At 45.4% G+C, this 57288-nt stretch overlaps 1 gene segment (V, D, J or C); it reads left to right on the top strand.

The window, feature by feature from the left end:
• The first annotated feature begins 3357 nt into the window (after positions 1 to 3357).
• LOC147096230 (Ig gamma-2A chain C region-like) lies at positions 3358 to 52896 on the top strand. The segment is given in 6 exon segments: positions 3358 to 3512; positions 4295 to 4672; positions 7901 to 8218; positions 9659 to 9979; positions 50768 to 51086; positions 51731 to 52896. Coding segments are annotated over 6 exon segments (1377 nt in total).
• Positions 52897 to 57288: the final 4392 nt, after the last annotated feature.

Below are 57288 nucleotides of genomic sequence, written 5' to 3'. Positions count from 1 at the left end.
TACTAAGTTAATAGGTGGAGAACTATTTTGCTGCATCAGCTCATTTGGTTATTGGAGTGAACATTGGAACAGGAGGAGGCCATTCAGCCCTTCGAGCCTGTCCCGCCATTCTATTAGACCATGGCTGGTCTGTAACTCATTTAACCGCTTTTGCTCCATATTCATTGATACCCTCAGCCAACAACAATCTATCGGTCTCAGTCTTGAAAGTTTCATTTGTCCCCCAACATCCATAGCCTTTTGGGGGAGAGCGTTCCAGGTTTCCACTACCCTTTGTGTGAAAAGGTGCCTCCTGATTTCGCTCCTGGATGGGCTGGTCATAATGTAAAATTATGGCCCCTTGTTCTGGACTCCCCCATCAAGAGGAAATAGTTTATCTTTTCTATCCTATCGAATAATTTTATCTAAAGAAATCCACATAACCTCACACCCACAACAAACATAGAAACATAGAAGATAGGAGCAGGAGTAGGCCATTCGGCCCCTCGAGCCTGCTCCGCCATTCAATGAGATCATGGCTGATCATCCAAATTCAGTACCCTGTCCCTGCTTTCTCCCCATATCCCTTGATCCCTTTAGCCTTAAGAAATATATCTAACTCCTTCTTGAATATATTTCATGAATTGGCCTCTACTGCCTTCTGTGGTAGAGAATTCCACAGGTTCACCACTCTCTGGGTGAAGAAATTCCTCCTCATCTCTGTCCTAAATGGCTTACCCCTTATCCTTAGACTGTGACCCCTGGTTCTGGACTCCCCGACCATCGGGAACATCCTTCCTGCATCCAGTCTATCTAGTCCTGTTAGTATTTTATCAGTTTCAATGAGATCCCCTCTCATTCTTCTAAACTCCAGCGAGTATAAGCCCAATCGACTCAATCTCTCCTCATATGTCATTCCTGCCATCCCAGGTATCAGCCTAGTGAATCTTCGCTGCACTCTCTCCATAGCAAGAACATCCTTCCTCAGATAAGGTGACCAAAACCGCACACAATATTCAAGATGTGGTCTCACCAAGGCCCTGTACAACTGCAGCAAGACATCCTTGTTCCTGTACTCAAACCCCCTCGCTATGAAGGCCAACATATCATTTGCCTTCTTAACCGCCTTCTGCACCTGCATGCTTACCTTCAATGACTGGTGCACAAGGACACCCAGGTCTCATTGCACTTCCCCTTCTCCCAATCTATTGCCATTCAGATAATAATCTGCCTTCCTGTTTTTGACACCAAAGTGGATAACCTCGCATTTATCCACTTTGCATTTATACAGCGCCTTTAACATAGTAAAATGTCCCAAGGTGCTTCACAGGAGCGATTATCAAGAAAAATTTGACACAGAGCCAAATAAAGAGACATTAGGACAGGTGACCAAAAGCTTGGTCAAAGAGGTAGGTTTTAAGGAGCGTTTTAAATGAGGAAAGAGATAAATTCCCTGGAATTTAGAAGTTTAAGGGATAATCTGATCGAAGTTTTCAAGCTATTAAGGGGAACAGATAGGGTAGATAGAGAGAAACTATGTCCGCTGGTTGGGGAGTCTAGGACTAGGGGGTGTAATCTAAAAGTTAGAGAGGAAGAGAGATTGAGGGAGGGAATTCCAGTGCTTAGGGCCTAGGCAACAGAAGGCACAGCTGCCAATGGTGGCGTGATTATAATCAGGGGTGCTCAAGGGGCCAGAATTGGAGGAGCACAGAGACCTCGGAGAGCTGTGGGGTTGGAGGAGATTACAGAAATAGGGAGTGGTGAGGCCATGGAGAGATTTGAAAACAAGGATGAGAATTTTGAAATCGAGGCATTACCAGACCAGGAGCCAATGTAGGTCAGCAAGGATGGGTGAATGGGACTTGGTGCGAGTTAGGATACAGGCAGCAGAGTGTTACAAGCTAGCGCAGGATAATCACATGCCAGCCTAGACTGCTGGAGTTACTGATGCTGATTATTAGGTATCACCTGAAATGCATTCACCACAGTTCACGTAGGCACGTCACCAACCTCTTACAAGCATGATAGGTGTGGGCACTCAAATGTCACTGCCAGTCATGAGTTGGGGTTACGATACATTGCAGGGGTAGAATGGAAAGATTTTCAATTTTACATTTGACCCATCCCACACCTTACTCCAAGGGTTAAATTACGAGGAGGGGTTACACAAACTAGGGTTGTATTCCCTGGAATTTAGAAGGTTAAGGGGAGATTTGATCGAAGTTTTCAAGCTATTAAGCAGAACAGATAGGGTAGATAGAGAGAAACTATTTTTGCTGGTTGGAGAGTCGAGGACTAGGGGACACAGTCTAAAAATTACAGCCAGACCTTTCAGGAGTGAAGTTAGGAAACACTTCTCCACACAAAGGGCTGGTCGAAGTTTGGAACTCTCTTCCACAAACGGCAATTGATGCTAGATTAATTGTTAATTTTAAATCTGAGATTGATAGATTTCTGTTAACCAAAGGTATTAGGGATATGGGCTAAAGGCGGGTATGTGGAGTTAGGTGGCAGATCAGCCATGATCTCATTGAGTGGCGGCACAGGCTCAAGGGGCTGAATGGCCTCCTCCTGTTCCTATGTTCCTAATACTTAATTGGAAGAGTGATCAATTCTCTCATTACTGGCATTCACTAAAATATAACACTTCTAAAAATACATAATGTAAGAATATTAGAAATAGGAGTAGGAGTTAAACCCCCGAGCCTGCTCCGCCATTCAATAAGATCATGGCTGATCTTCGACCTCAACTCCACTTTCACGCCCGATCCCCATATCCCTTGATTCCCCTAGAGTTCAAAAATCTATCTCTCTCAGCCTTTAATATACTCAATGAATCAGCATCCACAGCCCTCTGGTGTAGAGAATTTCAAAGATTCACAGCCCTCTGAGTGAAGAAATTCCCCCTCATCTCAGTCTTAAATGGCCTACCCTTTATCCTAAGATATGACTCCTAGTTCTAGACTCTCCAAAAGTGTATAAAAGATAAAGTTTGCAGCTGTGAAGTGTTAAATTAGCGAACAATCTAAATAACGTCCCAAGTTGGGTTGTGCGTTTTTCAGTACCTGGAATATTATGCACATAAATACATGTTTAAATTTCGGTACAAGCTTAAAATGCAACCGCAGCAAGAATCCACATGTGTTTAAAAAAAATACAAATATAGCTACATGAATGGGCCAGTTTTAGAAGATACTTTACATGCGCTACACAAGGTACACATGGGTTATTTATATCATACTTTATAAGTGAACAATTAATTCGCACATTGGACTGTTGCCATAAGCGGATCGCATTGGCGGAGGGTGTCCACTGCAGTAGGATTAATGTTCAATCTGACTTTTGGTCGCTGTTTTGAGCCAGTCAGAAGCGACCAATGTGTCTCCGCCAGCTCAAATGTGCCTGAGTTCCAAATCTAAGTTCGATCGGTTCAGCAAACGGCGCTTGCTGGCTCCCGAAATTCAAGTCTCCTCGATTCAGCTGGAAAGTTAAGAACATGTTGCAAGTTTGGATATTGCTCATTATTCACACAGGTATGCCGGTCATTGTATCGTTATTGTGCTAAGTTTACTGCCAATCTCCTGTTTTTTTCCTCCTCGTCTCCCGCCTCGAAGTCACGGAGTTCTGACAAGGTCATGGTTCAAGGGTTTGGTGGCTTCTCCATAACGCTTATCCGAGTGGCCATAGTGGGCGTGTGAGCCCGACAAACCGAGAGAGAGAGAGAGAGAGAGAGAGAGAAAGGTCTCCTAACCTGCCTGGCCCTCGCCTTAGCGCCACAGCCGCCACAGAACAGCGATCAGAAGTAGGGGAACCTGAGTCACTCTTCCCTCCCGTACCCCGGGACCTTGAGTTGACCCGTGGATCGCTGCTGTGGCATTGGCTGCAGAGCCGGGGGCGGGAGGTGGGAGAAACTGGGATTCTGAGCCTGACGCTCAACTAACACCCAGTGGGCTGCATTCACCCACTAAGCCACGCGTGTTTGTGTTATTTGTTGTATATTGTGCTGGTGTAGCTGTTATCTGGAATCTTACAGCACAGAAGGCCATTCCGGCTATCGTGCCTGCTCTTTGAAAGAGCTCTCCAATTCAATCCCACTGCACTCCCTTTCCCCATAGCCCTGCAGATTTCAAGTATTGATCCAATTCTCCCTTTTGAAAATTGCTATTGAATCTGCTTTCAGGCAGTACATTCCAGATCACTACACGCTGCGTAAAAAAAAAAAATTCCCATCTCCTCTCTGGCCCTTTTGGCAATTACCTTAAACTTGTTTCCTCTGGTTCTCTATAAGTATTTACGCATGTTGCTTTTTATGCAGGTCTTGCAGTAGCTGATGATACTCTCTATATGTCCCCAATAACTATGACTCGCCGGGAGAATGAAACGGTGACGCTGGATTGCTTCACCAGCAGAAACCTGGATGACTACTGGCTCATCTGGGGATCGGCAAAGCCTGCGGATCCAAGGATCTCCTGGATTCTGTATTGGACCCCGGGTTCAAGGGCTGCACTTTACTCGTCTGCAGTAACAGACCGATTTACCGGCTTAAAGGACTGGACCAGCAAGAAATTCTCTCTGACAATATCAGCCCTTGGCAAGGAGGATTCCGCCAGATACTATTGTGGCAGCTCGAACACCTATTTTCCTTACAGCACAGATTGGAGCGGATGTGGAGTCACTCTAACTGTAAAACCCGGTAGGTTGTCTATCTGTCTCTATCCATGGCAGTCTATCTGTCAGGGCCATCAGTACATGATCCAGGCTGACACTTTGGTGTAGTGCTGAGGGAGAGCTGCATTGTCGGAGGTGTCGTCCTTACGTGAGAGCATAAACCTGTCCCCCTTGTTCCAGTGGCATTAATGGGACAGTGGCAGCATAGATACGTTATTGGCTAAGTGACAGGAAACAAAGTGTAGCGGTGAATGATTATTTATTGAACTGGAGGAAGGTATACAGTGGTGATCCCCAGGGGTCGGTGCTAGGACCAGTGCTTTTCTTGATAAATTATGAATGACTTGGACTTGGGTGTACAGGGCACAATTTCAAAATTTGCAGAGGACACAAAACTTGGAAGTATAGTGAACAGTGAGGCTGATAGTGATGACATAGACAGGCATAGACAGGCAGGTGGAATGAACGGACACATGGCAGATGAAATTTAACGCAGAAAAGTGCGAAGAGATATATTTTGGTAGGAAGAATGCAGAGAGGCAATATAAACTGAAAGGTACAATTCTAAAGGGGGTGCATGAACAGAGAGACCTGGGGTTATATGTGCACAAATCATTGAAGGTGGCAGGGCAGGTTAAAAAGTGGTTAGAAAAGCATACAGGATCCTGGGCTTCATAAATAAAGGGGTAGAGTACAAAAGCAAGGAAGTTATGATGAACCTTATTAAAACATTGGTTCGGCCTCAACTGGAGTATTGTGTCCAATTCTGGGCACCGCACTTTAGGAAGGATATGAAGGTCTTAGAGAGGGTGCAGAAAAGATGTACAAGAATGGTTCCAGGGATGAGGGACTTCAGTTACATGGATAGACTGGAGAAGCTGAGCAGAGAAGGTTGAGAGGAGATTTGATAGAGGTGTTCAAAATCATGAGGGGTCTAAACAGGAGTAGATAGAGAGAAACTGTTCCCATTGGCGGAGGGGTGGAGAACCAGAGGACACAGCTTTAAGGTGATTGGCAGACGAACCAAAGGCGACATGAGGAAATTTTAATTTACACTGAGTGGTTAGGATCTGGAATGCACTGCCTGAAAGGGTGGTGGAGGCAGACTCAATTGTGGCTTTCAAAAGGGAATTGGATAAGTACCTGAAGGAAAAAATTTGCCGGGCTAAGGGGAAAGGGTGGGGGAGTGGGACTAGCTGAAGTGCTCTTGCAGAGAGCCGGCACGGGCTCGACGGGCCAAATGGCCTCCTTCTGTGCTGTAACCATTCTATAATGGAAGATGAGCAGGGATTCTCTTGGTGTCCTGGCCAACATTAAGCTTCACTCCACACTGCTGAACCACATGAAATGGCTATTTATTGAATTTGCTGTCTGTAGGACCATACAGTGCACAACATTAACTTCCAGTTTGGCCACTAAACAAACACACATCAAGAAGTACCTAATGGGTTGGGCATTGTTTTGTGAAGTCCTGTGGAGGTGGAAGGCGCTATATAAATACACGGAGGTAGAAATATGTCTCGGGCGGTGGCACATAATGGGTGGTATCGATTGGCCGCCCGTTATACGCAGCGTCTGATATTCAGTCCCATTGACTGTAATTGAACGGAATATCAGATGCTGCGTCTAACGGGCGGCCGATCGATAATGTCCGCTTGCGCCACCGCACGTGATGAATTTCTAGGCAAGTTCTTTCTGTCATGAATGTATGTATCTGTGCTTCTCTCTATCTATTTATGTATGTATCTATTTATCTTTGTACGTATGTGTGCTTGAATATGTATCCACCTAAATACAATAAAAGTGATAATTCACCATAAATCTCATTTAATAACTTCAGTAGAAATTAGATTGTTAACAACTATTGAGAGAATGTGCACTAACTATATAGCATACGTTACTATGGGAATCTTATATTACATAATTACCCCATTACACCTCTTAGTGACATGTACTGGAGATGCCAAATATTGACCAAGAATTTTTTTTTAGGAATGTAATTACAAACAACTTGTTCTCCTACCTTATAGCTCTATTCAAAAAATTTGTAGGCTGCTCATTGTGGAAACCACATGAGTTTCCTTTCCGCTGATGATAAATCAGCCAATTGAATGGTGGAACAGGCTCAAGGGGCTGAATGGCCGACTCCCTGTTCCTACTTAAACCGACCCACCTCCTCCCATACCAGAATCTGATCCTGCCCTTTTCACCAACAAAAAATTACCTTTTATATAGCGCATTTAACGTAGCAAAATATCCCAAGGCGCTTAACAAGAACATTACCAATAAAAACATTTTTGAAACCGAGCCACAGATGGAGATAGCGGGACAGATGACCAAAAGCTTGGTCAAAGAGGTAGGTTTTAAGGAGCATCTTAAAGGAGGAGAGAGAGGTAGAGAGGCACAGTAGAGCAATTTTAGGGGTCGGGTCACTTAACAATGACCAGGACTGAGTACTGTGGCTGATTTCGCCCCTTCTGATCAGTTGCGGTGCCTGCACAGGTTGAATTAAGGTAACTCTGCCAGGGTGCAAGGAGACCTCCTGGGGCCTCTTTGATCTGATTTAGTGCCACGTCACACAGTGCATTTACATCCAAAGCTGTCAGGGAGAGTCCAGGTTTAATAGAAATTATATGTTGATGTGCAGTCATCTTTTTGTCATTGAACATAAGGGATAAATCCAAAAGCAAAATACTGCGGATGCTGGAAATCGGAAATCAAAACAGAAAATGCTGGAAATGCTCAGCAGGTCAGGCAGCATCTGTGGAGAGAGAAACAGAGTTAATGTTTCCGGTCAATGACCTTTCGTCAGAACTGGAAAACGTTGGAGATGCAATAGGTTTAAAGCAAGTGCAGGGGCAGGGAAAGGGAGGGGAGGGAGGGAGGGAGGGAGGGAGGGAGGGAGGGAGGGGAGGAAAGACCAAAAGGGAAGGTCTGTGCTAGGGTGGAGGGCAGGAGAGATTAAATGACAAAAGGAATGATTGTACGAAGCAAAAGGAGGTGGTAATGATACAGGTAAAGAATCAAAAGATGGGTCTAGAAGAGGTGTAAATGGTAATATCAGAATGATCAGCAACAGTTGCCGTCCAAAAATATGGGGGCAGTGGTTATGATCTGAAATTGTTCAACCCAATGTTGAGTCCGGAAGGTTGATAAATCCAAGCTGGGCACAGTAAAAGTTGTCAATATTTGAGTCAGGTTTCATTTCCACGTGGTTGCTGGTGGATGGGTTAAAGTATTCTTTCTGTTTCAGCTTCCTCGCCGTCATCTCCACTGGTTTATTTCCCCAATCCGCACCCTGAGGACATCTTTCAGCAGCAGAACATTGTACTGCTCTGCGTGGCGGAAAACTTTTACCCAGATAATCTTTCGATTTCCTGGTACGTGGATGGTAATCGGGTTGATTCGGGGGTCTCGCATTCTGCTTCCCTATTAGGTGCCAACGACACCTACACTAAGATCAGTAAGCTGATAATTGCTCCAATTCAGTGGATCAAAGGCTCCATTCACAGTTGCCAAGTATCACATGGAACGCTCCCTACACCAGTCACCAAGCACATAAGTAATACTGGTAAGTTAAACACCGATTCTTTTAAGATCATTTGGGGTAGAAAACGGGCGGACTCCCCACCCGATATTCAGTTCTAATTGACTTCAATGACACCGAAAATCGGGCGGGGCGCATACCGAGCAGCCGATTCCATACCGCCCCATTTTGCACTACGGCCCAAGTTGAACTCCAATCCCAATGGGCCCCCTTGTCTGTTTTAAAGCAACGTTATTGGCCCAGAAATTCGGGTCGGGGGCTTCCCACGGGTGCAAGCCCCCGACCTGCACGAATCTAGCGCGCTGGCCGTTGTGCTGTGGGATTCTGATCTTGGGCCTCCTCCAACTACCGGCGTGCAATTCTTGCATATCCCAGGGGCGCAGTTAGTTTGATGTGTCCCCTGGGATCATGTGGGCCATGGAGAGCCAATGGTAGCAGGGAATGCTTCAGTCATAAGTTTGACAGGACCTGTCAAACCTATAAATACTATAAGCCCCAAAACATCACTAAGACTTCAAATAAATGTAAAAAAAACATCACTTTTTTAAAATAACTATAAATTACATGAAATAACTTTTAAACAATTTAAATTTTTGAAAAAATTAATTACATTTTCTAACAGGGCTAAAAATAAACTTACCTTTCTTTAAAGTATTTAAAAATAATAAACCTGTGGAAAAAATGTTTTAATTTTAATTAATTCATCACTTACCTTGTTAAAAGCAGGCCTTGCGCCTGCTTTTTAAAAGTGTAACTGCTGGAGACTTACCCTCCCGGAGAAACCTGCAGAAAAAACGTAAGTTCGATGCGCACGCGCTGCCTCTCCTGCGCACACGTTCCACCTGTCAACCCCTTCTTTCAGACTATCACTGGATGATAACTGGTTCTGGAATTGGGCGGTCGAACAATCTGAAACGTGACAAGGCCTGTGTAGGGCAAGTTTATTAGGAAGCATTTCTTTACATAGAGGGCTGGTTGCGAGGGAAAGTGGCTGGGTCCCGGACACGGGACTTATTTACGAAGTCACTCGATTCCATAATGGGACGTCAGCAGGGTCGATATTTTGGAAAGGTGAGCTCTAATGAAGTCCAGTCCACTGGCACGTAGTGGGAGTAATTTAACTTAGTGTGAAACAGGCGATATCGGATGCGCTATGAGTTAAACACGTCTCCCCATTTTGCGTGTGTGGACGAATCATTACGGGCGCAGTTTCAACTTAAACCTGCCAGGTGGCAGACCCACAGGATCGGGTGTAATGCCAGTTTTACACCACACCCAATGTTACTTTCTATGGATTTCAATGGAGAATAAAAGCAGACGGGGTGTTGAACCAGCGTCAGTTTCTGATGGGCGGGTTAGGTTAAAATTGCCCCCTGACATGCAAGTGTTTATTTTGTATTCGGTCATTCGCGATAGGATGCTATGTTAATTTGATAACACCTGTGTGATTGGTGATTGATATAGAGCAATATCCAGTGTCACCAATGGTATACGTTTTACCACCGACATTTGAAGAGATCGACATGACGGCGAAGGCGACACTCGTCTGCCTGGCGGCTGGCTTTTTCCCGGCGGAAATTTCCTTCCGGTGGTTCGTTGACGGCAGTCCAGTGGTTACCGACATCAAGAGCTATGAGCCGATTCTAAATATAAACGGCACCTATTGTTCTAGAAGCGAGCTGATCACGTCTGCCCAAGAGTGGAAACTGGGCTCTGTCTATTCTTGTGAGATTCAGCACATATCAGTGCCCGATGGGATCAAAAAAAGCATCAACAAAACACTGGGTAGGAAGACACCGTTTCAATGCGTCTCCTTTTTGCATTCACAGTTTGTTTTCAAAAAGAAAATATATGTATACTAAATGAGACAATTAAATAGATAATCCTTCCACTTGACACATACTTGTCTGCTATTGAACTTTAACCAGTATACATTTGCACTGTTTGGGGGTCCCTAAACCAAATATAAGCATTCTTCCAAATGGCCAGGTATTTGTTCCTATACCTGCAGGTTAACTATATAGACTTTGCTTTCCAAATTTCAAATTTCAAATAGTACAGCAGCTATTGACAATATGACTATGTTACCTAATAATGTAAGCCAGGAGCTGCTTTAGGAGTCGGCAATTGAGCTAAATACACTAAATTTGGGCTGTAATAATAATGGTGTATAAAAGGGACGATATCGCATCGACTGCCTGTTAAACACCCCGATATTCATGTATTGAGCAACTGTTATACACCCCGCCTGATATTCGTGCATTGATCACATGTTATACACCCCGGCTGATATTCGTACATTGCTCACCTGTTACACACCCTGCCTGATATTCGTGCATTGATCACCTGTTATACACCCCGCCTGATATTCGTACATTGATCACCTGTTTTACACCCTGCCTGATATTCGTACATTGCTCACCTGTTACACACCGCGCCTGATATTCGTGCATTGATCACATGTTATACACCCTGCCTGATATTCGTACATTGCTCACCTGTTACACACCCTGCCTGATATTCGTGCAATGATCACCTGTTATACACCCCGCCTGATATTCGTGCAATGATCACCTGTTATACACCCCGCCTGTTCGTGCATTGATCACCTGTTATACACCCCGCCTGATGTTCATGTATTGATCACCTGTTATGCTCCGCGCCTGATATTCATGTATTGATCACCTGTTATACACCCCGCCTGATACTTGTACATTGATCACCTGTTATACACCCCGCCTGATATTCGTGCATTGATCACCTGTTATACACCCGGCCTGATATTCATGTATTGATCACCTGTTATACACCCCGCCTGATATTCATATATTGATCACCTGTTAAACACCCGCCTGATATTCGTACACTGATCACCTGTTATACACGCCGCCTGATATTCGTACATTGATCTCCTGTTATACACCCCACCTGATATTCCTACATTGATCACCTGTTATACACCCCGCCTGGTATTCATGTGTTGATCACCTGTTATACACCCTGCCTGATATTCATGCATTAATCACCTGTTTTGCACCCCGCCTGATATTCATGTGTTGATCGCCTGTTATACACCCCGCGTGATATTCATGCATTGATCATCTGTTATACACCCCGCCTGGTATTCATACATTGATCACCTGTTATACACCCCGCCTGATATTCGTACATTGGTCACCTGTTATACACCCTGCCTGATATTCGTGCATTGATCACCTGTTATACACCCTGCCTGATATTCGTGCATTGATCACCTGTTAGACACCCCACCTGATATTCCTACATTGATCACCTGTTATACACCCCGCCTGGTATTCATGTGTTGATCACCTGTTATACACCCCGCCTGACATTCATACATTGATCACCTGTTATACACCCCACCTGATATTCGCCCATTGATCACCTGTTATACACCCCGCCTGATATTCGTGCACTGATCACCTGTTATACATCCCGTTTGATATTCATATATTGATCACCTGTTATACACCCCGCCTGATATTCGTACATTGATCTCCTTTTATACACCCTTCCTGATATTCATGCATTGATCATCTGTTATACACCCCGCCTGATATTCGTACATTGATCACCTTTTATACACCCCGCCTGATATTCCTACATTGATCACCTGTTATACAACCCGCCTGATATTCGTGCATTGATCACCTGTTATACACCCCGCCTGATATTCGTACATTGATCTCCTGTTATACACCCCGCCTAATATTCGTGCATTGATCTCCTGTTATACACCCTGCCTGATATTCGTGCATTGATCACCTGTTAGACACCCCACCTGATATTCCTACATTGATCACCTGTTATACACCCCGCCTGGTATTCATGTGTTGATCACCTGTTATACACCCCGCCTGACATTCATACATTGATCACCTGTTATACACCCCACCTGATATTCGCCCATTGATCACCTGTTATACACCCCGCCTGATATTCGTGCACTGATCACCTGTTGTACATCCCGTTTGATATTCATATATTGATCACCTGTTATACACCCCGCCTGATATTCGTACATTGATCTCCTTTTATACACCCTTCCTGATATTCATGCATTGATCATCTGTTATACACCCCGCCTGATATTCGTACATTGATCACCTTTTATACACCCCGCCTGATATTCCTACATTGATCACCTGTTATACAACCCGCCTGATATTCGTGCATTGATCACCTGTTATACACCCCGCCTGATATTCGTACATTGATCTCCTGTTATACACCCCGCCTAATATTCGTGCATTGATCTCCTGTTATACACCCCACCTGATATTCATACATTGATCACCTGTTATACTTCCCACCTGATATTCATGTGTAGTTCACCTGTTAAACACCCCGCCTAATATACGTGCTTTGATCACTTGTTATACACCCCGCCTGATATTCGTACACTGATCTCCTGTTATACACCCCACCTGATATTCGTACATTGATCTCCTGTTATACACCCCACCTGATATTCATACATTGATCACCTGTTATACTTCCCACCTGATATTCATGTGTAGTTCACCTGTTAAACACCCGCCTAATATACGTCCTTTGATCACTTGTTATACACCCCGCCTGATATTCGTACACTGATCTCCTGTTATACACCCCACCTGATATTCGTACATTGATCTCCTGTTATACACCCCACCTGATATTCATACATTGATCACCTGTTATACTTCCCACCTGATATTCATGTGTAGTTCACCTGTTAAACACCCCGCCTAATATACGTGCTTTGATCACTTGTTATACACCCCGCCTGATATTCGTACACTGATCTCCTGTTATACACCCCACCTGATATTCGTACATTGATCTCCTGTTATACACCCCACCTGATATTCATACATTGATCACCTGTTATACACCCCGACTGGTATACATATATTGATTACGTGTATTACACCCCGCCTGATATTGATGTGTTGATCACCTGTTATACACCCCACCTGATATTCATACATTAATCACCTGTTATACACCCTGCCTGATATTCATGCATTAATCATCTGTTATACACCCCGCCTGATATTCATACATTGATCACCTGTTATACACCCCGCCTGATATTCGCCCATTGATCACCTGTTATACACCCCGCCTGATATTCGTGCATTGATCACCTGTTATACACCCCGCCTGATATTCGTACATTGGTCATCTGTTTTACACCCTGCCTGATATTCGTGCATTGATCACCATTTATACACCCCGCCTGATATTCATACATTGGTCACCTGTTATACACCCTGCCTGATATTCGTGCATTGATCACCTGTTATACACCCTGCCTCATATTCGTACATTGGTCACCTTTTATACACCCCACCTGATATTCCTACATTGATCACCTGTTATACACCCCGCCTGGTATTCATGTGTTGATCACCTGTTATACACCCCGCCTGACATTCATACATTGATCAACTGTTATACACCCCACCTGATATTCATACATTGATCTCCTATTATACACCCCACCTCATATTCCTACATTGATCACCTGTTATACATCCCGCCTGGTATTCATGTGTTGATCACCTGTTATACACCCCGCCTGATATTCATGCATTGATCACCTGTTTTGCACCCCGCCTGATATTCATGCATTGATCATCTGTTATACACCCCGCCTGATATTCGCCCATTGATCACCTGTTATACACCCCGTCTGGTATTCATATATTGATCACCTGTTATACACCCTTCCTGATATTCATGCATTGATCATCTGTTATACACCCCGCCTGATATTCGTACATTGATCACCTTTTATACACCCCGCCTGATATTCCTACATTGATCACCTGTTATACAACCCACCTGATATTCGTGCATTGATCACCTGTTATACACCCCGCCTGATATTCGTACATTGATCTCCTTTTATACACCCCACCTGATATTCATACATTGATCACATGTTATACTTCCCACCTGATATTCATGCATTGATCACCTGTTATACACCCGACTGGTATTCATATATTGATTTCGTGTTTTACACCCCGCCTAATATTGATGTGTTGATCACCTGTTTAACACCCCGCGTGATATTCATGCATTGATCACCTGTTTTGCACCCCGCCTGATATTCATGCATTGATCATCTGTTATACACCCCGCCTGATATTCGCCCATTGATCACCTGTTATACACCCCGCCTGATATTCGTACATTGGTCATCTGTTATACAACCTGCCTGATATTCGTGCATTGATCACCTGTTATACACACCGCCTGATATTCGTACATTGGTCATCTGTTATACACCCTGCCTGATATTCGTGCATTGATCACCTGTTATACACCCTGCCTGATATTCGTACATTGGTCATCTGTTATACAACCTGCCTGATATTCGTGCATTGATCACCTGTTATACACACCGCCTGATATTCGTACATTGGTCATCTGTTATACACCCTGCCTGATATTCGTGCATTGATCACCTGTTATACACCCCGCCTGATATTCGTACATTGGTCATCTGTTATACACCCTGCCTGATATTCGTGCATTGATCACGTGTTATACACCCCGCCTGATATTCATACATTGGTCACCTGTTATACACCCCGCCTGATATTCGTGCATTGATCACCTGTTATACACCCTGCCTCATATTCGTACATTGGTCACCTTCTATACACCCCACCTGATATTCCTACATTGATCACCTGTTATACACCCCACCTGATATTCGTACATTGATCTCCTATTATACACCCCACCTGATATTCGTACATTGATCTCCTGTTATACAGCCCACCTGATATTCGTACATTGATCTCCTGTTATACACCCCGCCTGATATTCATATATTGATCACCTGTTTTGCACTCCACCTGATATTCATGCATTGATCACCTGTTATACAATCCGCCTGATATTCATGCATTGATTACCTGTTATACACAGCGCCTGATTTTCGCCCATTGATCACCTGTTATAAACCCCGCCTGATATTCGTACATTGATCACCTGTTATACAACCCGCCTGATATTCCTACATTGATCACCTTTTATACACCCCGCCTGATATTCGTGCATTGATCACCTGTTATACACCCCGCATGATAGTCGTACATTGATCACCTTTTATACACCCTTCCTGATATTCATGCATTGATCATCTGTTATACACCCCGCCTGATATTCGTACATTGATCATCTTTTATACACCCCGCCTGATATTCCTACATTGATCACCTGTTATACAACCCGCCTGATATTCGTGCATTGATCACCTGTTATACACCCCGCCTGATATTCGTACATTGATCTCTTGTTATACACCCCGTCTGATATTCGTGCATTGATCTCCTGTTATAGACCCCGCCTGATATTCGTGCATTGATCACCTGTTATACACCCCGCCTGATATTCATACATTGATCACCTGTTATAAACCCCACCTGATATTCGTGCATTGATCACATGTTATACACCCCGACCGATATTCATACATTGATCTCCTGTGATGCACCCTGCTTGATATTCGTGCATTGATCAACTGTTATACACCCCGCCTGATATTCATACATTGATCACCTGTTATACACCCCACCTGATATTCGTACATTGATCACCTGTTATATACCCCGCATGATATTCGTGCATTGATCTCCTGTTACACACCCCGCCTGATATTTGTACATTGATCACCTGTCATACACCCCGTCTGATATTCGTGCATTGATCACCTGTTATACACCCCGACAGATATTCATACATTGGTCACCTGTTATACACCCTGCCTGATATTCATGCATTGGTCACCTTTTATACACCCCACCTGATATTCATACATTGATCTCCTGTTATAGACCCCGCCTGATATTCGTGCATTGATCACCTGTTATACACCCCGCCTGATATTCATACATTGATCACCTGTTATAAACCCCACCTGATATTCGTGCATTGATCACATGTTATACACCCCGACCGATATTCGTACATTGATCTCCTGTGATGCACCCTGCTTGATATTCATGCATTGATCAACTGTTATACACCCCGCCTGATATTCATACATTGATCACCTGTTATACACCCCACCTGATATTCGTACATTGATCACCTGTTATACATCCCGCCTGATATTCGTGCATTGCTCACCTGTTATACACCCCACGCGATATTCGTGCATTGATCAACTGTTGTACACCCCGCCTGATATTCATGCATTGATCATCTGTTATACACCCCGCCTTTTATTCGTACATTGATCATCTGTTATACACCCCGCCTGATATTCATGTGTTGATCACCTGTTATACACCCCGCCTGATATTCATGTGTTGATTACCTGTTATACACCCCGCCTGATATTCGTACATTGGTCACCTGTTATACACCCTGCCTGATATTCGTGCATTGATCACCTGTTATACACCCGCCTGATGTTCGTACATTGATCACCTGTTATACACCCGGCCTGATATTCATGAATTGGTCACCTGTTATACACCCCGCTTGATATTCATACATTGATCTGCTGATATACACCCCACCTGATATTCGTGCATTAATCACCTGTTATACACCCGGCCTTATATTCATGCATTGATCATCTGTTATACACCCCGCCTGATATTCGTACATTGATTAGCTGTTATACACCCCGCCTGATATTCATGCATTGATCACCTGTTATACACCCCGCCTGATATTCGTACATTGATCACTTGTTATACACCCCGCCTGATATTCGTACATTAATCACCTGTTATACACCCCGCGTGATATTCATGCATTGATCACCTTTTTTGCACCCCGCCTGATATTCATGCATTGATCATCTGTTATACACCCCGCCTGATATTCATGCATTGATCGCCTGTTATACACCCCGCCTGATATTCGTACATTGATCACTTGTTATACACCCCGCCTGATATTCGTACATTAATCACCTGTTATACACCCCGCGTGATATTCATGCATTGATCACCTTTTTTGCACCCCGCCTGATATTCATGCATTGATCATCTGTTATACACCCCGCCTGATATTCGTGCATTGATCACCTGTTATACACCCCGCCTGATATTCGTACATTGGTCACCTGTTATACACCCTGCCTGATATTCGTGCATTGATCACCTGTTATACACCCCACCTGATATTCGTGCATTGATCACATGTTAGACACCCCGACCGATATTCGTACATTGATCTCCTGTTATGCACCCTGCTTGATATTCGTGCATTGATCAACTGTTATACACCCCGCCTGATATTCATACATTGATCACCTGTTATACACCCCACCTGATATTCATACATTGATCACCTGTTATACACCCCGCCTGATATTCATGTGTTGATCACCTGTTATACACCACGCCTGATATTCATGTGTTGATTACCTGTTATACACCCCGCCTGGTATTCGTACATTGGTCACCTGTTATACACCCCGCCTGATATTCATACATTGATCACCTGTTATACGCTCGGACTGATATTCGTACATTGATCACCTGTCATAAACCCCGTCTGATATTCGCACATTGATCTGCTGATATACACCCCACCTGATATTCGTGCATTAATCACCTGTTATACACCCGGCCTTATATTCATGCATTGATCATCTGTTATACACACCGCCTGATATTCATGCATTGATCATCTGTTATACACCCCGCCTGATATTCGTACATTGATCAGCTGTTATACACCCCACCTGATATTCATGTGTTGATCACCTGTTATGCACCCCGCCTGATATTCATGCATTGATCACCTGTTCTACACCCCGGCTGATATTCATATATTGATCACGTGTTTTACACCCCGCCTGATATTCATGTGTTGATCACCTGTTATACACCCCGCCTGATATTCATGCATTGATCACCTGTTTTGCACCCCCCTGATATTCGTGCATTGATCACCTGTTATACACCCCACCTGATATTCATACATTGATCACCTGTTATACACCCCGCATGATATTCGTACATTGATCACCTGTTACACACCCCGCCTGATATTCATACATTAATCACCCGTTATACAACCCGCCTGACATTCGTGCATTGATCACCTATCATACACCCCGCCTGATATTCGCACATTGATCACCTGTTATATACCCCGCATGATATTCGTGCATTGATCTCCTGTTACACAGCCCGCCTGATATTTGTACATTGATCACCTGTCATACACCCCGTCTGATACTCATATATTGATCACCTGTTATACACCCCGCCTGAGATTCATATATTGATCACCTGTTATACACCCCGCCTAATATTCCTATATTGATCAGCTGCTATACACCCGGCCTGATATTCATACATTGATCGCCTGTTATACACCGCACCTGGTATTCGTGCATTGATCGCCTGTTATACACCCCACCTGATATTCGTAGATTGATCAACTGTTATACACCCTGCCTTATATTCATACATTGCTCACCTGTTATACACCCTGCCTGATATTCGTGCATTGATCACCTGTTATACACCCCGCCTGATAATCGTACATTGCTCGCCTTTTATACACCCCGCCTGATATTCATACATTGATCACCTGTTATGCACCCCGGCTGATATTCATGCATTGATCACCTGTCCTACACCCCGCCTGATATTCATGCATTGATCACCTGTCATACATCCCGCCTGATATTTGCACATTGATCACCTGTTATACTCCCTGCCTGATATTCGAAGATTGATCACCTGTTGTACACCCTGCCTGATATTCGTGCATTGATCACCTGTTCTGCACCCCGACTGATATTCATGCATTGATCACCTGTTCTACACCCCGCCTGATATTCGTACATTGATCTCCTGTTATACACCCCGCCTGATATTCGTGCATTGATCACCTGTTATACACCCCGCCTGATATTCATTCATTGATCATTTGTTATACACCCCGCCTGATATTCATGTGTTGATCACCTGTTATACACCCTGACTGATATTCATATATTGATCACCTTTTATACACCCCTCCTTATATTCATGTGTTGATCACCTTTTATACACCCCACCTGATATTCGTGCATTGATCTCCTGTTACATACACCGCCTGATATTCGTACATTGATCACCTGTTATACACCCCGCCTGAAATTCATATATTGATCACCTGTTATACACCCCGCCTGATATTCATATATTGATCACCTGTTATACACCAGGTAGGATATTCGTACATTGATCAGCTGTTATACACTTGCCTGATATTCGAACATTGATCACCTGTTGTACAGCCCGCCTGATATTGGTACATTGATCACCTGTTATACACGCCGCCTGATATTCGTACATTGATCACCTGTTATACACGCCGCCTGATATTCGTAGATTGATCACCTGTTCTACACCCCACCTGATAATCATGTGTTGATCCCCTGTTATACACCCCGTCTGATATTTGTACATTTATCAACTGTTATACACGCGGCCTGATTTTCATACATTGATCACCTGTTATACAACCCGCCTGATATTCGTACAGTCATCATCTTTTATACAGCCCGCCTGATATTCGTGCATTGATCTCCTGTTACACACCCCGCCTGATATTCGTACATTGATCACATATTATACACCCCGACTGATATTTGTACATTGATCACCTGTTATACACCCCACCTGATATTCGTACATTGATCACCTGTTATACACACGTCCTGATATTCGTATATTGATCACCTGTTATACACCCCGCCTGATATTCATATATTGATCACCTGTTATACACCCGCCTGATATTCATACATTGATCACCTGTTATACACCCCGCCTGATATTCGTACATTGATCACCTGTTCTACACCCCGCCTGATATTCGTACATTGATCACCTGTTATACACCCCGCCTGATATTCGTACATTGATCACCTGTTATACACTCCGCCTGATATTCATGCATTGATCACCTGTTATACACACCGCCTGATATTCATACATTGATCACCTGTTTAGTGTATGTACTTTGCAGAAGGAACTATATTCTGCAGCCCCTGTATACTGCAGTACCAGTAGTGACCACCCCTGTATATAAGCCTGTGTAGTAACTTTGCATAGTAGTTACAGTTTTGTCTCCACTCAGTAAACACCTGCTGTAACCAACTCCTGCAGTCCGTTTCTCAATTACACACGGACATAATACTGGTGATGAGCAGATCCGAACTTACCTACAGCCTGCACCACCTCATGGGGATCCATCCCTGAAGCAAAGTTGTCAGAGGTCGAGGCCAGAAGGAAAAAAAAACAAGCAGAAGAAACGGGCGTCGACCGTGGGCAACCGCCTCTGATTCATCGGATTTGAAGATTTGCAGGAGAGGCTGTCGAGAGTGGGGCTTGGTTATCCTGTCTGTGGTGTTCCAGCTAATCGGGCTGGTGGCAGGTAGTACACTGATCCTTCCTGGGCTGCGGCGGGCTAGAGCTCGATCGGGTGGCTTTTCAATGGGGCCGAGCAGCGTTGTCGGGAAGAGGAGAGAGAGAGAGAGAGAGAGAGAGGGGGTGGAGCATACAGGGCGCTGCCGGTGCTACGAAGCCGGGCAGCGTACAGACCCGAGAAGAGGGAGGAAAGTGTCCCGTAGGGTTTGCTCTGACGACGGGAAAATAAAAGAAATTAGAAGCGCAGAAAGCCGCGAGGAGCTGCAGTTTGCCACGGGGACCGCGGAGAGCGGCGTTAGCAGCAGTGCGGGGGGGAAGTGCGCGAAGACCATAGGGCGTCGCCATCAAGGCATAAAAACGCCAGCAACAGCGCTAGCAGCAGCGGAGAAGACAGAAAGCGCGGGAGGCGCCATCTTAATCCAGCGGGGAAGAAGGCAAAGCGCGGGAGGCACCATTTTGCTCAATCAGGGAAGAAGGCAAAGCGCGGGAGGCGCAATCTTTGATTTCCAAGATGCCGAAGACTGACATTATCACTGCCTTCGATAATGCAATAGAAGACTGGACCGCGTATGTGGAAAGAGTCGAAGTATATTGCAAGGCAAACGAAGTAGCCGATGAGAAAAAGGCATCGGTACTACTAAACTTAATGGGTGCAAGAACGTACGGCCTATTGCGGAACCTGATCACTCCAGCCAAACCGATGGCGAAGAGTTTTAATGAAATTGTTGATATCCTACAGGAACACCTAAATCCTACACTGCTGCTGAAAGCAGAAAGATTTAAATTCCACAGGAGAAATCAGCATAAAGATGAGAACAATGCTGATTACCTTACGGAACTACGCAAGCTACCAAAGCACTGCCAGTTCGGAGCAGGACTGACAGACACTCTACGGGCCAAATTTGTCTGTGGACTCCTGAGTGAAGGAACCCAGAAGAGCTTACTCTCAGAGAAAGAGCTGACGCTGGATAAGGCTTTCAGCTTGGCAGTATTGTACGAAGCAGCAGCAAGGGGAGCTGCGGAAATACAGCAAAAGCCACAGGAATACGGCACTCATTAAATGACACGGGGATTTGAAAAATGTTATCGCTGCGGCAGAACAACCCATCACCAGAAGGACTGCTGGTCCAAGGACAAAATATGCAGGCAATGCAGAAAGATGGGACACATTGCACGAGTTTGCAGGTCTGGAAAGAAGACTAACGACAACAAAAAGGCTACTAAGGAACAGTACAGGAAAGTACAAAAGATGACGGACAGTAGTTCCGAAGACCAGAAGAGCGATAGTGAATCCGGGAGCAAGAGACTAAGCTGTCTCAAACTTCACAACGTAATCGCAAAAGAGGATCACTGAACCATTTGGGTCACCCTCACGATAGCAGGGTCCCAAGTCAAAATGGAATTGGATACAGGATCAGCCCTGACCATCATGAATCAACAAGACTATGAGCGGCTATTCTCACACATACCCTTGAAAGAGACATCCATTGTCTTGAAGACGTATACGGGGCAGAAAGTATACCCCAGAGGGAAAATAAGGGTGCCTGTCGAATGCAACGGCAAAGAAATACAGAAATTGTATCTGTACATAGTGCCAGATGGTGGACCACCGTTATTGGGACGTGAATGGATCAGAAAGATAAGTTTAGACTGGCACTCCATTCAGGCACTGACTGTGGCTGGTAAAAAGAATGACGACGTCACACCTGGACGATTGTCAAAAATCTTAGCTAACGCTAAAGAGGTATTTCAACAAGAACTGGGAACTCTTAAAGGCATAACCGCCTCGATAAAAATAGAAGAGAATGCAATTCCCAAGTTTTTCAAAGCAAGACCGGTACCGTATGCAATTCGCCCAGCCGTCAAGGCAGAGCTGGAGAATCTGGAGAATGCAGGCTTGTTATCTAAGGTAGACTGGAGCGAGTGGGCGACACCCATCGTTCCTGTCATGAAAAAAAGTTAAACAATAAGTCTGAGGAGCCAAGGAAGGTTCGCATCTGTGGGGCCTTTAAGGTGACGGTGCACCCAGTCCTTCACACAGTACAGTATCCTCTTCTGAGGATAGAAGATATTTTCGCCTCACTATCTGGAGGGAAGCGTTTTACAAAAATTGACCTAGCACAAGCATATTTGCAGATGGAGGTTGAAGAATCCTTTAGGAAGTATCTCACAATAAACACTCACAAAGGTCTTTACCAGTATAATCGACTGGTATTTGGAGTAGCATCAGCTCCGGCGATATGGCAAAGAGCGATGGAACAAGTCCTGCAAGGGATTCCGGGGACTCAGTGTTACTTGGACGACATCCTAGTGACAGGTGAAAATGACAGTGAACACCTTGCCAACCTAGAGCAGGTGCTCACTAGACTAAGAGAACACGGGCTACAAGCCAATCGCCCCAAGTGTGAGTTGTTAAAGAAACAGATATCGTCCTGTGGCCACGTGATTGATGAAGAGGGGTTACATAAGTCCCCTGACAAAATTGAAGCGGTAGTTAAGGCTCCAGCGCCTGAAAATGTGTCGCAACTGAGGTCATTCCTAGGATTGGTGAATTACTACCATAAGTTTTTGCCGAATTTGTCCACAATTCTGCACCCACTGAACGCCCTACTACAAACTGGAGTAGCATGGAAATGGAGCGATGAATGTTAAGCGGGCTTTTCAGAAGAGTAAAGACCTAATCACTTCAAGAGAAGTATTGGCTCACTACAACCGATCACTACCGATAAGACTGGCGTGTGATGCGTCTCCCTACGGCATTGGAGCGGTACTGTCACATAAACTCCTTGATGGTTCAGAGAGGCCGATAGCTTTTGTGTCACGCTCGTTAACTTCAGCCGAGCGTAACTACGCCCAGATTGACAGAAAGGCCCTCAGCCTGGTGTGGGGGGTGAAGAAGTTCAATCACTACCTGCACGGTCAGAAATTTACTCTACTAACTGAGCATCAACCTCTTGTCTCCATTTTCAACCCTCAGAAGGGCGTCCCGATAATGACAGCACAACAGCTACAGAGGTGGTCCCTTTTCCTAGGGGCACACCAATATGACATCGAGTACAAAGGAACTAAACAGCATGGGAATGCTGATGGATTGTCGCGCCTACCGTTGCCGACGGTGGAAGAAGCACCTGCAGTGGATCCTGTGGAGACATTCCACTCGACCATAGTCGAATGTCTACCTGTGACGAATGCAAACATAGAAAAGGAAACACGAAATGACCCGACACTCTCCAGGGTCTATGATTTAACGGTGAAGGGATGGCCAGCACATGGCGAACCACTGTTGCCAGCATTCTTGCCGAGAAGAGAACAGCTGTCAGTGTGCCGAGGAACCTTGATGTGTGGATCCAGAGTAGTAATTCCACCCAAATTGAAGGATAGAGTGCTCAATGAGCTTCATGAGGGTCATCTGGGAGGGGTAAAAATGAAGAACTTAGCCAGAGCGTTTGTGTGGTGGCTGGGAATCGATAGAGAAATCGAAGAGATGACCAAGAGCTGTACAGGATGCCAGAAGGTCCAAAACGCCCCACCACAAGCCCCTCTACACCCATGGGAGTGGCCCTCATCTCCATGGCAAAGGGTGCACATTGATTTTGTTGGTCCATTTATGGACTCGATGTTTTTAATTGCGGTGGATGCACACTCAAAGTGGCCAGAGGTAATAAAAATGTCCTCAACCGCCACAGAAAAAACTATCACAGTCTTACGAACCATATTCGCCAGAAATGGGCTGCCTGAACAGATTTGCTCCGACAATGGACCACAGCTTGTGTCTGAAGAGTTCTGGAGGTTCTTAAAGAACAATGGTGTTAAGCATTACACATCCGCCCCATATCATCCAGCCACCAATGGATTGGCTTAGAGGTTCGTTCAAACATTCAAGAAGGCTATCAAGGCAATGTGTAATGAAGACATACCCCTACAACACAAGGTGGATAACTTCTTGTTTGCCTACCGGAATGCGACACATGCAGTTACCAACCAAACTCCAGCCATGATGTTCTTCAATCGAAGACTACGATGCCGCTTGGATTTGGTTAAGCCAAACGTCCGAAGAGATGTGGAGAACAGGCAGTTTCAGAATATGAATGAAAGGCCAACCAGGAGTTTTAAGATAGGTCAACCAGTTTTGGCCCGGGACTACCGCACAGAGAAATGGCAGCCAGGAACGATCTGCACATGGCAAGGACCTCTAATGTATACCGTGGATGTTGGAGAGAGCATTGTAAGACGCCATGCTGACCAGATTCTAGAGTCACTGGAAAACGTCAATTCCACACTGAAGTGTCCGTGTGTAGATAAAGACACTGAAGACAAGAGTTGGTTCATAGGTATTTACTAAGCAAGTCTGGGGGGGGGCTTCTAAAGGGTATACACAATACACAGGCTTATATAGCCCAAGTGGCAATTACCGGCATTACGCACACCTGGGGCTCTTAAAGGCACATACACCACAATTCCTCCCCTTCTAGTTAACCAGTTCATCATATTTTTAAGTAATTATTAATTGCATGTTATATGCAAAATAATATACATTGCTGTATTAATTAATTATAAGTTAGTCTCTCAGGAGGCTTCCTGACTCGGTCCGGATAACGCCTCGGGGGTGTAGTAGTTTCTGGTGGTGTAGTAGGTTCTTCTGGCAAGGCTGATTCGGCTTGAATGCCAGTGTCGGGTTCATCGGGTTCCAGTATCACCGAATCAGAGGTAGATATGGGTATCTCTACTTCATCGTTAGATGTATAGAGTGGTGGTATAGGTTGTCCCTTTTAGGATGATTTGATGATTTGGTCAGCATGGCGCCTTATTATGCTTTCTCCGATGTCCACGGTATACATCAGTGGTCCTAGTCGTGTGCAGATAGTTCCAGGCTGCCATTTCTCGGTACGGTAGTCCCGGGCCAAAACCGGTTGGCCTATCTGGAAGGCCCTAGTTGGCCTTTCATTCATGCCCTGAAACTGCCGGTTCTCCACGTCCCTTCGGATGTTGGGCTTGACCAAATCCAGCCGGCATCTTAGGTTTCTATTGTAGAACATCATGGCGGGAGTTTGGTTTGTAACCATATGTGTTGCATTCCTATATGCAAATAAGAAGTTATCCACCTTGTGCTGAAGTTTTATGTCTTCATTACCCATGGCCTTTATGGCCTTCTTGAAGGTCTGGACAAACCTTTCAGCCAATCCATTGGTGGCGGGATGGTATGGGGCGGACGTGTAGTGCTTTACCCCATTGTTCTTTAAGAACTTTCTGAATTCTTCGGACACAAATTGCGGTCCATTATCAGAACATATCTGTTCCGGCAGCCCATTCCTGGCAAATATGGTCCTTAATACTGTGATGGTTTTTTCCGTGGTGGTGGAGGACATCTTTATTACCTCCGGCCACCTGGAGTGTGCATCAACTGCGATTAAGAACATGGAGTCCATAAGTGGACCAGCAAGGTCGATGTGCACCCTTTGCCAGGGAGATGAGGGCCACTCCCATGAATGTAGACGGGCCTGTGGCGGAGCATTTTGGACCTTCTGGCATCCTAGGCAGCTCTTGGTCATGTCTTCGATGTCTCCATCGATACCTGGCCACCATACAAACGCTCTAGCTAGGTTCTTCATTTTCACTCCACCCAGATGCCCCTCGTGAAGCTCCTTTAGCACTTTATCCTGGAGTTTGGGTGGAATCACCACTCTGGATCCACACATCAAGGTTCCTCGGCACACTGACAGCTGTTCTCTTCTTTGCGAGAATGCTGGCAACAGTGGTTCGCCATGTGCTGGCCATCCCTTCATTGTTAAATCGTAGACCCGTGAGAGAGTAGGGTCATTTCTGGTCTCCCTTTCAATGGCAGAATTTGTCACCGGTAGACATTCCACTATGGTAGAGTGGAATATCTCTACTGGGTCTACTGTAGGTGCCTCTTCTATCGTTGGCAACGGCAGGCGCGATAAACCGTCAGCATTCCCATGCTGTTTTGATCCTTTGTATTCAATGTTGTATTGGTGTGCCCCTAGAAAAAGGGACCACCTCTGTAGTCTTTGTGCCGTCATAATGGGGACACCTTTCTTAGGGTTGAATATGGAGATGAGGGGTTGATGGTCAGTCAGCAAGGTAAATTTTTGCCCGTGTAGGTAATGGTTGAATTTCTTCACTCCCCATACCAGGCTGAGTGCTTCCCTGTCAATCTGGGAATAGTTACGCTCAGCTGAGTTCAATGAGCGTGACGCAAAAGCTATCGGCCGTTCCGAGCCATCAGGGAATCTATGGGACAATACCGCTCCTATGCCGTAAGGGGATGCATCGCACGCCAGTCTGATTGGTAGTGATGGGTTGTAATGAGCCAAAATTTTCTCGGATGTGATTAAGTCTTTACATTTATGGAAGGCACATTTACAGTCTTCGTTCCATTTCCAAATCACTCCTGTGTGTAGAAGATCATTAAGAGGGTGTAGAATAGTTGATAAGTTCGGTAAAAATTTATGATAGTAATTTATTAATCCCAGGAATGACCTCAATTGTGAAACATTTTCAGGTGCTGGGGCTTTTATAACTGCTTCAATTTTTTCAGGTGACTTATGCAACCCTTCCTTATTAATTATGTGGCTACAATATGATATCTGATTTTGGAAAAATTCGCACTTGGGGCGATTTGCTCGTAGGCCCCGTTCTTTCAGCCTAGTGAGCACCTGCTCCAAATTGGCAAGGTGCTCGTTGTCATTTTCTCCTGTTATAAGGATGTCGTCTAGGTAACACTGAGTCCCTGGAATCCCTTGCAGGACTTGCTCCATAGCTCTTTGCCAGATAGCTGGAGCTGATGCTACTCCAAAAACCAGTCGATTGTACTGGTACAGGCCTTTGTGTGTGTTTATTGTGAGATACTTTTTAGAGGTCTCCTCAACCTCCATCTGTAGATATGCCTGTGCCAAGTCAATTTTTGTGAAACGTTTTCCTCCGGATAGTGAGGCGAAAATATCTTCTATCCTCGGAAGAGGATACTGTACCGTGTGAAGGACCGGGTTTACAGTCACCTTAAAGTCCCCACAGATGCAAATTTTTCTCTGTTCCTCAGAGTTATTTTTCAATGCTTTTTTCATGACTGGAACGATGGGTGTTGCCCATTCGCTCCAATCTATTTTGGATAATACGCCTGCCTTTTCCAAATTCTCCAGCTCTGCCTCGACTGCCGGACGTATTGCGTATGGCACCGGTCTTGCCTTAAAAAATTTTGGAATTGCTGCATCTTCCACTTTTATTGAGGCGGTGATGCCTTTCAAGGTTCCTAGTTTCTCTTGAATCACTTCTTTGGCGTTGGCCAAGATGTCTTTTAATCGTTCAGGTATGATGTCATCCTTGTTTTTTTCCTTACTGGTCACCGTCAGTGCCTGAATGGAGTGCCAGTCTAAACGTATCTTCCTTATCCATTCACGTCCGAACAACGGTGGACCACCATCTTGTAGAATGTATAAATACAACTTTTGTATTTCTTTGCCGTTGTATACCACAGGCACCTTTATTTTTCCTTTGGGGTATACTTTCTGCCCCGTATATGTTTTTAAGATAATGGATGTGTCTTTTAGAGGTATATGCGAAAATAGCCTCTCGTAATCTCGTCGATTTATTACGGTTAGAGCTGATCCTGTATCTAGCTCCATTTTAACTGGGGACCCTGCTATTATGAGGGTAACCCAAATGGTCTGGTAATCTTCATTGGCAATTACATTATGTAATTTGAGAGAGCTTAGTCTCTTGTTCCCGGAGTCGCTATCGCTCTTCTGGTCTTTGGAGCTACTGTCCGTCATCATTTGTACCTTTCTGTGCTTTTCCTTATTGATTCTTTTCCCGTTAGTTGATTTTTTATTTTCAGATCGGCATACACGTGGAATGTGTCCCATCTTTCCGCATTGCCTGCATGCTTTTTCTTTGAACCAGCAATCCCTCTGGTCATGGTTGGATCTGCCGCAGCGATAACATCTCTTGAAACCCCGTGTCATTTCATGGGTGCCGAAGTCCTGTGGCCTTTGCTGTATCTTTGCCGCTCCTATTGCACTGAAAGCCTTGTCCAGTGTTAAATCTTTTCCAGAAGATAACTTTTTTTGTGTTTCTACACTTAGGGGATCGCAGATGAATTTGTCTTGCAGAGAATCTGCCTCGAATTGGCAGTGTAGGGTATCAACAATCTCCTCAAAATTCTTGTCCATCGGTTCGGCTGGAGTGATTAAGTTGCGTAACAGCTTGTATGTTTCTGCGCCCATTAGATCCAGAAACACTGAAGCTTTTTTTTCATCTTCTATTCCATTTGCGGTGCAAAACACCTCCACTCTTTCTACATATGTGGTCCAATTCTCTATCTTGTTATCAAAAGCATCCATATTGCCAGACTTGGGCACTTCAAAAAAAAAGATATGGCGCTTCCCGCGCTTTTTTTCTCTCTGTAGCAACGATATGGCGCTTCCAGCGCATTCCCGCCGCTGCTACCGATAACAACGCTGTTTTACTGTGGTTTCCGTTTATTCACTGTTGGAGACTCGTTCCCGACGGAGGTCTAAACGCTGACCTGCTTGCCGTGCCGGCCGTCTCCCGAGTGCACCCTCCCAGTCTGTTATTGCTTGCCTCCGATTTCGCTGCCCGTCTCAGCTGTAGAGCCCGACGCTGGAGCCCCAGCCTGACGCCCAGGAAGGATTAGCGCAGTACCTGCCACCAGCTTGGACAGCTGGTGAAACCACAGTTTCTATAACTTCCTTGAGTCTTCTGGACGCTGGAGGAATCGATGTCCTTGAGGTGCTGCCGAATTGCAGGTAAGTCCGTTTCCACTTCGTCGCCACTGTAGTGTCCGTGTGTAGATAAAGACACTGAAGACAGGAGTTGGTTCATAGGTATTTACTAAGCAAGTCTGGGGGGGGGGGGTTCTAAAGGATATACACAATACACAGGCTTATATAGCCCAAGTGGCAATTACCGGCATTACGCACACCTGGGGCTCTTAAAGGCACATACACCACAATTGCTCTTAAAGGCACATACACCACACTCCACGTCCCTTCGGATGTTGGGCTTGACCAAATCCAGCCGGCATCTTAGGTTTCTATTGTAGAACATCATGGCGGGAGTTTGGTTGGTAACCATGTGTGTTGCATTCCTATATGCAAATAAGAAGTTATCCACCTTGTGCTGAAGTTTTATGTTTTCATTACCCATGGCCTTTATGGCCTTCTTGAAGGTCTGGACAAACCTTTCAGCCAATCCATTGGTGGCGGGATGGTATGGGGCGGACGTGTAGTGCTTTACCCCATTGTTCTTTAAGAACTTTCTGAATTCTTCGGACACAAATTGCGGTCCATTATCAGAACATATCTGTTCCGGCAGCCCATTCCTGGCAAATATGGTCCTTAATACTGTGATGGTTTTTTCCGTGGTGGTGGAGGACATCTTTATTACCTCCGGCCACTTGGAGTGTGCATCAACTGCGATTAAGAACATTGCTGGTCCATTTATGGATTCAAAGTCGATGTGCACCCTTTGCCAGGGAGATGAGGGCCACTCCCATGGATGTAGACGGGCCTGTGGCGGAGCATTTTGGACCTTCTGGCATCCTAGGCAGCTCTTGGTCATGTCTTCGATGTCTCCATCGATACCTGGCCACCATACAAATGCCCTAGCTAGGTTCTTCATTTTCACTCCACCCAGATGCCCCTCGTGAAGCTCCTTTAGTACTTTATCCTGGAGTTTGGGTGGAATCACCACTCTGGATCCACACATCAAGGTTCCTCGGCACACTGACAGTTGTTCTCTTCTTTGCCAGAATGCCATCCCTTCACTGTTAAATCGTAGACCCGTGAGAGAGTAGGGTCATTTCTTGTCTCCCTTTCAATGGCAGAATTTGTCACCGGTAGACATTCCACTATGGTAGAGTGGAATATTTCTACTGGGTCTACTGTAGGTGCCTCTTCTATCGTTGGCAACGGTAGGCGTGATAAACCGTCAGCATTCCCATGTTGTTTTGACCCTTTGTATTCAATGTTGTATTGGTGTGCCCCTAGAAAAAGGGACCACCTCTGTAATCTTTGTGCTGTCATAATGGGAACACCTTTTTTAGGGTTGAATATGGAGATGAGGGGTTGATGGTCAGTCAGCAAGGTAAATTTTTGTCCGTGTAGGTAATGGTTGAATTTCTTCACTCCCCATACCAGGCTGAGTGCTTCCCTGTCTATTTGGGCATAGTTACGCTCAGCTGAGTTTAATGAGCGTGACGCAAAAGCTATCGGCCGTTCTGAGCCATCAGGGAATTTATGGGATAATACTGCTCCTATGCCGTAAGGCGATGCATCGCACGCCAGTCTGATTGGTAGTGATGGGTTGTAATGAGCCAAAACTTTCTCGGATGTGATTAAGTCTTTACATTTATGGAAGGCACGTTTACAGTCTTCGTTCCATTTCCAAATCACTCCTGTCTGTAGAAGATCATTAAGAGGGTGTAGAATAGTTGATAAGTTCGGTAAAAATTTATGATAGTAATTTATTAATCCCAGGAATGACCTTAATTGTGAAACATTTTCAGGTGCTGGGGCTTTTATAACTGCTTCAATTTTTTCAGGTGACTTATGCAACCCTTCCTTATTAATTATGTGACCACAATATGATATCTGATTTTGGAAAAATTCGCACTTGGGGCGATTTGCTCGTAGGCCCCGTTCTTTCAGCCTAGTGAGCACCTGCTCCAAATTGGCAAGGTGCTCGTTGTCGTTTTCTCCTGTTATAAGGATGTCGTCTCGGTAGCATTGAGTCCCCGGAATCCCTTGCAGGACTTGCTCCATAGCTCTTTGCCAGATAGCTGGAGCTGATGCTACTCCAAAAACCAGTCGATTGTACTGGTACAGGCCTTTGTGTGTGTTTATTGTGAGATACTTTTTAGAGGTATCCTCAACCTCCATCTGTAGATATGCCTGTGCCAAGTCAATTTTTGAGAGAGCTTAGTCTCTTGTTCCCGGAGTCGCTATCGCTCTTCTGGTCTTTGGAGCTACTGTCCGTCATCATTTGTACCTTTCTGTGCTTTTCCTTATTGATTCTTTTCCCGTTAGTGGATTTTTTATTTTCAGATTGGCATACACGTGGAATGTGTCCCATCTTTCCGCATCGCCTGCATGCTTTTTCTTTGAACCAGCAATCCCTCTGGTCATGGTTGGATCTGCCGCAGCGATAACATCTCTCGAAACCCCGTGTCATTTCATGGGTGCCGAAGTCCTGTGGCCTTTGCTGTATCTTTGCCGCTCCTATTGCACTGAAAGCCTTGTCCAGTGTTAAATCTTTTCCAGAAGATACCTTTTTTTGTGTTTCTACGCTTATGGGATCGCAGATGAATTTGTCTTGCAGAGAATCTGCCAGTCCTGCCTCGAATTGGCAGTGTAGGGTATCAACAATTTCCTCAAAATTCTTGTCCATCGGTTCGGCTGGAGTGATTAAATTGCGTAATAGCTTGTATGTTTCTGCGCCCATTAGATCCAGAAGCACTGAAGCTTTTTTTTCATCTTCTATTCCATTTGCGGTGCAAAACACCTCCACTCTTTCTACATATGTGGTCCAATCCTCTATCTTGTTATCAAAAACATCAATATTGCCAAAGTTAGGCTCTGTTTCGCTATCAAAAGCATCAATATTGTCAGACTTAGGCATTTCAAAAAAAAAATATGGCGCTTCCCGCGTTTTTTTTTTCTCTGTAGCAAGGTATGGCGCTTCCCGCGCTTTCCCACCGCTGCTACCGATAACAACGCTGTTTTACTGTGGTTTCCGTTTATTCACTGCTGGAGACTCGTTCCCGACGAAGGTCTAAACTCTGACCTGCTTGCCGCGCCGGCTGTCTCCCGAGTGCACCCTCCCAGTCCGTTATTGCTTGCCTCCGATTTCGCTGCCTGTCTCAGCTGTAGAGCCCGCCGCTGGAGCCCCAGCCTGACGCCCAGGAAGGATTAGCGCAGTACCTGCCACCAGCTTGGCCAGCTGGTGAACCCACAGTTTCTATAACTTCCTTGAGTCTTCTGGACGCTGGAGGAATCGATGTCCTTGAGGTGCTGCCGAATTGCAGGTAAGTCCGTTTCCACTTCGTCGCCACTGTAGTGTCCGTGTGTAGATAAAGACACTGAAGACAAGAGTTGGTTCATAGGTATTTACTAAGCAAGTCTGGGGGGGGGGTTCTAAAGGGTATACACAATACACAGGCTTATATAGCCCAAGTGGCAATTACCGGCATTACGCACACCTGGGGCTCTTAAAGGCACATACACCACAATTGCTCTTAAAGGCACATACACCACACACACCACAATCCGATACACCTGGTGATGAAACCGAAGTACCAATTGCATCTACCTCAGAATCGGTGATATTGGAAGCAGACGAACCAAACAACGACGTTGATCCCGAATCAACTTTGCCAGAAGAACCTGATACCCCAAAGAGGCGTTATCCAGACAGAATCAGGAAGCCTCCGCAAAGACTGAACTTATAATTGCTTAACTTCAGCTAATGTATCTAGCAACTGTAATTGTAAATATGTTATTTAATTATTAATCGAATGTTATGTACTGTTTAGCTAACAGGGGAGGAATTGTAGTGTATGTACTTTGCAGAAGGAACTATATTCTGCAGCCCCTGTATACTGCAGTACCAGTAGTGACCACCCCTGTATATAAGCCTGTGTAGTAACTTTGCATAGTATTTCCAGTTTTGTCTCCACTCAGTAAACACCTGTTGTAACCAACTCCTGCAGTCCGTGTCTCAATTACACACAGACATAATAACCTGTTATACAACCTGCCTGATATTCGTGCATTGATCACCTGTTATACACCCCGCCTGATATTCGTACATTGATCACCTGTTATACACCCCGCCTGATATTCGTGCATTGATCACCTGTTGTACACCCCGCCTGATATCGTGCATTGATCACCTGTTATTACACCCCACCTGATTTTGTACATTGATCTCCTGTTATACACCCCGCCTGATACTCGTGCATTGATCACCTGTTATGCACCCCGCCTGATTTTCATACATTGATCACCTGTTATACACCTCGCCTGATATTCGTGCATTGATCAACTGTTATACTCCCCGCCCGATATTCCTACATTGATCACCTGATATACACCCTCCCCGATATTCCTACATTGATCACCTTTTATACACCCCACCTGATATTCATGCATTGATCACCTGTTATAGATCCCGCCTGATATTCATACATTGATCACCTGTTATACACCCCGCCTGATATTCGTGCATTGATCACCTGTTATACACCCCGCCTGATATTCATATATTGATCACCTGTTCTACACCCCACCTGATATTCGTATATTGAGCACTTTTTATACACCCCGCCTGATATTCATATATTGATCACCTGCTATACATCCGGCCTGATATTCATACATTGATCACCTGTTATACACCCCACCTGATATTCGTATATTGATCACCTGTTATACATCCAGCCTGATATTCATACATTGATCACCTGTTATACACCCCACCTGATATTCGTACATTGATCACCTGTTATACACCCGGCCTGATATTCATACATTGATCATCATCTGTTATACACCCCACCTGATATTCATATATTGACCACCTGTTATACACCGGGCCTGATATTCATACTTTGATCACCTGTTATACACCTCGCCTGATATTCGTACATTGATCACCTGTTATACACCCCCCCTGATATTCATATATTGATCACCTGTTATACACCTGGCCTGATATTCATACATTGATCACCTTTTATACACCCTGCCTGATATTCGTGCATTGATCACCTGTTCTACACCCCACCTGATATTCGTACATTGATCACCTGTTATATACCCCGCCTGATATTCGTGCATTGATCACCTGTTATACACCCCGCATGATATTCGCCCATTGATCACCTGTGATACACCCCGCCTGATATTCATACATTGATTACCTGTTATACACCCGACCTGATATTCGCCCATTGATCACCTGTTATACACCCTGCCTGATGTTCGTGCATTGATCACCTGTTATGCACCCCGCCTGATATTCGTACATTGATCACCTGTTATACACACCGCCTGATATTCGTGCATTGATCTCCTGTTATACACCCCGCCTGATATTCATATATTGATCACCTGTTCTACATCCGGCCTGATATTCATACATTGATCACCTGTTATACACCCCGCCTGATATTCGTACATTGATCACCTGTTATACACCCCGCCTGATATTCGTGCATTGATCACCTGTTGTACACCCCGCCTGATATCGTGCATTGATCACCTGTTATTACACCCCACCTGACTTTGTACATTGATCTCCTGTTATACACCCCACCTGATACTCGTGCATTGATCACCTGTTATGCACCCCGCCTGATTTTCATACATTGATCACCTGTTATACACCCCGCCTGATATTCGTGCATTGATCAACTGTTATACACCCCGCCCGATATTCCTACATTGATCACCTGATATACACCCTCCCCGATATTCCTACATTGATCACCTTTTATACACCCCACCTGATATTCATGCATTGATCACCTGTTATAGATCCCGCCTGATATTCATACATTGATCACCTGTTATACACCCCGCCTGATATTCGTGCATTGATCACCTGTTCTACACCCCACCTGATATTCGTATATTGAGCACTTTTTATACACCCCGCCTGATATTCATATATTGATCACCTGTTATACATCCGGCCTGATATTCATACATTGATCACCTGTTATACACCCCACCTGATATTCGTATATTGAGCACTTTTTATACACCCCGCCTGATATTCACATATTGATCACCTGTTATACATCCAGCCTGATATTCATACATTGATCACCTGTTATACACCCCACCTGATATTCGTACATTGATCACCTGTTATGCACCCGGCCTGATATTCATACATTGATCATCATCTGTTATACACCCCACCTGATATTCATATATTGACCACCTGTTATACACCGGGCCTGATATTCATACATTGATCACCTGTTATACACCTCGCCTGATATTCGTACATTGATCACCTGTTATACACCCCCCCTGATATTCATATATTGATCACCTGTTATACACCTGGCCTGATATTCATACATTGATCACCTTTTATACACCCTGCCTGATATTCGTGCATTGATCACCTGTTCTACACCCCACCTGATATTCGTACATTGATCACCTGTGATACACCCCGCCTGATATTCATACATTGATTACCTGTTATACACCCGACCTGATATTCGCCCATTGATCACCTGTTATACACCCTGCCTGATGTTCGTGCATTGATCACCTGTTATGCACCCCGCCTGATATTCGTACATTGATCACCTGTCATACACACCGCCTGATATTCGTGCATTGATCACCTGTTCTACATCCGGCCTGATATTCATACATTGATCACCTGTTATACACCCGGCCTGATATTCATACATTGATCACCTGTTATACACCCCGCCTGATATTCGCCCATTGATCACCTGTTATACACCCTGCCTGGTATTCGTGCATTGATCACTTTTATAAACCCCGCCTGATATTCGTGCATTGATCGGCTGCTATGCACCCCGCCTGATATTCATACATTGATCACCTGTTATACACCCGGCCTGATATTCATACATTGATCACCTGTTATACACCCCGCCTGATATTCGTACATTGATCATCATCTGTTATACACCCCACCTGATATTCATATATTGACCACCTGTTATACACCCGGCCTGATATTCGTACATTGAGCACCTGTTATACACCCGGCCTGATATTCAAACATTGATCACCTGTTATACACCCTGCCTGATATTCGTGCATTGATCACCTGTTATACACCCCGCCTGATATTTGTACATTGATCACCTGTTATTCACCCTGCCTGATATTCGTGCATTGATCACCTGTTATACAACCCGCATGATATTCGCCCAATGATCACCTGTTATACACCCTGCCTGATATTCATACATTGATCACCTTTTATACACACTGCCTGATATTCGCCCAATGATCACCTGTTATACACCCTGCCTGATATTCATACATTGATCATCTTATATACACCCGGCCCGATATTCCTACATTGATCACCTGTTAAACACCCCGACTGATATTCGTACATTGATCACCTGTTTACATCCCGCCTGATATTCGTACATTGATCACCTGTTATACACCCCGCCTGATATTCGTGCATTGATCACTGTTATAAACCCCGCCTGATATTCGTACATTGATCACCTGTTACACACCCCGCCTGATATTCGTGCATTGATCACCTGTTATACACCCCGTCTGATATTCGTGCATTGATCACCTGTTATACACCCCGCCTGATATTCGTGCATTGATCACTGTTATAAACCCCGCCTGATATTCGTACATTGATCACCTGTTACACACCCCGCCTGATATTCCTGCATTGATCACTGTTATAAACCCCGCCTGATATTCGTACATTGATCACCTGTTACACACCCCGCCTGATATTCGTGCATTGATCACCTGTTATACACCCCGCCTGATATTCATACATTGATTACCTGTTACACACCCTGCCTGATATTCATACATTGATCACCTGTTATACACCCCGCCTGATATTCATACATTGATCACCTGTTATACACCCTGCCTGATATTCGCCCAATGATCACCTGTTATACACCCTGCCTGATCGTGCATTGATCACCTGTTATACACCTCGCCTGATATTCGTACATTGATCACCTGTTATACACACTGCCTGATATTCGTGCATTGATCACCTGTTATACACCCCGCTAGATATTCGTGCATTGTTCACCTGTTATACACCCCGCCTGATATTCGTGCATTGATCTGCTGTTATACACCCCGACTGATATTCATATATTGATCACCTGTTATACACCCCGCCTGATATTCATATATTGATCACCTGTTATACACCCGGCCTGATATTCATACATTGATCACCTGTTATACACCCCGCCTGATATTCGTACATTGATCACCTGTTATACACCCGGCCTGATATTCATACATTGATCATCATCTGTTATACACCCCACCTGATATTCATATATTGACCACCTCTTATACACCGGGCCTGATATTCATACATTGATCACCTGTTATACACCTCGCCTGATATTCGTACATTGATCACCTGTTATACACCCCCCCTGATATTCATATATTGATCACCTGTTATAAACCTGGCCTGATATTCATACATTGATCACCTTTTATACACCCTGCCTGATATTCGTGCATTGATCACCTGTTCTACACCCCACCTGATATTCGTACATTGATCACCTGTTATATACCCCGCCTGATATTCGTGCATTGATCACCTGTTATACACCCCGCATGATATTCGCCCATTGATCACCTGTGATACACCCCGCCTGATATTCATACATTGATTACCTGTTATACACCCGACCTGATATTCACCCATTGATCACCTGTTATACACCCTGCCTGATGTTCGTGCATTGATCACCTGTTATGCACCCCGCCTGATATTCGTACATTGATCACCTGTTATACACACCGCCTGATATTCGTGCATTGATCTCCTGTTATACACCCCGCCTGATATTCATATATTGATCACCTGTTCTACATCCGGCCTGATATTCATACATTGATCACCTGTTATACACCCGGCCTGATATTCATACATTGATCACCTGTTATACACCCCGCCTGATATTCGCCCATTGATCACCTGTTATACACCCTGCCTGGTATTCGTGCATTGATCACTTTTATAAACCCCGCCTGATATTCGTGCATTGATCGGCTGCTATGCACCCCGCCTGATATTCATACATTGATCACCTGTTATATACCCCGCCTGATATTCGTGCATTGATTACCTGTTATACACCTGGCCTGATATTCATACATTGATCACCTGTTATACACCCCGCCTGATATTCGTACATTGATCATCATCTGTTATACACCCCACCTGATATTCATATATTGACCACCTGTTATACACCGGGCCTGATATTCGTACATTGAGCACCTGTTATACACCCGGCCTGATATTCAAACATTGATCACCTGTTATACACCCTGCCTGATATTCGTGCATTGATCACCTGTTATACATCCCGCCTGATATTTGTACATTGATCACCTGTTATTCACCCTGCCTGATATTCGTGCATTGATCACCTGTTATACAACCCGCATGATATTCGCCCAATGATCACCTGTTATGCACCCTGCCTGATATTCATACATTGATCACCTTTTATACACACTGCCTGATATTCGCCCAATGATCACCTGTTATACACCCTGCCTGATATTCATACATTGATCATCTTATATGCACCCGGCCCGATATTCCTACATTGATCACCTGTTAAACACCCCGACTGATATTCGTACATTGATCACCTGTTTACATCCCGCCTGATATTCGTGCATTGATCACTGTTATAAACCCCGCCTGATATTCGTACATTGATCACCTGTTATACACCCCGTCTGATATTCGTGCATTGATCACCTGTTATACACCCCGCCTGATATTCGTGCATTGATCACTGTTATAAACCCCGCCTGATATTCGTACATTGATCACCTGTTACACACCCCGCCTGATATTCCTGCATTGATCACTGTTATAAACCCCGCCTGATATTCGTACATTGATCACCTGTTACACACCCCGCCTGATATTCGTGCATTGATCACCTGTTATACACCCCGCCTGATATTCATACATTGATTACCTGTTACACACCCTGCCTGATATTCATACATTGATCACCTGTTATACACCCCGCCTGATATTCATACATTGATCACCTGTTATACACCCTGCCTGATATTCGCCCAATGATCACCTGTTATACACCCTGCCTGATCGTGCATTGATCACCTGTTATACACCTCGCCTGATATTCGTACATTGATCACCTGTTATACACACTGCCTGATATTCGTGCATTGATCACCTGTTATACACCCCGCTAGATATTCGTGCATTGTTCACCTGTTATACACCCCGCCTGATATTCGTGCATTGATCTGCTGTTATACACCCCGACTGATATTCATATATTGATCACCTGTTATACACCCCGCCTGATATTCATATATTGATCACCTGTTATACCTCCGGCCTGATATTCATACATTGATCACCTGTTATAAACCCCGCCTGATATTCGGACATTGATCACCTGTTATGCACCCAGCCTGATATCCATATATTGATTACCTGTTATACACCCGGCCTGATATTCATACATTGATCACCTGTTATACACCCCGCCTGATATTCGTACATTGATCACCTGTTATACACCCGGCCTGATATTCATACATTGATCATCATCTGTTATACACCCCACCTGATATTCATATATTGACCACCTCTTATACACCGGGCCTGATATTCATACATTGATCACCTGTTATACACCTCGCCTGATATTCGTACATTGATCACCTGTTATACACCCCCCCTGATATTCATATATTGATCACCTGTTATAAACCTGGCCTGATATTCATACATTGATCACCTTTTATACACCCTGCCTGATATTCGTGCATTGATCACCTGTTCTACACCCCACCTGATATTCGTACATTGATCACCTGTTATATACCCCGCCTGATATTCGTGCATTGATCACCTGTTATACACCCCGCATGATATTCGCCCATTGATCACCTGTGATACACCCCGCCTGATATTCATACATTGATTACCTGTTATACACCCGACCTGATATTCACCCATTGATCACCTGTTATACACCCTGCCTGATGTTCGTGCATTGATCACCTGTTATGCACCCCGCCTGATATTCGTACATTGATCACCTGTTATACACACCGCCTGATATTCGTGCATTGATCTCCTGTTATACACCCCGCCTGATATTCATATATTGATCACCTGTTCTACATCCGGCCTGATATTCATACATTGATCACCTGTTATACACCCGGCCTGATATTCATACATTGATCACCTGTTATACACCCCGCCTGATATTCGCCCATTGATCACCTGTTATACACCCTGCCTGGTATTCGTGCATTGATCACTTTTATAAACCCCGCCTGATATTCGTGCATTGATCGGCTGCTATGCACCCCGCCTGATATTCATACATTGATCACCTGTTATATACCCCGCCTGATATTCGTGCATTGATTACCTGTTATACACCTGGCCTGATATTCATACATTGATCACCTGTTATACACCCCGCCTGATATTCGTACATTGATCATCATCTGTTATACACCCCACCTGATATTCATATATTGACCACCTGTTATACACCGGGCCTGATATTCGTACATTGAGCACCTGTTATACACCCGGCCTGATATTCAAACATTGATCACCTGTTATACACCCTGCCTGATATTCGTGCATTGATCACCTGTTATACATCCCGCCTGATATTTGTACATTGATCACCTGTTATTCACCCTGCCTGATATTCGTGCATTGATCACCTGTTATACAACCCGCATGATATTCGCCCAATGATCACCTGTTATGCACCCTGCCTGATATTCATACATTGATCACCTTTTATACACACTGCCTGATATTCGCCCAATGATCACCTGTTATACACCCTGCCTGATATTCATACATTGATGATCTTATATGCACCAGGCCCGATATTCCTACATTGATCACCTGTTAAACACCCCGACTGATATTCGTACATTGATCACCTGTTTACATCCCGCCTGATATTCGTACATTGATCACCTGTTATACACCCCGCCTGATATTCGTGCATTGATCACTGTTATAAACCCCGCCTGATATTCGGAGATTGATCACCTGTTACGCACCCCGCCTGATATTCGTGCATTGATCCCCTGTTATACACCCCGCCTGATATTCGTGCATTGATCACTGTTATAAACCCCGCCTGATATTCGTACATTGATCACCTGTTACACACCCCGCCTGATATTCGTGCATTGATCACCTGTTATACACCCCGCCTGATATTCATACATTGATCACCTGTTACACACCCCGCCTGATATTCGTGCATTGATCACCTGTTATACACCCCGTCTGATATTCGTGCATTGATCACCTGTTATACACCCCGCCTGATATTCGTGCATTGATCACTGTTATAAACCCCGCCTGATATTCGTACATTGATCACCTGTTACACACCCCGCATGATATTCCTGCATTGATCACTGTTATAAACCCCGCCTGATATTCGTACATTGATCACCTGTTACACACCCCGCCTGATATTCGTGCATTGATCACCTGTTATACACCCTGCCTGATATTCGCCCAATGATCACCTGTTATACACCCTGCCTGATCGTGCATTGATCACCTGTTATACACCTCGCCTGATATTCGTACATTGATCACCTGTTATACACACTGCCTGATATTCGTGCATTGATCACCTGTTATACACCCCGCTAGATATTCGTGCATTGTTCACCTGTTATACACCCCGCCTGATATTCGTGCATTGATCTGCTGTTATACATCCCGACTGATATTCATATATTGATCACCTGTTATACACCCCGCCTGATATTCATATATTGATCACCTGTTATACATCCGGCCTGATATTCATACATTGATCACCTGTTATAAACCCCGCCTGATATTCGGACATTGATCACCTGTTACGCACCCAGCCTGATATCCATATATTGATTACCTGTTATACACCCGGCCTGATATTCATACATTGATCACCTGTTATACACCCCGCCCGATATTCATACATTGATCACCTGTTACACACCCCGCCTGATATTCGTACATTGATCACCTGTTACACACCCCGCCTAATATTCATGCATTGATCACCTGTTATATACCCCGCCTGATATTCGCCCATTGATCACCTGTTAATCACCCCGCCTGATATTCGGACATTGATCACCTGTTACGCACCCAGCCTGATATCCATATATTGATTACCTGTTATACACCCGGCCTGATATTCATACATTGATCACCTGTTATACACCCCGCCCGATATTCATACATTGATCACCTGTTACACACCCCGCCTGATATTCGTACATTGATCACCTGTTACACACCCCGCCTAATATTCATGCATTGATCACCTGTTATATACCCCGCCTGATATTCGCCCATTGATCACCTGTTATACACCCCCCCTGATATTAGTGCATTGATCACTGTTATAAACACCGCCTGATATTCGTACATTGATCACCTGTTATACACCCCGCCTGATATTCGTACATTGATCACCTGTTCTACAAATCACCTGATATTCGTGCATTGATCACCTTTTATACATCCCGCCTGATATTCATTCACTGATCACCTGTTATACACCCCACCTGATATTCGTACATTGATCACCTGTTATACACCCCACCTGATATTCATAGATTGATCACCTGTTATACACCCCGCCTGATATTCGTGCATTGATCACCTGTTACACACCCCGCCTGATATTCGTGCATTGATCACCTGTTACACAAATCGCCTGATATTCATGCATTGATCACCTGTTACACACCGCGCGTGATATTCATACATTGATCACCTGATATACACCCTCCCCGATATTCCTACATTGATCACCTGTTACACACCCCGCCTGATATTCCTACATTGATCACCTGTTATACACCCCGCCTGATATTCGTGCATTGATCACCTGTTATACAAATCACCTTATATTCATGCATTGATCACCTGTTATACACCCCGCCTTATATTCGTGCATTCATCACATGTTCTACACCCTGCCTGACATTTGTACATTGATCAACTGTTATACACCCCGCCTGATAGTCATGCATTGATCACCTGTTATACACCCCGCCTGTTATTCATAGATTGATCACCTGTTATACACCCCGCCTGATATTCGTGCATTGATCACCTGTTATACAAATCGCCTGATATTCATGCATTGATCACCTGTTATACACCCCGCTTGAGATTCGTGCATTGATCACCTGTTATACACCCCACCTGATATTCATACATTGATCACCTGTTATACACCCCGCCTGATATTCGTGCATTGATCACCTGTTATACACACTGCCTGATATTCCTACATTGATCAATTGTTATACACCCCGACTGATATTCGTACATTGATCACCTGTTATACACCCCGCCTGATATTCGTGCATTGATCACGTGTTATACATCCCTCCTGATATTCATACATTGATGACCTGTTATACACCCCGACTGATATTCATACATTGATCACATGTTATACACCCCGACTGATATTCGTGCATTGATCACATGTTATACACCCCGACTGATATTTGTTAAGTCTGTGTGTCCCAGTTAAGCTTATTATAAATCACTGGACACAGAACACAAGAATAACATTAACAGGTCTTTACTATTCGGAGGTCAGGGCTGAACTGCCCAGCAAATCCCTACACAACACTTATATACCGGTGTGGTCACCACCGGTATTACAGTATACTGCAGCCAAGAGAAATTAGTACATCTCTTAAGGTAGTTCTCTTAAGGTGGAACAGGTTACATACACCACAATCCTCCCTTTTTAGCTTAACAGTTATATCCCCATTTAACATAACATAATAACATATATATATACAACTTCATGCAAAACAGTTCAAAGATTCAGTCTCTGAGGAGGCCTCCTGATTCGAGTTGGATAACGCCTTTCAGGGGTCTCTGATTCTCGTTGCTGGGTTGACTCATCTAGTTGGTCTCTTATGGATTGGACATCATCATCAGGTACATTCACTTCTGAGGTAGATGCTTCAGGTTCACTAACTTCTTCCACGGTTGTCTCTGCCGTAACCATAGGTTCGACCCTTGTTCTCGATTCTACCAGTTGGTCAGCATGACGCCGTATTACATTTTCACCAATATCTACCGTGTACATCAGGGGTCCTTGTCTGGCCCGAATTGTTCCAGATTGCCATTTCTCGTTTTTATAGTCCCGGGCTAGCACTGGTTGTCCTATTTCGAAACTCCGAGTGGTCTTGTTATTTATATGCTGGAACTGTTTGTTTTCAACTTCCCTCCGCACATTTGATTTTAACAAGTCCAACCTGGACCGCAACCTCCTGTTATAGAACATCATGGCAGGACTTTGGTTTGTCACTGCATGAGTGGCGTTTCGATATGCCAGTAGGAATTTGTCCACCTTGTGTTGTAGTGGAATCTGATCTTCGCTCATGGCCTTTATTGCTTTTTTGAACGTTTGTACAAATCTCTCGGCCAACCCGTTTGTAGCTGGATGATATGGGGCAGAGGTATGATGTTTCACCCCATTCTTCTTCATGAATTTCTGGAATTCTTCTGACACGAACTGCGGTCCGTTGTCTGAACATATTTGTTCTGGCAATCCATTTCTTGCAAATATCGTTCTTAGCACCGCGATCGTCTTTTCCGAGGTAGTGGTAGTCATCTTAATCACTTCTGGCCATTTAGAATGTGCGTCCACCGCAATTAAAAACATGGAGTCCATGAATGGACCAGCAAAGTCAATATGTACACGTTGCCATGGGGTTGAAGGCCATTCCCATGGATGCAGCGGTGCAATCGGAGGTGCATTTTGCACTTTTTGGCACCCTGAGCAGCTTTTCGTCAGATCCTCTATCTGTTGGTCGATACCCGGACACCACACATAAGCCCTAGCAAGGCTTTTCATCTTGACTCCCCCCAGATGACCTTCATGCAGTTCCTTTAGAACTCTCTCTCTTAACTTAGGAGGAATAATCACCCTTGTTCCATACATCAATGTTCCTTGACAGACGGACAGCTGGTCTCGTCTTGCTGAGAATGCCGGTAACAGTGGATCACCATGCGCTGGCCATCCCTTCACTGTCACTTCGTAGACCCGGGACAGTGTCGGGTCGTTCCTGGTTTCTCTTTCAATACTTGCATTGGTGACTGGTAAACATTCGATGATGGTCGAGTGAAATAACTCAACAGGGTCAACCGTCGGTGCCTCCTCCTCTGTAGGTAGTGGCAGGCGCGACAGCCCATCAGCATTACCATGCTGCTGTGTACCTTTTGAATTCAATCTGATATTGATGTGCCCCTAGGAAAAGGGACCATCTCTGGAGTCTCTGTGCTGTCATCACTGAAACACCCTTCTTAGGGTTAAAAATGGATACCAACGGCTGGTGGTCTGTCAGAGGCGTAAACTTTTGGCCCTGCAGGTAATGATTAAACTTCTTTACTCCCCACACAAGGCTGAGAGCCTCCCTATCTATCTGAGCATAGTTGCGCTCAGCGGAGGTCAATGATCTGGATGCGAACGCGACTGGCCTCTCCAGGCCATTTGGCAACTTGTGTGATAGTACTGCCCCAATACCATATGGAGAAGCATCACAAGCCAAACGAATAGGCAGCGTTGGGTTGAAGTGAGCCAACACTTCCTCTGAGGTGATCAATGCCTTGCTTTTGCGAAAGGCCCTCTTACAGTCCTCGCTCCACTTCCATGGTACTCCCTTCTGCAAAAGAGCGTTCAGCGGGTGCAGCACCGTGGATAAATTTGGCAGCAACTTATGGTAATAGTTAATCAACCCTAGGAACAACCTCAACTGGGATACATTATCCAGAGCGGGAGCCTTCACAACAGCTTCGATCTTGTCAGGAGACTTATGAAGCCCCTCCTGGTCAATGACATGACCACAGTACGAGATCCGCTTCTGAAAGAACTCACATTTCTGGCGATTAACTCGAAGTCCATATTCTTTCAATCTGGTGAGCACCAGTTCCAAATTTGCAAGGTGTTCCTCGTCATCATCTCCTGTAATCAAAATATCGTCCAGGTAACATTGTGTGCCTGGAATTCCCTGTAATACCTGCTCCATGGCCCTCTGCCAAATTGCTGGAGCCGATGCCACTCCAAAAACCAGTCTATTATACCGGTACAAGCCTCTATGCGTGTTGATCGTGAGATACTGGCGTGACTCTTCCTCAACTTCCATCTGTAAGTACGCCTGCGCCAGGTCTATCTTGGTGAAGTGTTTCCCGCCAGACAACGAAGCGAAGATATCCTCAATCCGCGGAAGCGGATACTGCACCGTGTGAAGCACCGGATTAATAGTGATCTTGAAATCTCCACAGATGCGAACCTTCCCCGGTTCCCCCGGCTTGTTGCTCGATGAACGCTTCATGACGGGAACAATGGGCATGGCCCACTCACTCCAGTCTACCTTAGACAGTACTCCTGAATGTTCTAGCCCTTCCAGCTCAGCTTCCACAGCAGGTCGTATCGCATAAGGTACCGGTCTGGCTTTGAAAAATTTCGGGTTTGCATGTTCTTCAACCTTGATGTTTGCCGTAATTCCTCTGTGTTCCCAGTCCCTGTTGGAACACCTCTTTAGCACCGTCCAATATTCTGGACAATCGTTTAGGTTTGACATCTTTTTTACCGGAATCTACCGTTAGTGCTTTTAAGGAATGCCAGTCCATATTTATTTTCCTAATCCACTCCCGTCCCAGTAGTGGTGGACCTCCCTCAGGTAGCACATATAAGTCCATTCCTCGGCTTTCTTTGCCCTTGTGGACCACCTTTACCTCTATCTTCCCGATGGGGTATACTCTTTACCCTGTGTATGTTTTCAATACAATCTCCGTATCCCGTAGGGGAATATGTGGGAATAACCTTTTGTAATCTTGCTTATTCATGACCGTCAATGCCGATCCAGTGTCCAATTCCATCTTCACTTGGACTCCTGCTATCTGAAGTGTGACCCAAATTGTTTGGAGGTCTGCTTCCTTACCAACATTGTGTACTCTTAGACTACCCAGTTCATTACTGCTGGAGTCTGAATCTGACTTCTGTTCGTTCGAACTGTTCTCTGTCACCTTGTGTACCTTTCTGTACTTTTCCTGCGGTGACTTTTTGTTGCTGGTCTTCTTTCCTGACCGGCATACTTTAGCTATGTGACCAAGCCTGCCACATTTTCTGCATTCCTGATTTTTGAACCAGCACTGGTTCTGATTGTGCGTTGTCTTTCCACAACGATAACATTTTACTGTACCCAAGACCACTTGATTGGTGCTGAGTTCCGTTGACCGTAGCTGCATTTCCGCCGTGCCTCTCGCTGCGGCTTCGTGCGATGCTGCAATAGTGACAGCTTTATCAAGCGTAAGATCATTCTCCTCAAGCAGTCGCTTTTGTGTTCCTTCTTTTAACAATCCACACACACATTTATCTCTCAGCGCATCTGCTAGTCCTGTTCCAAACTGACAGTGCTTTGCTAGCTTACGCAGTTCAATTAAAAATTCAGCGTTGCTTTCGTCTTTCAGCTGCGTTCTTCTGTAAAATTTAAATCGTTCCGCTATCATCAGCGGCGTGGGGTTTAAATGATTTTTCAGGACAGTAACAATATTCGCGAAAGTCTGATCCGCCGGTTTATTTGGTGATAGAAGGTGCTTCAATAGCCCGTATGTCTTCGCACCCATTGAGCTTAATAAGGTTAGTGCTTTCTCATCATCTGGTACCTTATTTGCTTTACAATAAACTTCCATGCGTTCTACATACTTGGTCCAATCTTCGATATCGCTATCAAAGGTATTAATGTTCCCATGTTTAGGCATCATTGCAAGTTTTTAAATTTTTCTTTTTCTCAAAATGGTGGCTTCCCGCGCTTGTCTTCTTCCCCCGCCTACTAAAATGGCGGCTTCCCGCGCTTGGCGGTCTTTCCCGCGCTCGTCTTCTTCCCCCGCCGACTACAATGGTGGATTCCCGCGTTTGCCTTCTTCCCCCGCTGGTTGCAATGGCGATTGCCGTGCTGCTGCCATTCTCGCCTCCCCAGCGGTTCTCAATTCCCCGACACTGCTTTGCCTTGCAGCCCGGTCCTTTACACCGGCTGCGTTTGAGTTCTCCGCGGCTCTCGTGCCTTAAGCTGCCCCAGTCGCTGCGCCTCTCGGCCTCGATTGCAGCCCGGCCCTTTTTACCGGCCGTGGTCGAGTTCTCCGCCCTTTTTCCTCTGTTTTCCCTCCCCCACTCCACAGTCAATGCGGCCGACTTTCTGCTCGTGTTGCTGATCGGCTTACCCACCACCGTGGTAGAAGGGATGATCACTGCCTGTCGCTGATGGAGGGCTTCGTGGTCAGAATTTTCTTTTTAACCCGGGTTCTCGATGCCTCCCGTGCGATGGTGCTCAGCAGGATGATGAGGGCGGATGCCTCTTCTTGACGCCCGTTCTGAGGACGAAGCTGCCTTGGATGTAAAACTGCCGCAAGGTAAGATCGGACTCGTCACCACTGTTAAGTCTGTATGTCCCAGTTAAGCTTATTATAAATCACTGGACACAGACCACAAGAATAACTTTAACAGGTCTTTACTATTCGGAGGTCAGGGCTGAACTGCCCAGCAAATCCCTACACAACACTTATATACCGGTGTGGTCACCACCGGTATTACAGTATACAGCAGCCAAGAGAAAGTAGTACATCTCTTAAGGTAGTTCTCTTAAGGTGGAACAGGTTACATACACCACAATATTCATACATTGATCACCTGTTATACCACCCGCCTGATATTCGTACATTGATCACCTGTTATACCCCCCGCCTAATATTCATGCATTGATCACCTGTTATACACCCCGCCCAATATTCCTACATTGATCATCTGATATACACCCTCCCCGATATTCCTGCATTGACAACGTGTTATACACCCTGCCTGATATTCGTACATTGATCACCTGTTATACACCCTGCCTGATATTCGTACATTGATCACCTGTTATACACCCCGCCTGATATTCGTGCATTGTTCAACTCTTATACACCCCGCATGATATTCATGCATTGATCACCTGTTATACACCCCGCCCAATATTCCTACATTGATCACCTGTTCTACACCCCGCCTGATATTCCTGCATTTATCACCTGTTATACACCCCGCCTGATATTCGTGCATTGATCACCTGTTATACACCCCGCCTGATATTCGTTCATTGATCACCTGTTATACACCCCGCCTGATATTTGTGCATTGATCACCTGTTATACAACCCGCCTGATATTCATGCGTTGATCACCTGTTATACACACCGCCTGAGAATCGAACATTGATGACCTGTTATACACCCCGCCTGATATTCATGCATTGATCACCTGTTATACACCCCGCCTGATATTCATGCATTGATCACCTGTTATACACCCCACCTGATATTCATACATTGATCACCTTTTACACACCCCGCCTGATATTCGGGCATTGATCACCTGTTATACAACCCGCCCAATATTCATGCATTGATCACCTGTTATACACCCCGCCCGATATTCCTGCATTGATCACCTGTTATACACCCCGCCTGATATTCATACATTGATCACCTGTTACACACTCCACCTGATATTCGTACATTGGTCACTTGTTATACACCCCGCCTGATATTCATACATTGATCACCTGTTATACACCCCGCCTGATATTCATACATTGATCACATGTTATACACCCCACCTGATATTCATACATTGATCACCTGTTATACACCCCGCCTGATATTCGTACATTGATCACCTGTTATACACTCCGCCTGATAGTGAAGCATTGATCACCTGTTATACACCCCGCCCGATATTCGTACATTGATCACCTGTTATACACCCCGCCTGATATTCGTGCATTGATCACCTGTTATACAACCCGCCTGATATTCATATATTGATCACCTGTTACACACCCCGCCTGATATTCGTACATTGATCACCTGTTATACACCCCGCCTGATATTCAGGCTTTGATCACCTGTTATACACCCCGACTGATATTCGTACAGTGATCACCTGTTATACACCCCGCCTGATATTCGTGCATTGCTCAACTGTTATACACCCAGCCTGATATTCATTTCCACTGCAGTCAATGGAATTCAATACCGGCGGGGCTGTATACTGGTCGGTCGGTACTGGAGCACCCGTTCTACCCCATGTTTCAGTTGGAACTCTAATGGATTGCTGTATTGGTGTTCATGGTCATAAGGAGTCCAGTCTGTCAATAAGAGTTGCGCCTTGAATTCTAAAGTAACCTTGATGGCTGCGAGCCCCTGAATGGACGACATCCATTGATTAAGTGTTTTATTTATTTTTCTATTAGAACTTGCGTTTCACCAGCCGACGATAACGCCCATCAAGCTCCAGTCAGACGACTCGAGGCTGGAACAAACAGTGACACTGGCCTGCTTTGTGTCAGGTTTTTACCCGGCTGATATTTACCTGACCTGGAGAACTGAGCGGGGTTTGCAAGAGCTGGGCAGAGTGACAAGTTTCCCGGTGGTGCAGGACACGAGTGGGATGTACAGTACGGTCAGTCAGATGACCATCCCCCTGTCCGACGTGGATCGCACGCTTACTTACGTGTGTGTAGTCGGACACGAGTCCCTTACTTTTCCAATCGAGAAATGGTTTCAAATAAGGTAAATTCCTGAAGCCGGTGGGTTTCGATTTTCTAAATTGTTTCGATCTTGTAAATATTGCTGGGCTGGAGTTGGCGAAATGTCACATCAGGCAACTGACTATTAGGTACTAGCGATACTATGGCCGGGATTTTAAACTCCCCCCTTACCCTGCGTGGGACTCTGGGTCCTCTGGTTACCGAACCTCTTGCCAGTGGCAACAGTTTCTCCCTATGACAATCCCTCATAATTTTGAACACGTCTATTAAATTGCCCCGTAACCATCTTTGCTCTAAGGAGAACAATCCCAACTTCTCTAATCTCTCCACGTAACTGATTTCCCTCATCCCTGGTACCATTCTGGTAAGTCTCTTCTGCATCCTCCCTAAGGCCTAAAGTGTGGTGCCCAGAATTGGGCACAATACTCCAGCTAAGAACTAATCAGTGATTTATAAAGGTTTGACCATAACGTCCTTGTTTATAAAACTAAGGATCCCATATGCTTTTTAACAGCTTTATCACATGTCAATGGAGAGTTTAGTGGTCCTACTCATTTGTGACAGTCTTAGTTCATTACATCTACATACAAATGTTCTAAATTATAATTTTAGTGCCATCAATGAGCTTGTTCTGAGTGTGCTATTGAACCAATTCCTCTCTTTCAGCTGAAGATCCCCCTGATGGAGAATCCAATCGCCTGAAATGTTCAACAGTCTGAACCAACTCGGTGCTGGAGTGACATTCATATTTGCATCTGAAAATATTTGCAGTTAACTTCTATTCCGTTCTTTTCCCCACTTGTTATAGATACTTGATGTGAAGATAATAATAACAGTTGCTCCTTTTGAGATCAAACTCAATATTCTGTTAATAAAAAGTAGACAATTTTAGTTTATGAACTGTTGACACCTAAGGAATGTGAGTTAACCTTAGCGAAGTTGCAAGCATCAAATAAAACCCAGAACGGCTCTGCTTAATTGATTCGTTATAATTCGAAGCAGCTCATCAGAAGGTTGAGTTGCATGATTGTAGCTTTAATATCGATAAATTGGTGCGCGATATAAATGGATTGTATTTATGCTATAAAGCACCTGGATGCAATCCACTGGAGGAATTGTTTCAAATAACAGACCAGAAAAAGTGAAGAAACAAGTTAATGAGCAATGAAAGTTGAACGATTTAATTTATAAAGCAAATGTTATGCTACTTTCTACCATGTCACGGCAGTATGTTAAATATCAGTTACTGCAGTGGAGGGGAAGGAAACTGCAATGGTTTCTATTAAGGGGCCGTGCAATTTTCCTCAGCTTATACCCATTCCATTTCTACACGTTATCCAGCTGGTCGATACCCTGGTTACATCAGAGCATATGATCCCCTCTCTCAACTGTCTCTGCTGTCTTCATGCTGCTATTTCGTTCCATGTCACTCGTCTTATACTGCTGTTTTTCTCCTTCCACTCTTCTTCTTCTCACCCTCTAACTCTTACATAGAAACATAGACATAGAAACATAGAAGATAGGAGCAGGAGTAGGCCATTCGGCCCTTCGAGCCTGCTCCGCCATTCAACGAGATCATGGCTGATCATCCAAGCCCTAGCACCCGGTCCCTACACCGACAGCCATCCCACCCAAGCCCTATCCCCGTAACCCCGTAACCCCACGTATTTAATCCCCCCTAACACTAAGGGCCAATTTTTATCATGGCCAATCAACCTAACCCGCATATCTTTGGACTGATTCTTTCTCTTTTTTTCTCTATGATTTTTCCTTCTTTTCCTTTGCATGAGGGGTGGTGTGTGGCGAGGCATGTTACCACAGGGAGAGGTGCTGCTGATGACCACAGGCTGAATTTTCCAGTAGGATTGCAGGGAAAATGTCTTTCTCAGTGGCTCCCTTCCCATCCTTACTTTTCTTATCCCTTGCTAGCATCGCATCACTTATACCTTTGCCTACATAGTACCCTTCCACTTCCTACCTCCCCTTCACTCCCACTGCTACTCATACTTTGCATTACCCACTCAACATTGCATCCTTCCCTCTTCTGTCAACTGTCGCTCATCTTACCCGTAACTCTACCAACTCCCCTCAGTCCCACTGTCTTCCCCCAAGGGCTGATGGTGAGACGCAACATATGGCTTCACCAACAATCTATTTCTCTCGCACGCTCCCCTCCTAATCTTCCATCTATCTATTTCCCTCTAACAGGCATTGCTTTCAAAATTTAACTTGCTTGTTTAAAAAGAAAATCAAACTAGAATGAGGAAAGGTGCTTTGTCTGCCCTTTCTCTCTATCAGTTTCAGTATGTGTGCCTCTCTCTCACAATCTCTGTGTGCCTTTCGGGTGTCATAAACTAGAATGTTTACATTTTATAGCAACCATTTGCATTTATCTATTCTCTATATATATAAAACAGTATGTCTCTCTGTCTCTCTGTCTGTCTCTCTGTCTGTCTGTCTGTCCGGCTATACAATCAAAAGTTATAGAGCGTACCTACACATATGTTATATCAAAAGAAAGCTTATATTTGACATTTGTTGGGTACATACAATATTACTTTTAAACAATATTAATTTTAAACAGTCTTTGTACTTCATTTGGTACGTTCAATATTAATTTTAAACAGTCTTAATTTTAAACAGTCCTCAGGTTGTGACATGTTGTTACATATTTGGCCCCAAGGTATGGTCTGTCTCCTTCTCCTAGGACTAATCTCAATTTTGACAGATCATCCAATTCCTTGAAATCTGGGGTTGTTTGGCTTAGCTTGTTGAATAATATGTTTCTTGATGTGTTGAATTTTTCGCATTTTAGGAGGAAATGCATTTCTGTTTCAACCTCGCCAGCCAGACATTGATCGCATATTCTATTCTCTCTAGGCTGCCAGGATTTCTTGTATCTGCCTTTTTCAATTTCCAGTTGGTGGTCGCTTAGTCTGTACCTGGTGAGGGTCTGTCTCTGTTTTGTGTCTCTGATGGTCGTGAGGTAGTCTGCCAGTTTATATTCTCTTTTTAGGGCCCGGTAACATTCTAATCTGCTTTGGCTTTCGGTTATTTTGTTCCAATGTTCCAGGTAGGTTTCTTTGCATTTTTTAATGATTTGGTTCACTCGGATTGGTGTTTGGGCGGCTGTGTTGGTCTGGGGCTGGTCAGGGTCCGGCTGAGTACTTAGTTTCCGTAGCAGCTGACTCAGGGGACTCTTTTCTGGGTTTAGCTCTTGGGTCTGAAAGGCTTTGAAATGAAGGGTGTCTGGGGAGCTAGATTTGAGGTGATTTAGGAAGTTTAGTGCTCGTTTTTGGATGTTTATTATCAGTGGGTATCTGCCTAGTTCGGCTCTGCATGCATTTGTTGGCGTTTTCCTTTGGGTGCGAAGGATGCTTCGGCAGAATTCTGCATGTAGGGCTTCTATTGTATGTTTTTCCCATTTAGTGTAGCTTTGGTGATTTAGCGGGCCCCATACTTCACTACCGTACAGTGCAATGGGCAGGATTATGCTGTCAAATATTTTGAGCCAGATTTTGATTGGGATTTGGATGTTGTAGAATTTTCTTTTTATTGCATATAGGGCTCTTCGGGCTTTTTCTTTTAGTGCATTCACTGCTATGCTGAAGCTCCCTGATGCTGTAATAGTTAGACCAAGGTAGGTGTAGCTCATAGTGTGTCCTATAGTGGTATCACTGAGGGTAAACTGGTATTTGTTTTCCTGACATCTGGGCCTTTTTTGAAAAATCATGATGTTGGTTTTCTTTAGATTTACTGTTAGAGCCCAATTTTGGCAGTATTTGTCGAGTAGGTCTAGTTGTTGCTGTAATCCCTGTTCTGTGGGAGACAGCAGAACCAGGTCGTCCGCATAGAACAGGGATTTCACTTCTCCATCTAGGAGACGGAGACCATCTCTATATATATAAAACAGTATGTCTCTCTGTCTCTCTGTCTGTCTCTCTGTCTGTCTGTCTGTCCGGCTATACAATCAAAAGTTATAGAGCGTACCTACACATATGTTATATCAAAAGAAAGCTTATCATTAGGGGACTCTCAGGTGTATTTACTTTTTGGTCGGACAAAAATTGTGCCGACGGTATCCAAAAAACTTTCAAAATTCCGCTCATTAGCATCGAGTGGGGGCGGGTTCATTGCGTGTGCGGGCGGGCCATCCTAGAGTTGGGTGACGTGACGATTGACCAATCCTACAGTTCAGTGACCTGACGGTTGACCAATCGGTGAGTGTGTGGGCGGGCCTTATCATTCTGAACTGAGGTGAGTGTCAGCCATCTTGATTCGTAAGTTTATTTTTTTTCCCCACTTTCTGCGTGTTTATTTTCAAATCTAGATTTCCAGCAAAAAAAAAAGGTGCTTTTTAAAACACAAATTGTTTTTAAAAAAAAGTTAATTAATTTGTAAATCTTTTCTCTAACCTCTATAATTTTCCTACCTTTCACCGTTTTTGCAGGCCTGGATGCCTGGGCCTCTGTTGCCCAGCAACCCCCGAGCTAGGCACCGCCCCTCCCGCTGGGCCTGCCCCGCAATCGCCGCCATCTTTGTAAAGGCTGGCGGCGCGGGACTGGGGCCGAGCGTAGCCATCGCCGCCATTTTGGTAAAGGCTGGCAGGGCGGGAGGGAGCCTAGCGGGAGGTGAGTTGTGGTCACCGCGGGGCTCAGGCTCAGCTGATCGGGTGCTCATCAGGGGTCGGCCCGCAACACATCAACTGGAGGAGCGGCGGCTCTCTCTCTCTCCTTCCCCACCGCGGCTCGGGCGGGGGGCCGAGGCTCGGGAGGGCAGGGCTCGGGAGGGTGGGGCTCGGGAGGCCGGTGCTCGGGAGAGCGGGAGGGGGGGGGAAGGGTAACCCCGGCAACTGGGCCCGGCCCTCTCTCACAGCCTCAAGCCGGCTCATGCCCGTTCCTGGGACTTGGCTCCAGCGCAGGCCCAGCCGGTGCTCGGGAGGGCGTGGGGCGGGGCTCGGTTCCCCTCCCCCCTCCCCCTACCCCCCTAGCCCCCCCTTCCCCCCAGTCGCGCTCTCTCTTCCCCCCCAGTCGCTCTCTCTCTTCCCCCCCAGTCGCGCTCTCTCTTCCCCCCGTCGCGCTCTCTTTTCCCCCCCAGTCGCGCTCTCTCTTCCCCCCAGTCGTGCTCTCTCTTCCCCCCCAGTCACGCTCTCTCTTCCCCCCGAGTCACGCTCTCTCTTCCCCCCCAGTCGCGCTCTCTCTTCCCCCCAGTCGCGCTCTCTCTTCCCCCCCAGTCGCGCTCTCTCTTCCCCCCCAGTCGCGCTCTCTCTTCCCCCCCAGTCTCGCGCTCTCTCTTCCCCCCCAGTCGCGCTCTCTCTTCCCCCCCAGTCGCGCTCTCTCTTCCCCCCCAGTCGCGCTCTCTCTTCCCCCCCAGTCGCGCTCTCTCTTCCCCCCCAGTCGCGCTCTCTCTTCCCCCCCAGTCGCGCTGCTCTCTTCCCCCCCAGTCGCGCTCTCTCTTCCCCCCCAGTCACGCTCTCTCTTCCCCCCCAGTCGTGCTCTCTCTTCCCACCCCATTCGTCCTCTCTCCCCCCCAGTCGTGCTCTCTCTTCCCCCCCAGTCGCGCTCTCTCTTCCCCCCGTCACGCTCTCTCTTCCCCCCCAGTCGCGCTCTCTCTCTTCCCCCCCAGTCACGCTCTCTCTTCCCCCCCAGTCGCGTGCTCTCTTCCCCCCCAGTCGCGCTCTCTCTTCCCCCCCAGTCGCGCTCTCTCTTCCCCCCCAGTCGCGCTCTCTCTTCCCCCCCAGTCGCGCTCTCTCTTCCCCCCCAGTCGCGCTCTCTCTTCCCCCCCAGTCGCGCTCTCTCTTCCCCCCAGTCGCGCTCTCTCTTCCCCCCCCCGTCACGCTCTCTCTTCCCCCCCAGTCGCGCTCTCTCTTCCCCCCCGTCGCGCTCTCTCTTCCCCCCCAGTCGCGCTCTCTCTTCCCCCCCAGTCGCGCTCCTCTTCCCCCCCAGTCACGCGCTCTCTTCCCCCCCAGTCGCGCACTCTCTTCCCCCCCAGTCGCGCTCTCTCTTCCCCCCCCAGTCGCGCTCTCTCTTCCCCCCCAGTCGCGCTCTCTCTTCCCCCCCAGTCGCGCTCTCTCTTCCCCCCCAGTCGCGCGCTCTCTTCCCCCCCAGTCGCGCGCTTCTCTTCCCCCCCAGTCGCGCGCTCTCTCTTCCCCCCCAGTCGCGCGCTCTCTTCCCCCCCAGTCGCGCGCGCTCTCTTCCCCCCGAGTCGCGCGCCTCTCTCTTCCC

This window comes from Somniosus microcephalus, unplaced genomic scaffold, assembly GCF_052327205.1.
Source record: "Somniosus microcephalus isolate GS21.2 unplaced genomic scaffold, FLI_Smic_1.0 unresolved_chr1, whole genome shotgun sequence".
Classification (NCBI taxonomy): domain Eukaryota; kingdom Metazoa; phylum Chordata; class Chondrichthyes; order Squaliformes; family Somniosidae; genus Somniosus; species Somniosus microcephalus.
This window is presented reverse-complemented; position numbering and strand designations above follow the sequence as displayed.